The sequence below is a fragment of the Rhinolophus sinicus genome, chromosome 2 (genome assembly GCF_057876585.1).
Source record: "Rhinolophus sinicus isolate RSI-liver-muscle chromosome 2, RSI-T2T, whole genome shotgun sequence".
NCBI classification, from domain to species: Eukaryota; Metazoa; Chordata; class Mammalia; order Chiroptera; family Rhinolophidae; genus Rhinolophus; species Rhinolophus sinicus.
The window spans coordinates 48,681,409-48,753,497 of NC_142502.1; the positions used below are offsets into that span (position 1 = coordinate 48,681,409).

A 72,089-nucleotide genomic window follows, 5' to 3' on the forward strand; every position below is an offset into this window, starting at 1 on the left:
ACTAACGATACAGTTGTTTGTTTGACTTCTGTGGCCTAAAGTATGGTGGTGATGGGCTCCTATAACCTTAAGATGTTTGACAATCACCTGCATAAGGACACATTTCCTAATCAAGGAGTTATTTCATGCTTCTGATCAGCAAAGAGAAGGTGGGGTGGGGAGGAGAGAGGTGCTGTGATACTAAATCCAGTATCACTGGCTTGTTTATAGTGTGTTGCTAAGTAGAGCTTATGTTATATTTTGTGTGTGTGTGTGTGTGTGTGTGTGTGTGTGTGTGTGTGTGTATCTGTGTATTATACTAGGAACATAGAAATATGAAAAAGGAGAGAAGTAAATCTATATATTTCCATGATGTGCTGAATAAGTTTTTTGCAAATGGGTTGAGCAGAGAAAGTGGGATTGTTGAGTAGATGGTCAAGAAATACACATAAACTTTGAAGGCTTGCGGAAATGTTCAGAAAAGCATTTTGAAAATGCCATTTTGTACTCAGCTTTCCTCAGGGAAGACTCTGGAGCATAGGATTTGGGGCAGAAAGAAGACTTGAAAAATTTCCTCTATTGTACCCACAACACAGAGCAATAGAAAGAAGGTAAAGGAAAATGTTGATCCCCTTTTTTAAGATGGAAAGATACTCAGAGGTGACATGAGAAAGGAATAGTATTGTACCTAGTACATTCCTTAGAAAGAATGATCTCTTCCACTCCTAATAAGAAATTTAGTAGGAAGAGGAACCAAAATGAAGACTAGAACTTGCCTTTGAAAAATTAAATGAATTGATCTTGATTAGGCAGATTTCAGGGCTGTAAAAACATTATTAATCTAATAGTTTGAAGAATTCCTGGGTAGTAACATCCTGGTCTTAAATGTGATCAGACTATCTTATCTCTTACTGTGATAGGGTAATGGGATTGGTAGGACAAAAGGAAATGACAGATTTTATCTATATTGATTTTAACAAGAATTTTGGCTTTGTTTTTCCACAATGAAATTGAGAAATGCGGTTGACTTTCCAAATTTTTGCGTCCGTAAGTTAAGTTTTTTAGGACAAAAGATTCAAGGAACTGCATTCTTTTTACAATCTTTAACAAGTGCTTGTAAAAATCTGAGTATATGCATACTCGGAGCTGCAATGAGAGGTAAAACCTAGTCTCTGCCCTTCAGGATGGTTATAACCTAGGCAGTGAGAGACTAACATAAACAAGTAACAATACAAAGTAGCATAGATTAAATTTCATTTGTATGATACATAGTAAATGGCACCTTGAAGAAATAACTTTTCTTAAAGGATTAAAATGAATTCTATTATCCTTTGCTGCCTCTAAAAAAGATGTTGTGGTTTTACTAATTTTTATAAATGATTAACATACTAGAAACATAGTTATAAGAAGAAATCACCAGCCTGAGAGATCAAAATACTAGGTCCTTGGAGAGTACTAGGGATGACGGTGGTGCTCTCATTTTCTGCTTCTCTAGACCAGTGCTTCTCAGACTTTAATGTGCAATAAAACACCTGGGGTCTTTTTAAAAGGCAAATTTTGATTCAGTAGTTGGCATGGTGCCCACAAATCTGCATTTCTAACAAGATCCCAGGTGCTGCTGGCCGGGGAACCATAGCCATACTGACTTTAGAAACACCAGACATTGAAATCATCAGGCCTGTTATGGTCGTCCATGTTGGTTAGCCTCTCGAATCCTCAGACTAGAAGACATAGGAAACTTTGAGCCAGATGCAGTTAAGAGGAAATTAAACTTGCAAGAAAGGATGAAAGAAATTATCATCCTGTAGCATAAAAGAAAAATGGAAACTGCAGGATGATGTAAAAATGTGTATCGAATACCGGGGGTGCCCAAAAAATGTATACACGTTTTAAGAGATGTTAACACTTTGATCCACGTTGCTCCAGCAGTAGTTTGCCATAATCAGAAGTGTCTGGACGCTGATGGTAACCATTTTGAGCACCTCTTATGATTGCAGAAATCAAATGTGACTTGTATTCGTCTTTTGTTATTGGTATACAGAGGGTGCCAAAAAAAATGTATACACATTTTAAGAAAGGAAAAAACTGTAGTAATATATACCATAACAAAAGATGAATACAAGTCACGTTGGACTTCTGCAATTACAAGAGGTGCTCAAAGTGGTTACCATCAGCGGCCAGACACTTCTGATTATGGCGAACTACTGCTGGAGCAACGTGGACCCAAGTGTTAGTATCTCTTAAAATGTGTATACATTTTTTTGGCACCCCTGGTATATTAATACAGTTTTTTCCTTTCTTAAAATGTGTATACATTTTTTGGGCATCCTCTGTATGTAGACCGTTACACAGAGAGATTGATAGCTTTATTAGTCTACCTATGATGGACATACATTTTGGGAGGATTGAATAAGATACAGAATAGCATTATTTCTCAATAAGTTTCCTAAATGTGGCATTTGAATGTCCCTTTTTCTCCAGAAGACTGAAATAAGCTGGTTGCTCAGCGGGGTGGCCTCAAATGAAACTCTAAATGTTGAGACTTGTTCTTAGCATTTCTTCTAATGCTCTAAAAGTGGCATTGAACCTGATTCCCACTTACGGCTTCTGAGGAGCAACTGTTTACAGATGAGGGATAGTGTGTGTGATTACACAGATTGTGTTCACTGTAAATCAATACACAACATTTTCATGTTGTTTCTCTTATTTCTGAATCCACCATATCCTATTTGTTTGCAGACCATTAGTTCCGCAAATTCCTTTTTCTTAAAGAGGACTGATTTTAATGTCTTTTACGTACAATGTTCCAATGGTGTCAAATAGATCTTTGAGTATAATGACATAAACCTAGGCAGTTCAGGGAAAGAGAGTTTTTTTCCTTTTCTCCTGTTTGTGCTAGTGATAAAATCCTTCACTCAAGTTAGGAAATCATTGATAAGGAAATTTTTATTTTCCTGCTGTCTGATTAATATTTCATTGGTATAGAGTTAAAGCTGATATTAAATAGGATTCAGCAAAGTATGATCAGCCAACCATATGCCCGTGTTTTGTTTGTCACAAACTTCAAAATGGTTCGCAATGTTCTAGGCTATATTGATTGATTGATTGATTGATTGATTGATTGATTGACTGGAAAAACAAAAGCCATGTTTATTTGCTCATTTCTTGCATTGGAAGTACTCCTTGCTGGCATCCTTGGCCTGAGACACTTCGTCGTGGTCCTTAATCACCACACTTGCAACTAACTACTTTCCCGGGTTTTCTCTCTCTGTTGATTTTACCGCGGCTGATCCATTCCCCCAGCTTCTTGTTGTCATCGACCTTAATTGGGCTGATGTGGTGTTGGGGACAGAGGGCCTCCACCAACTTGACAAGCATAGGCTCATCACAGTAGGATAGGAGCACACAAAGATGGGCTCGGTGCTTGTCTAAGGCTCTGGCAGCTTTGCGAATTCCATGTACTTAGGCCATCATAGACGAGGGCGGTCTTCAGCACCTCTTGTGCAGCAGTATTAACGTCCATTACACACCTCCAGCAGTGATCCAGTCCTCGGCCAGGGCGCTGGGTTACTGCTGAGACGAATCTTGATGCATCTGGGCCTCTGTCTCCGGGCTACTCCGCAGAGGCAGGAAAAGAGCAGGAACCTTTTCATTATTTTCCTCTTGTCTATTTCCCTCTAATTAGAATATCAGTTAAATTTAGACAATTTATAATTTTAATTTGAAGTATGGAGGATCTTTGTGTGTGTGTGTGTGTGTGTGTGTGTGTGTGTGTGTGTATGTGTGTGTGTAGTGGTGACTGTCTTAAATAGGATGCTCGGGTACGTCTCTCTAATAAGGTGACATTTGAGCCGTGAGGGCAAGTGCCACTTGGACACGTGGGGAGAAATTTTTCTAGGCAGAAGAAAGAGCAAGTCTGCGTTCGACATCTTCGGTGTGTCACTTCAAATTCTCTCTTTCTACCACTTACTGCAGGCTTTGCTACAATATCCAGTCCCTCAGGCTTCAACCAGCTGCATGGAAATGTAACCTGATAGTGCTTCCATTGGGGCCTGTGTCACTTATATTTACATACTTTTGATTCCTGCCCTGGGATTTCTCTGATGCTACAGCAGAAACCATTCAATACTCATGCATACACAATCCAGCTATGCCAGAGAGTGCATGCCCTTAAGGCCACTTTTGACCAATAGAAAACTGGAGCCTATAGATATATTCTATGTCCACGGCTCTTTTTATTTTTCCCGTGGTGGAAGTTGAGATGAATTTCCTAAGACTTTCATAAGAATGGTCCCATGGGATTGAGTACCTGTCTCCCACAGAAGTGATCCAGTCAATCATGTATCTTTACATCTGCCTGCCTTCCTCCTCTGTGTCACTCCTTTGGTCCCTCCTGCTTTCTGTCCCTTTTTTTTTTCTTTCCACAAAAACTACAATATTGTAGGTAAACCTTGTCTCAGACTCTGTATTTGGAGGAACCAGGCTCAGGAAAGTTTCAAAGCCCCTGAGGCACTCTTTTTAGGACCAGTAAGGAATCTTTTTTATGTGTGTCTCTTGCAGAGTGAAGGAGGAGAGTAAGAGTGATCAGTAGCGATGGGACAGTTTATGTGAGGAGCTTAGAGGCCAGGGTGAACTAGGAGAGTTTGGAACAAAAAGTGACATGATCTGATTTCCATTTTAATGATCACTTTGTGGAAAATAGATGGAATAGATAGAAAAGACCGAAATGGGGGCAAGGTGGAAACAGAGACTTGTTAGGAAGCATTTAAAACAGTCCATGTGTGGGATATGGTGCTTAGAGCATGATGCTAGAGGCGGAGTTGGTGAGAAGTGGTCAGATTGATATAATGTTTTAGACCAAAGGCAGATGTGAGGATGCATTGGATGTGGGGTGTGAGAGAATCTGAGAGGTCAAGGATGCCTCCAAAGTTTCTGTTCTGAGTGACTGAATTTAGACCATTGTCATTTATTGGAACGACTACAGAAGGATGGCCATGGGAGTAGGTTTGGGCGTGAGGGGAGGGAGGGGAGGAGAAATCAGAAGCTTGACTTTGGACATGTTAAGTTTGAGATCCTTATTGGAGGTCCACATGGAAATGTGAGTAGAAGATGTGATTCGGGAGCCACACTGTGAGGATGGAACTTAGAGAAATTCATCTGGATTAGGCCCTTGAGGAAGTGAGTAGACAGAGGTCAAGAAACGTCTCCTCAGATATTTTGAGAATCAAATTTATGTCTTCAAATGATAATAAGAAGCTAATCAATATATGAGAGAATGGGGAATTCCAAAGTTGACCTCTAATAGCAGTGATTTGTGTGGATATTGATAGAGATAGACAAAGAAACATTTGAAGATTGGCAAAGACAGTCCAATGATATGAATTTTCTTTCTGGTAGTTCCATCAAGAAAATACGCTAAGAAAATCACAGAAACTAATCAATTTGAAGATTAGCCTCCTTGAACTTTCAGTCAGATAGCTTGTTCTGTTTCTATCAGGTAATTATTTCTATTTCTACAAAGACCATCTTTCAGTTTGATGATATTAAAATGATTATAATCCTTATGTTTTGTTCTAAGATTCTTCCATGTCCATGGTTCTCAAACTTGAGTATATACACCAGGATCACCTGGAAGTCTTGTTAAAACACAGTCTGTTAAACATACCGTGTTTTCCCGAAAATAAGCCCTAGCCCTGGTCTTATTTTAATATAATTTAAGACCGGGTATAATATAATATAATATAATATAATATAATATAATATAATATAATATAATACCAGGTCTTATATTAATTTTTGCTCCAAAAGACACATTAGAGCTGATGGTCTGGCTAGGTCTTATTTTCGGGGAAACATGGTAGATCGCTGAGTACTAATATGGAAGTTTCTGTTTTAGTAGCTCCAGGGTTGGAACCCAGGAATTACATTATTAAACATGGTCCCTGGTGATGCTGCTGGTTCAGCCACGACATTTTGAGAATATCTCCTCTACAAATTTCTGAAGTTTAATGATCTCATACTTTTTTTTTTTTAAATGTATTGACTTTTCTCCCTGTTTGAGTTCTTTTTTTTTTTAAATATTTTATTTATTTATTTATTTATTTATTTATTTATTTATTTATTTATTTACTTATTTATTGAGGAAGGGGAATAGGACTTTATTGGGGAACAGTGTGTACTTCAGGACTTTTTTTTTCCAAGTCAAGTTGTTGTCCTTTCAGTCTTAGTTGTGGAGGGCGCAGCTCAGCTCCAGGTCCAGTTGCCGTTTTCTAGTTGCAGGGGGCACAGCCCACCATCCCTTGCGGGAGTTGAACCGGCAACCCTGTGGTTGAGAGGACGCATTCCAACCAACTGAGCCATTCAGGAGCTCAGCGGCAGCTCAGCTCAAGGTACCTTGTTCAATTCTTTAGTTCCAGGGGGCGCTGCCCACCATCCCTTGCGGGAGTCAAGGAATTGAACTGGCAACCTTGTGGTTGAGAGCCCACTGGCCCATGTGGGAATCGAACCGGCAGCCTTTGGAGTTAGGAGCAACCGCCTGAGCCACCAGGCTGGCCCAATGATCTCATACTTTTTAAATTCTGTTAATATTTAATGAACCTCACTCCCAGACATTGGTCTCCCTTTTTAACTTACTATGGAGGTAGTCAAAATCGGCAGATGATCAACTTTAGAGCTTTTAAATAAGACAAGCTAGAATTTGCAAAGGAGATCCTGAGAAGAAGAAGTTTTCCCCCTTCCCCTTTTAAAAATAATTTCTCTTCTGGCATCAAAGTGAGCAAAGACTTTCTAAGATTTGCAGATTTTGTAGTAATGATAAAAGCACTAGCAAACTTAAGAAAAGGAGGAATAACTGTTGGTAACAACTGTATTGGAAATACGTTGGGTTTTTGTTTGTGATTCCAGGGTACACAATAAAATTTAAACAATAGTATCAGGTTTTTCTAACTTCAAAGCCAATGGCAAGCCTTTGACTCTCATATGTTATTTTTCTTCTGAAAAGTTTCAGTTCACATTAATGTATAAATTCTCTGACAAGAAGACCAGATCCACAGATTCACTTATTTTACTGACTAGAGAGGAAGATTTGGGTGGAGGTCATGGATAGATAATCTACAGATTTTGGTTTCTAGGTGCAGTTGGTAAATTCCTTGTTTACAAGAAGTACCTACATCTGGAAAAGGAGTAAACTGGCTTGTCTTTACAGATCCCTCCCCTGTAGTTTCTTTGTAGTCTGAAGACTTTCCTGCCATCCCCTAGGAGGATTTTTGAAACCTTTGAATATTTAACTATTGTGGTAACAATTAGGCCCTGGATTGTCAGTTTCTGAGTCTCATTTTGGTTGAGACAGGTCATTGAAAAAGGAATGCACTGGACTGTATTATCTTAGTGTAGAAGGAAATTTAAAAAACGGTAAGTCTAACTTTCCAATCAAAGTGTTTAAGTACTATCACAATTCTTAATCTTGACAATTAGTGGATTTTTTAACATTTTATTACCTTTATACTCTACTAAAAACCCGTATCTTTTGCCACGTAAGTTGCCAATAACATTAAGATAGATCCTCCTCAATCTAGACTTCTTTAACTGATTTTTCAACCTGCTCGTCTTGATTTATATTAATTAATTCATTTAACCAGAATTATGTATTGCGTGTTTACAATGTGGCAAGCACTGTGCTGTACTCTACGGATATAATTCTGACAGGATAAATAGTGTTTGCCTTCAGAGAGCTTGCAGTCTTCCAGGACATATGGCACACCTCAGTACACAATTATGGCAGTGGAACACAGCATACTATGGGAACGGTTGAGAGACACAACTAATCCAACTCAGGTGATGAATTAGGAAAGATTTCCCAAAGAAACTGGTTTCTAAGACCCGAAGCATAAGAGGGAGTGAACCTGGTGAAGGGCTAGGTAGGAAAATTATATTTGATGCAGTGATCTAGAGAGTACAAAGACTCAGACACTGAAGGAGAGAGTTGGCAGATCTCAGGACTGGGAATTGTGTAGTATGTTGATGTATGCCATCAAGTGCATGGTAGAGAAGAGAGAGGTGGAGTGTGGTGGGGTTGGGACTATGCTTGGAGGGTCTAGAAAGCTTTATTGAAGAATTCTCGTTTTATTCTCAAAGCAATAGTATATCATTGATGAGTTTTGAGAATGGCAGTCCTGATCAGATTTGCCCTTTAGAAGGGTAACTATGGACAGTTCCCTTTCTATCATGAAGGTACTGAGATTTTTACCCAAAGAACAAGCCTCCCCAGCCCCCATCCCTGTTGCTCCTAGTCCCCATCTGCGGCACGGACATACTTTCACTCCCTAATTCCTCAAACCACGTGCTGCTCCCACTGTCATTCTCCCTGCAAAACCTATTCCATGTCTGCAATCTCCTCTGAAAATGTTTCCGCCCTTCCCCTGTATACTGTCACCAGGGTGCTTTCATTCTCTCACTGGACTGTACTTCATTCAGACTTTGGAGATGGGGGTTAGGGATCTTTCTTATTTTCCATTGCTGCTCCCAGATCACACTGCGCCACATTAACCTTCAACTTTTTGCTCCACTGAGGTTATAGTGTCCAGCTGCACATATCACTGCTCTCCCTCACTACTGTCATCTGCTACCTCCCAGATGTGCCTCCTGCATCACAGATGTGGGTAGCAGGCTCATGGTCTTTTCCAGAACCCCCACCTTCTGCTGGCAGGCTTCAGAATGCTTGTGGATGATGTGTTTCGTACTCAGACTTGGATTGTGCCCTCCTCATCCTACAATGGTCCTTTCTTTCTCCCACTTCAGTAACCCACTACCACACACCCTGGGCCATATCTAAGCCCAATATTGCTCTTACTCTGATATTACTAATTCAGAATTCTCACTCTGAGCATAACTCCTATCTTTCCACCTTGCTTACAAAACTACTTCCACCCCCATAAAACTCAAGGCATAAAGGAACAGAGACCGTGTGCTTCGTACAGGCTGGCTCATTCCCCAAAAGAGGAGAGGGGCATGGATAGAGCATGCGTCTCTCCTTCTCTCAGACTCAGCAATCCTGAGGAGAAAACCCAGGAACGTCATGCTAACGAGATTCTTTCCCTCATCCCTCTGCCCGACTTCCTGGCTTACTCATTTTTGGCTTTCCTATGAAGCCTTTGATCATTCAGGGGCTGGCCCCAAGGAAGAGGGGATTGGCAGTCCACCAGGGCATTCCTCCTCCCACCTCTGCAAGGAAGCTCCCCAACACACTGGGGACTGCTTATAAGTTGTGTAACTTTCCCCCCAGAATCTCCTAAATGGGTTAAAATGGACAATCGTTAATATTATCTAAGGCTGAAAGCTTACTTCTTATTCCATTTCCCATCCCGTATTATGTCCATGTACATCTATCCAATATACAAATTCTACAGTAAGGTTAAATACCCGCATACCCGTAAGCATACTCCAATAATAAAGCGTCACCAACATAGAGATGCCCCAAATTTGAATAAAAATCCCCTCCATTATCAGTCTTTTAGGAAGAAATTCAAACCCAAAGATGAAATCCCCTAATAAGTTAGAGTTTAATGATGCTATAGTACAAAGGAATTGAATCCCACACTTATCCTGTCCAGTTTCTTATCATACTGTCCAGGGGTTTTTCTTGAAGCCGAAGCCTTCACAGCTCAGAGGTTGTATTCATTCAACACCAAGGCTCTCATGTGCTTGCCTTTTATTTTTTAAAGAGTCCACAGAATTAATAGGATATTCTAGATTGTCACAGCAATAGCCAACACCCATGAAATTTAGAAAACAAGCAAATCCTCAGCCCTAGGGTAATTATTTCAAGCTAAATGAAGCTCTCAGAACCCAAGACCTATGGCAGAGACTCACTAGAAATTTTTTTTCTAGTTTTCAGTCATTTTTTTTGTATCAAGATTATGCTAGCTTTATAAAATTGGTCAAGAAGTGTTTCCCTCTCTATTTTATTTTATGAAAGAATGATTATTTCCTCTTTAACTGCTTAGAAGAATACATGAGGAGACAAGATTGTTAATTATAGATTCAATTCATTTACTATAAGAAGGACTATTTGGTTTTCTATTTCTTGTGTGAATTTTGATACATTTTTTCCCTAGGAAATTATTTTATTTAGAATTTCACATTAATTGACACATACTTCTTTGTAGTATCTGCTTACTGTCTTTTAAATGTCTGTAAGTCATATAGTGATATCTCCTTTTTCAAACCAGATACTTGTAATTTATATCTTCTTTCTCTTTTTTTCTTGATTAGTCTTGCCATGGTCTTACAATTTTAACGTCCTTTACAAAGAACCAATATTTATTTTTTTTAAAATCCTCTCTATTGTATGTTTACTGTTTCATTAATTTCTGCTTTTGTCTTTATTCTTTCTACTTTCTTTGGGTTTAATTTGCTGTTTTGTTTCCTGCACTTCTTTTTTATTCATTATTTCAGGTGTACAAAACAACATAATGATTAGACATTTACACCTCTCACAAAGTGATAACCCCCCCCAGTCTTCTACCCCTCTGACATCATACATAGCTATTACAATACCATTGACTATATTTCCTATGCTGTACTTTACATCCTGTGACTATATATATATATATAAATATATATATATATATATATAAATTATAGTTGACATTCAATATTATTTTATGTTAGTTACAGTTATACAGTGCAGTGATTAGGCATTTATATAATTTATGAAGTGATTTCCCCATAAGTCTAGTACTTACATGACACCATACGTAATGTTTACAACATTATTGGCTATATCCCCCATGCTGTATTTCACATCTCCATGGCTATTTTGTTACTACCTATTTGAACTTCCTATTCCCTTCACTTTTCTCATCCACCCCCCCAACCACCCTCCCATCTAGCAGCCATTAGTTTGTTCTCTGTTTCTATGAGACTATTTCTATTTTGTTTGTTCATTTATTCTGTTCTTTAGATTCCATATATAACTGAGATCACATGGGATTTGTCTTTCTCAGTCTGACTTATTTCACTTAGAATAATATCCTCTAGGTTCATCCCTGTTGTTGCAAATGGTAAGAGTTCATTCTTTTTCATGGCAGAGTAATAATAGTCCATCATATAAAATGCAGCACAATTTCTTCAACCAGTCATCTATTGATAGGTTATTTCTGTATCTTGGCTATTGTGAATAGTGCTGCAGTAAACATAGGCGTGCACATATTTTTTCGAATTAGTGTTTTGGATTTCTTTGGATAAATATCCAGGAGTGGAATTGCTGGGTCAAAAGGTAGTTCTATTTTTAATTTTTTGAGGAACCTCCATACTGTTTCCATAGTCGCTATACCAATTTGCAACCCCACGTTTCCTGAATTTCTTGAGGTAGATACTTAAATCATTGATTTGTAGCATTTCTTCATTTCTTATATATTTATTTATATATGTTTATCTCTAAGCATGACTTTTAGTTGTATCCTACAACTTATGATAAATCACATTTTAATTATAATTAGTTCAAAATATTTTAAAATTTCCATTGGAATTTTCCTTTGTCTATTTTAGATATATGTTAATATTTTTAAATATTGCAATATTTCCAGTACTTTTTTATTATTGCTTTATAATTTAATTCTGATATAGTAGGAAAACATATACTGTTTAATTTTAATTCTTTAAAATTTGTTGAGACTTGCTTTATGACCTAGCACATGGTCAATTTGGGTAAATTTTCCATATACATTTGGAAAGTATGTGCTTTCTGTGCTGTTGGTGGAGTTTCCTTATATGGTCATTTAGGAAAGGTTTTTTAATCATTTTGCTCAAATTGGTGTGTTTACTGATTTTATTTTTGTCTGCATGTTCTATTAGTTATTGAGCAAAGTGCATTAAAGTCTTCTTTATGATTGTGATTTGTCTATTTTTCCTTTTAGGCTTGTCTTTTTTTTTTCATTTTACATTTTGTGGCTATATAATTAAGTACATACAAATTTCAAATTATACTATCTTCTTGGTGGATTGACTCTTTTATCATGCTCATCTGTATCTCTAGCAATGCTTCTTCACTTAAAGTATACTTTGTCTAATATTATTGTAGTCATATCAGTTTCTTTTGGTTAGCATTTTCATAATATATTTTTTCCTTCCTTTCATTTTTAAACTATATTCTTATATTTAAGATATAACTCTTATAAGCAATGCATAATTAATTTTAAAAATCCAGTCTAACCAACTTTGCCATTTCATAGAAGTATATAATTTATTTAATGTAATTATGATATATTTAGGTTTTAATCTGTCATTTTACTACTTATTTTTATTTGTTTTAACTATTCTTTTTCTCTTTTCTTCATTTCTTTTGTACTATTTATTTTTATTTTTCTATTTCCTCCCAATAGTAGCTTGTTAGTATACATTACTACTTTTTAAATTATCACTTTAGAGTTCAAATGTATCTTCAAATTATGATATAAATAAGTAGTTTTCCCACTTCAAGACAATGCAAAGATCTTACTACACTTGACCTTAATTTATTTCTCTCAACTTTTGTGCTATTGTTTTCATGCATTTTAATGTTTCCTATATTTTAAACTCCACAGGACATTATTATTATTATGGTTGAAGAGAGTTAATATTAATTTAGATTTATCTGCGTATTTATCCTTTCAGATGCTCTTCATTTATTTTTTCATTTTAGTTTGTTTCCAACTGGGGTCACATTCCTTTTGCTCAAAGAACTTCCTTTAGTATTCGGTTATTGCTGATCTGTTTGTGACGTATAATTTTTCCATTATGCCTTATTTCTGAATGAGAGAAAGTGTATTACCAAGATGAAGAAAACTCCAGGAAGTTATTTATCTGTTATACAGAACCATATCTCAGGCATACAATTGCTCTATACTTTTAAATTTAAGTAAGCTTTTAATTTTAGAACAGTTTTAGATTTACAGAAAAGTTGCAGAGATAATATAGAGAGTTCCCATATACCCTGGACACAGTTCTCCTTATTACAACATCTTACTTTAGAATGTTACATTTGTCACAATTAAGAAATAAACATTGGTAGATTACTGTTAACTAAAACACACACTTTATTCAGATTTCTCTGGTTTTTTCCTTATGTCCATTCTGTTCCAAGATCCCATCTATGATACCACATTACATTTGTCATGTCTCCTTAGCCTCCTCTAGACTGCGACAGTTTCTCATATTTTCCTTGATATTGATGACTTTCACAATTTTGAGGAGCATTGTCCCAGTATTTTGTAGAATGTCTCTCAGTTTGGATTTGTCTTATATTTTTCTCATGGTTAGATAGAGGTTATGGGTTTTTTGGAGGAAGACCACAAAGATGAAGTGCCCTTTTCATTACATCAGATCAAGAGAACATGTTATCAACATCATATTAACCTTGATAACATGGCTGGGTGGTGTTTTCCAGGTTTCTCCACTGTAAAAGTACTTTCCCCCTTTTATATACTCTGCTCTTTGGAAACAAGTTAATAGGTGCAACCTGAACTCAAGTCGTGGGGAAGGAAGCTCCGCGTCCTTGAAGCGTCTATGATTTTTACTGCTTTACTGCCTACCCGGTTGATCCAGGGTTCAATAACCCTTCTGTTCAGATTCTTCTTTGAGACTACTACCACTTCAGTGTATTGTAGTTAAATTTATTTCACCAAATTTATTTGCTGTGTAGTAAAGGTGAAGACAGATCTGGATAACTTTATAGATGTACTAGTATTGAAGGCAAAATGTAGTAGGATTTTTTTTTTTAAATGGAAAATAGTGGTTGAACATTCTTTGAATATAAAAATCTATCTTAAATTCCACTTTATAAATTTCTTGATTACCATTATAATTATACAATAAGGATAGATGTAGAAGGGCTAAGTTCCAGTTTCAGTTGTGCCTCTAATTAGCCGTGTGATCTTGGAAAAATCAGCCCAACATTTTGGTACTTACGTTCCTTATATATAGAGGAGGTGTCTGGCTGGAATATAATATCTCTAAGTACTTAAAAGGTTCATCTGATTTAAAAAATATTTTAAGCAGATATTTTGCTACATGATTGTTATCATTTTCTATTATATCTCTGTAGACCCAACAACCCCTGTCACAAATGTAGTTGAGGAGGTAGAACCTTTATTTCCAGTAAGCTGATTGCTCTTGTTTGGGGCCAATCTAGACAAATAGCTAGCAGCTTCCAACTGAGGGGAAATGACACAAAGAAAAAAGCCCCAAATATTCCCTTGACACTTTTCGGAAGAAAATACCAGAAGGGAGAAATGTAGGGATACAGTCTGCATAACCAATAATTGTAATGCAACTTTCATCTTTGCCCTCTCTTTACTCACTAATACTATGCATAATTTGGTAATCTATTGTTGGAAACGAGAACATACCTTTCTTGATAGAGCTTAGGGTACCAATTCCTGTGGTATTAGAATGACGTCATCCATTTTTGTGGCTTGCTAAAAAACAAATTTCTCACCTCAGATTTCAGAAAGCAAAAGAAATTGTTCCCAGGAAGACCTTGTCATTTCCGTGGAGTGATTATGAAAGCTGTCTGTGGTTATGGAGAATTTTCTTGTCCTGGGAAAATTCATAAAAACTTGAATTTTCCAGACTTGAGAAATAATAGTAGATAAATAAAAATGTTGAGCATCTTAGTTTATTGGTTCAGCTTTTGGAAGTGATTCAAATTTTGTACATACGCCTGTGGTGAGGGGCAGGGTGAAGGACAAACAAACCAAAAATAGCACGTTGAATAAAGATAGATTGTGTCAATACACCACACATGGTTATTGCTGGGGGTGGGGGTGGAAACATGGAGAAGTAGATTAAACACCCTATTCATTTGAGGTACATATATATCAGCACTTTTCACGTGCTTAGAAATTGAGTGCTTTATCTCAGTGATTATAGTACTCTGATGAAAACCTAGAGAAAATCTACTAGGAAGAAGCCTACATTGAGTGTGTAGGAAGGGTGGTGAAATTCTTTTGGCCATCCTTGGGTGTCAGAAGCCTCACATTTCAGCTCTAGGGCAGCTCAGAGTACAGGGAGAGCAAGTTGAAGGACCCCATTAGTGTGAATAATGGCTTCCTTTTACACACCAGTCAATTTTCAGGCTTTTCACGCTGTCAGGAGATTTAAAAGAAACCTTTCTGAAAATGTCCTCGAGGTGACTTCATGGCGGCAGTAGATCCCAGATTAGTCAAAGCAACTGTTTGTTTATATTGTTCGGTTATTTTGAAAACTGTTAACGTATTGTTTCCAAGATGACAAATAAGTGGATTCTAAGGTCACATAGAATCAAATGTTAATCTTCCTCATGTCAACACTAGGGCAATTTGAAAAAGACAAAGAACGCATTCCCTAACACCCACCCTCTTATTTTGTTACTCTACAAATTATATTTTAAAAAGAAGCATGGTCACTTTTCAGCGACTGTTTTCGCCCTTGATGTCTGGTTTAGATGGGTCTGGGGACATTCTTCGTACTCCCTCTTTCTGCCCAGGATCTTTGCTTCTTTTAGAGATAAATGCAATACGTTTATTGACAGCATGTAAGCAAATTAGTTTTAAATAGATTTAAACTAATTTTAATCTATTGAAAACTATGTTTTTTCCACTTAGGTTAAAATGTTCAATTGTTTTTTAGCTTCTTTATTTTGTCTTCCTTTAACATCAACCAGTTGTCTATGCATATCTGAGGGTAGAACTAGAAAGAAGTCAGTGCTGAAAAGATTAACAAAAAAAAAAAAATTAAAAAATGTAAAATCAGACATTTAGTGTCTAGACTGTTCATTGAATCAAGGCCTTGGGCACTGAGACTGCAAGCAAGGGTAGCTCAGGAAGGGTTTCCACAAGCAGTGCCAGAACAACTCTCTCCATAAACCTAGTAGTGAGCCTGAGGCACCAGTCTAGACTGCCCCTCTCTTAGGATGAGTTCCCCTTTGGATTCCAGTTGAGGCTATAACAGCTCATCAAAAAGTTCTAATAATTTTGAACCTCAGAAGGGAAAAGGCTGGGGTCTGGATTCCTTTTCCCCAAAAGATTCATTGGTTTTTATGCTTATGTACATTCCTGTCATCATCAAGTTATGACAAGATTACACCTTGTGGTATGAAGACTTTCCCTGCCTGTCTCTGCTTTCCCCCCTTTTATCTTTCAGAGGTGTTACCTCTAAACCACTTGCTCTCCTAACTCTGTCTCAGAATCTGCTTCCTGGGAGACCTATCTGACACATAGGCTAGTTAATTTACTAGTTCATTTCAACCTCTCAATAACCTTGGGAAGTTTATTGAGTAGGAATTACCTCTCTTTGAAGTCTTAGGATGCTGAGGCACAGAGAAGTCGGTCATTTGGTTTCCCTGCATTTGGAGACCCAGTCTACTGACTCTCGTCCAGCACCTGTCCCCCTGGATTAGTCAGGGGGCTTTGCAGGAATGACTCTAGCTTCCTTAAACAGAAAAGAAGTTAATAGGAATTTTATAAAATCTAGGCAAATTGGAGAATCAGGCTTAGAAGTGAAGAATACTTGGGCATTTCTGGGGTTCTTAGACGTAGGAACTAACCTATGGTTTTGTGAAGGTGCCACTACTGGAATACATGAAAGCTTCAAATTTCTCTCCCTCCCCCCTACACTCTTGTGCTACTGCTAAGACTCAAGCCTCTGGAGAAAGTCTGATTGGTTCTATTGGGTCACTTGATCACTTGTCAGAGAAGAAGGCTGGGGACCTTGAATGAGAATTTTGCCAAATTTACATATAATGGGAGAAAGATAATTGTTCAATAGATAATAGATGTAATATTACCAAAAGAAGCATGCTGACAAACAACAAAGGTCCCCCACATTCCCCAAAAAACATTTCTCTCCGAGTCTAAACAATGTCCCATATCCTGCCTGAGGCAGGGAGTGGAATATATGTCCATTCAAAGTGCTTCCTAGTTTTCAAGTTTTGATTTGGTTGCCTTTTCATTGTATCCTTTGAGGGTAGAAACTATAGAGGTCCCCCTGTATCAATGATTTCTCTTTCCTCAGTTTCAGTAACCCATAGTCAACTGTGGTCTGAAAATATTAAGTGGAAAATTCCAGTAATAAGCAATTCATAAATTTTAAATTGTGTGCTGTTCTGAGTAGCATGATGAAATCTTGAGCTGTTCTGCTCCATCCTGCCCAGGACATGAATCACCCCTTTGTCCAGTGTATCCATGTTGTAGATGCTCCATGCTCGTTAGTCACGTAGTAGCCATCTTGGTTACCAGATAGATCAACTGTTGTGGTATCACAGGGTATGTGTTCAAGTACCCCTTATTTCACTTAAAATGGCCCTAAAGTGCAAGAGGAGTGATGCTGATAATTCGAATATGCCAAAGAGAAGCTCTAAAGTGCTTCCAGTAAGCGAAAAGGCAAGTACTGTACAATAAGACATTTTGAGAGACAGAGAGAGACCGTATTCATATAACTTTTATTACAGTATATTGTTTTAATTGTTCTATTTTATTATTAGTTATTGATCTCTTACTATGCCTAATTTATAAATTAAATTTTATCATTGGTATGTATGTATAGGAAACAACATAGTGCAGTTGACCCTTGAACAACATGGATTTGAACTGTATTTATTTTTTTCAATAAATACATATACTGTTTTTCATTGGAGTCTGTGGTTGTGGAAACTCGATCATATGCATTAATCTACACCACTTTATGTAGGAGACTTGAGCATTCATGGATTTTGGTATCCATGGGGATGGGGGTCCTGGAACCAATCCACCACAGATACTGAGGGACAACTTAAATTTTGGGGGAGTCAAAAGTTATATGTGGATTTTCGACTGTACAGGAGATTGGCACCCCTGACCCCCATGTTGTTCAAGGGTCAACTGCATATATAGGGTTTGGTACTACCTGTGATTTCAAGCATCCACTGGGGGTCTTGGAACATATCCCCCATGAATAAGGGTGGAATACTGTAATCCAATTCTTCTCAGATGGTGGCTGACCCATAGTGGATATTTAACAGGACACTTGCTGAATGAACTTTCTTAAAGGAGCCCAGAGAGTTCAGCTATGATCATTTCCTGTGTGCCTGCAGAGGTGGCAGGAGTCTGCCTCAGTGAATAGGACCAGTGAGTTTCTAGAGCCCACAATAGTTTTAGGGCCAATGAGAATATTTTAATTTCTTGTAAAAGAAACAGTATAATAATAAGAAATGTATATTAATGAGTCCTGCTTGGATTATATGCATCTTTTTATCAAGGTAGTCATAAAAGATTATATATATGTGTGCGTGTGTGTGTGCGTGTGTGTGTGTGTGTGTGTGTATTTTTTTTTTTAATGGAGGAAGGGGTTCATAAAGGCAAAAGTGCCCAAGGCCTACAAAAGTCACAGCATGGCCCTGGTGGGGAAGATGTGCTTTCCAATACAACCAAGTCTGGTTTGAACCATGAGCATCTTTATCCAAGCTACAGAGTTCTCTAAGATTTTCAGGTGTTGATTCTTCATAAGTTTCTTCAGCAATGGATATCTTGAAGCACATCTTTTAATAATACAACCCCAGTGGCCATAACAATGTTTATGTTTCTAACAAAGACTTTTCAGGGACCAGGGCATTGCAAAAAAGTAGGGCAGCATGTAGAGACAAGTCCTAGAAGCCTCAGCTCCAATGAGCCATAGGACACCCTTTGCTTGCTTTGGTGCTAAAAAGGAATGTGGAATGTTGCCTGTGATTTATAGGTTTTTTCCCCCCATAAAGATGCTGTTAGCAGTGTTATCTTCAAATACAAGTAGTTTCCTCTATATAGAAAGCAGTTCTTATGGTTCTCTCTGAGGGTAGTTAGAGTAGGTATTATGATCATATGCATTTTACAAATGAGGAAATTGGAGAGAGAAATTCACAGAACTACTAATCTGGGGAACTGGGTCTTATTCTAAAATGCGTGCCCTTAATAGCATAAGAAATATTATTAATATTACTAATGGAGCTAGACGTAGTATCTGGGTCCTAGTAGATGATCAATAAAACTATGCTGAAAACTAATAGACTACACTACTTAGTAGCCTCTGAAAAAATGTTTCAGGCATGTGTCATTCAACAGAAATAGGAGAGAAAAGGTAGTGAGATGAAAAACATTCACAGCACTTATCTGAATTGTTTTAGACTTTCTATTACTGGTTAACTGTATATGTCCAGTTTTCAGGCAAAAGACCCAGGCAGGAGACATTAATGTGGTGAAAGTCAGATCTCCGGAATCTTTGCATGTTCTTAACATTAAGCTCATTATTTTTTTCTTTTTTGGCTTTTATTCCCTTACTAAACCAATATGCATAGAAATAATGCATTAGGGAATCAGGTGGTATCTGCAAACTTTCTTGGTTATCTCACTGAACTGAAATTACCAAAATTTAAGTTAACTCAAGAAGAATTTGTGGATTATGTATCACTATCTTCCTAGTCTTGTATGAGAAAGAAACAGAAATAAACTATCTGCAGAATATGAGATTTTAGGTCTAGTTTTCCTGTATGCCTATAGATGCCAGTACATGGTTTGGGACATGAAGTATGCTCTATGCGTATTTGTTGAATCTATCTTCAATTAAAATCAGCTTTTGAAACTTGGTGATAAGTCTAAGTTCTAGACAATCAAACAGAAATTTGTAGGATACTCCTCTTTGTTTATTGCTTCTTAAATTACCATCATCTTCTTTTATGTGCTTGTTCATGTAAGTCTTGAACCCAGCCCTCTGTGACTTTTTTCTTATCCTGGGACCAGGGTTTCCTTTCATAGTAGTGAATAGGCAGGCATCTCTATAAAGAAACAGACTTGTTACTGTAAGACTAGAGAAAGGGAATGTTTGGAATAGATCACAACTGTGTTCAAGGAAAGAATAGAGCTGAACCAATACTAAATTTGGCAAATTAATCTTAATGGTTCACTGCTGTGGACAGACCCGAAATAATGACATCCTAGACAAGGCCTTCCAGAGATGAGACCACCCTGGCCCAGCCCCTCAGCTTGGAATTTCAGAAATTATTTAATCTCTGAAGGCTTTCTGGGGCCAATTTAGGTTAATGAAACTCACAAGAGACTGATAAATAAGCTGGAATATTAATCTACCCATGTGTATTGGTGGATATTCCTTTCTGGTGCCCAGGGTACTGTGCTCACTAATCAGGGTCCTAGGGAAGCAGAATTTCTAGTCAGATAATTTCCAGGAAAGAATGGAATCAGAGCAAAGGAAGGTAGATGGCCTCCTGGACATGTCATGTTGATTATGATGAATCACATGGCCTATCTCTGCCCAGCACTAGATGGGACCTCTTGAATGAGCAGAAACTATGTGCTCAATACGCCAATGTTTTTCTCCTCTGTACAGTGCTGGATACAAGAATACCCCCTCATTCTTCCCGATGTCTGTCTCAGTTTCCTCATCTTTAAATGGAAAGAATCACAACAGCACTGCCCTCTTACTCTAAGGACTAGTGAGTTAATATTTTCTGAACACTTAGAATAATAGCCTGGCACATAGCACTACATTCAAGAAATGATTAGCTGTTGTTATTATTATTTTTCTTATTACTTTCCCAGACGCTGCAAATAATTTTCCTCCTGATGTAATGATCTTTCTGTGTGCTTTCGCAATACAAATATTTAGGTGTCAACTTTCTTCACTGTAATTTCATTCTGGACATGCTTCCCTGAAGCCACACCCTAATCACCTTGCTTGTGTTTTGCATGTGTCAAAATTATGCAGTCACACATTCACTGCTCACTACCCACTTCTAGACATGGCTAATGTCATCAATTTTGCATTCTTTTTTTTCTAGCTATACTTTTGGGGAATACCTAGATAGTTGAAAATTCTCAGATAGATGTTTTTCTTCCCTTATAAATTGAGAAATCCTAAGTCTGGTTTCCTTTTACTCCATCTCTAGCAGACAAACAAAGACCAAAAACTCCTGAGAAAACTTGCAACATGTTCTTGCCTTATCAGAGAGACTGGTTGAGTAATGTGTCATATATGAGAATGAACCAAACAACCTCTACTTCTCAGCCCTCTGGGTGCTAAGCTTGCCTTCCCCACACTCTTGATCCTCGGCTAGGTTTTTGCTCTTCTGCTCAGAAGCACTGCTGCTCCCCAGGTCTGTGTCTCAGATGCCCATGGCAGAGCTCTGGCCATCTGGGCCTCCCCAGCCCCTGTTCCTGTTACACCTCCTGCCCGTGTCACACCCACACCTGCCCGCTCCTGCCTCTAGCTTGTTCTCCCCTCTCATCTGGTGCCTGAACACATATGGTATATGTCACATGCTGGTCCTCTTTTCAGAGCAATCTGACACAAATTTGTGTAAATACAATAGCTTTCCCCTCTCGATGGATTCATTGTTGTCATGAAGCTAGGAAGAGGAAAGGAGGAATGCATCTGGGAAGGGTGAGCAAAGCATTTAGGATCTATTAGCATACTTGATACTTCAGTTTGCAGTCCCAAATGCATGCATGTAGCAACAATTGAGAGTCAGGATAAATAGGAGGTGAACCACCTCCCATCAAGGGTGATTAATAAATTGCATACATGAATAGTATACAGATGAATACTCAATCTGATATGGTGTTATGGAATTTCCTGTTTCAGAAACAGACTCTGATTATGATTTCAATAGAATCTAGAAAATCTGCTTGTTAGCCTGATTTCACATCATGAATTTATTATCAAATTATGTCTATCACAAATGAGTGTGTTTATCACTTCTAAAGGTAGTACTGTTATCAGCTAATTTAATATGGATGTTTTGATGTTTCTCTACGTTAGTGTCTTAAGTTATAAGTCCTTCTAGGAGAAGAGGAGAATGGGGGCATTTATTGTTTAATGGGTACAGAGTTTCAACTTGAGGAGAGGAGAACAATTCTGGATGGTGGTGATGGCTGCCCAATAATGTGAATGTACTTAATGCCACTGAACTGTACACTGAAAAATGTTTAAAATAGTAATTTTTAGGTAAAGTATATTTTACTACAATAAAAATGAAAAAACAAGTTGTTCTTGTTTGTGATAAAAATTTGAACAGCACAGAAGGCTAAAACAGTAAAGTTTGTCTTTTAGTCTTTTACAGCAATTCATATGCCCATTCCTCAGAGGTAACCATAATTGATATCCTTTTAGAAATCTGTTATATATTAGGTATATATATTTATGTAAGACTGTGCTACCATTTTTACAAAACACATATTGACATGTTGTTTGGCACCTTGCCTTTATCACTTAATAATATATTACACACACACACACACACACACACACACACACACACACACACATATAGTCTCTTTATTTTTTAAAAAGCTGCATGGTATTTCTCCTACTGATGGACATTTAACTTCATTTACAATGTAACGTAACCGTATATTACTTGAAATGGATATCCATGTCTTTTTGATATCTGACTTTATCATCTGGCTCTGCAGTTATTTCTCGTATTCATTCACTCATTCTGAAAAGATTTTATGAGGTTCCAGTGTAGGTTTTGTTACACCCTGAATGATCCTAAGCAGATCCTTTTCCTTCAGTGTCATAAAGAATTATCATTCACCTTGATAACTGCATTTCGCCATTCCATTTCTGTTGGCTCAGGAAGCACTAAGTGTCAATTAGCATAAACAAACAAATAAATAAAAGCTGGTCTGCTTGTTTACAAACTTGGCTCTAAACCTGATCTAGAGTACGTGGTACACTGGCAGCTCCCTGCACCAGCACCTGCCACCCCCAATCTTTGTCAGATTCCTGGACAAGTGGTTCTAAAACCTCTTCCTCGCAGCTCATTCCTCCTGATTCCCTTTACTGCAGTTCTCCCTCCTTCACCTTGAGGCTGCTGAGTCCCTTGCTCTCCTCCACTTCTAAGAAGCCCCTTCCCATAGGCCTATAGACCCCCCCCTCTTCTGTCCTTCACAGATTTTCCTTGAGAGTTGAGTGCATAGGAGGTACAGAGACACTTCTACACACACACACACACATATATATATATATATATATATATATGTGTGTGTGTGTGTGTGTGTATATATATATATAGAATCTATCTATCTATATAGAATCTATATATGTATATGATGCCTCTATAAAATAAATATCTTGGGTGATATAACTCATATTTTATCAATATGAAATCTGAGGCATAGATATGGAATGACTTCTTGAAGTTTCCATAAACTAGCTAGTGATCGAATCAGAAAGTTCTGCTATTGAATCACTAATGAACTAGTGATCACCACTATTGAATCACTAGCCAACTAGTTGTATAAAATAAAGCACATAGATAAAAACATTCATTCAACTCATGCATACGCATTGAGCTCCAATTTGGCCACTTCTGTAACGTGCATTTTGTAATGGTTGGCCTTAGAAGGGATGAGAAAGTGGGTAGGCCAATAATAAGTGTTTCTTGCGTTAACAGAAATTCGCTCTCTTTCTCTCTCTCTTTTTTTAAAGTAAGAGATGGTACTCAAAAGAAACGTTATATAAGGAATTTCATTTGCTATTGCTGGTATGTGATGAGCATATTGCCCTTATCATAGTCTTTTTAACTAAACCTGCCCACATGGACATCAGCCAAAGCCATGGGAAAGATAAATATAGAAAGGAAAACCCAATTGGGAACATTCACCCTGGGGAATATATAAAAAGAAAACCACAACAAATAAATGTTCTAAAGAGTGAAAAACAATAATTAAAAAAAAAAAAAAAAAAAAAAGCAAAGGCAGGCCTGCAGGCCGGCACCCAGTCTCATAAGTGGTAGAACGAGGCCTCTCAGGTGGGAATTTCTAAGGATTAGGACCTAAGGCTCTGTTAGATGGACTGGCTTTAAAACATAAGCTTTCTCAACAAGCTGTTTTTATCCACGTTCTTCTTTTCTTTTTGAAAACAAAACAAAACAAAACAATTTTTAAAAGGCTTCAGTCAGTACATTTTGGAGTGAAGGTAACTACAGTTTTTGAAATGGCAGGGGCTTTATCTGTCAAAAACAGATGTGCTATTTTGGATTTTCTATTTTAAATATCAATAGGTTGATATCAAAAGGACAGTAAACTAATTATAGGACAAATGCTGATTGTGATGGGCTGAATTATGTCTCCTTCAAAATTTATATGTTAAAGTCCTAACATCCAATACCTCAGAATATGATCACATATATTGGGAAACAGGGTCTTTACCGAGGTCATTAAGTTAAAATGAGGTCATTAGAGTGGGCCCTGATCCAATATGACTAGTGTCCTTATAAGAGGAAATTTGGAAACAGATATGCAAATTGGGTAGACACTGTGAAGACACAGGGAGAAGGCTGCCACCTACAAGCAAGTAGAAAGGTCTGGAACTGATCCTTCCTTCACAGCCCTCAGAAGGTACCAACCCCACTGACACCTTGATCTTGGAATTTTAGCATCCAGAACTTGATGGGAGAAAATAAATACTGTTATTTAAGGCATCTAGCCCGTGGTACCTTATTATGGCAGACCTGGCAAACTGATATACTAATACCACAATCCTTAGAATTGGGGAGGAAATGAAACAGGACATTCCGCTTTGTGGAGAGTTAAAAAATTAGTATATGGTAGATGAGAATGATATGGTAATGTCTCTAGAAGCACAAAAGACTAGGGTTGCTAGTTCCAATGAATGTGTAAACTTAACAAAAACTGCCCACCAAAGGAAGTGGCGATGGCCATTATTTGAAGTTCAAATGGGATATAATGGTGCTCCAACGGCAGGAAAAAGATGAGGTGAAATAGTTGAATTCATTTTCAGCTCAATTTGAAATTTGAGTTTTACAAAATACTCTTCTGAAATAGACCATTTCCCTTCTTCCCTTGGGAAGGAGTTTATAATTAGAATATCCTAGGGGAACTTCTATTAATTGTTGCAACCTGAAGTATCACAAAAGAGAGTACGGGTAAAAAATTCTTTGAAATCATTGTTTTTGCCTTTGTTCATTATAAAGAACTACGGGACTAAATCCTTTATGGCCTTGGATACTACAAAGCCATTATCAAGTGAAGACAATAGGGGCTTTTGGAAGCATATGAACTTGAGAACTCCACGGGGTGTGGGGAGACCATAGCTTAAGGCCAAGAAGACATTCTGTCCAAAGTACAAAAGTAATACAGAACACACTCCCCCTCAACTCTTAGATCCAGATGATGACCTTGAAGGTTTAAAAGGGACAAAAGGAATATTTTACAGGAAAATTGAAGGTTTTTTTCTTCTTTAAAATTGTCCTTTCAAACATCAGATTTTCCAGTCTCCAGAAGTTTCTTAACCCTGGCCTGAATGCTGGTGCAAAGGTTAGGAGCCTGGATTCTAGAAGCAGGCTGCCTGCATTCAAATCCAAGCTTGTTACCAGTTGTGAGCTTGGACCAGAACCACAACCTGTAAGCCTCAGTTTCGTCATCTATAAAATGGGAGTGCTAATGCAGTGCACTTACTTTGTAGAGTTGTTTAGAGTGTTCAATGAGCTATTCCAGGTGAAGCACTCAGCACAGGATCTGTCCTGTAGTAAGCACTCAAAAAATATTAGCTTTTTCTCATTCGGGCTTCTGGCATGGTTCTGTATGAGAATAGTGAGGTGGGTATTGTTCTCCCACTGAATTTAAACCTGTGTTTGACATTTTGGAGGTTGACATGCTCTCTGCTGTCTGTTCTGTTCTGCCTTATGTTGATTCTGTAGAGGAGGCAGGCTTTATTTTGTTTTTGGTAATTTCTGTATTTTAAATATAGAAGTGTCATACGGGGGATAAAATAATATCAAAGTTAATGTGGTCATGTATATTTGTATAACTCTATGGGAGAAATTAGATCAGGGTCCTAAAGGAGTTCAACTTAGAAAAATGAAAAGTTGACCAGTTTGATCCTCTGTAGGTAGCATGCGACCCAAGTGCCCAGGATAGTGTTGGGTGTGGGACACGGGCCCAGTGAGTTCTTGTGGATCATTTGGCTGATATTTCAGATGAGTCTGAAAACACAGGGTTTTATGCATCACAGTCATGTGGAGGGTATCAGAAGTGTCAGGGAGACAGCAATCTGATTGTGCTTAGTTTTCCTGGATTTTCCAACACTGTTATATCCATCAGGTTCCCAGCAGAAAATAGGTGGCACACTCACATTGAGTAATAGGAACAGGATGTAATAAAGAGACAATTAAAGAAGCCTTGGCAAGGTGTTGGCCACCCACAAGGGATAGTGAAGTATGCTGGAGCTGTCACAGCCAGGCATTGCTACCACCCAAGGCTGGGGGCAGGGGGGCAATGGAAGGATAGGTTATTGGAACTAGAACGGGGCAACTTCGTGGAGAGGCTGCCTGGCAAGAGCTGTGACCTTTGATGGAGGGGTGCAGCTTCCTTTTGGTGGAGGGATGGAGCTGGGGGAAAAGGTCCTGATTTCCCTCTCCTCCTCTTTTCCTCCCCAGGAGCCAGATGACAAGGGAGCCTTATTGATGCAGCCCGTGGTCAGTCCCCGCGACACAGAGCAGGATGAGGAGAGGTGGAGAGCAGATCGGGAGGAGAACCAGAAGATACCCAGCCATTATCTTTACTGTTAGTGCTGACTTAGGGAAACAAAATGGAAGAGAGTCAGACCATCTATCTGAATCCATTATCTGGGATAGTCTCTAGGAATCCACGTACAAGCTGAGGCAAACTGTGCCTCTGGATTGTTCATCAGCGTCTCGTCCTCTTTTTTCATCCTGTGCTGCTTACTTCTGCTTTACATTTGACAGTGTTGTATGAGCAATTCATTTAAATAAACATCCAGAGAATAAAGTAATTCTAGCTACGGTGTGGGACAGATAGTATTAGGGATTACATCTTTAACTCTTCTGTCTCTCTTCAGCTAAGGACTCAGGAGCTTCGAATCCAGTTGAATTTTATTGACTTGAACAATGAGGGCAGCACAATCAATCACTTGGACATTTAAGTTAATCAAATAATTAATAGTTATAGCCTAACCTATTTTCAAAAGAGTGTTGATTTCACCCAGAAATTTGGAGTTCAGAACGTAATCTCCCCAGGATTGCTATGTTGGGGAACGGTGTCATGAACACTGATCTCTAGTGTTTCTGTAGATATGTTCACTTGTGATCAGTAGTGGTATGCCCATAAGTGTTCAACAACTCACTGTCTGGAAAAAGCCCTGTATTTTAGGATTTGCCAATTTCTGCAATGTAAATATTCCCACCATGGCTCATGTCAAGCTACCAATACATCACTGAACATGGAGTTGGGAAACGATACACACAATTGGCTCTTGACCACCCATAGGTGCTGACTCCAGCACACCTCTGCATGTGGTCCCCTCCTCTCCCCAACAGATATCCACAGATACAAACACTGCGGACATGTAATTTCTCCCTAGCTGTCCCTGAGCAGGGTCAGGACCTGAAGTCTCTGGATCATTTGTCACGTTGTAGGCTTTGGGAATGGATTCAGAGTCATTTATTCTGCAGTCATTTATTCTTCAGCATGAAGCAGTTGGCTTTTTTTGGTAGGATCTCTGATACTTCCTAGAGAAGTCCAATTAAATCATTGCCCATTTATGAAAACACAGTTCATTCTTGTTCATAGATGAGCATATATTTCTTTCCTTCCCTCCCTTCCTTCTTTTCTTCTTTCCCTCCCTCCCTCCCTCCCTCCCTCCCTCCCTCCCTCCCTCCCTCCCTCCCTTCCTTCTTTCCTTCCATTTTACCATTTGCCACTTTGAAGAATCACCTAGAAGCATCTAGGAGGTGAATTTTTATTTAAGTTTCTTAAAGCTTTAACTCTTTTCCCCTTCCACTAAAAAGAATAGAACATTTCATTTCCTAGTATTTAGAAATAACTGAAGTTGATGTGTATAAATGTAGCAAATAATTTAAATCTTCTCCTGTAAAAGTCCAGAGCAGAATATTCATTTCTTTCTTAAGAGCATTTGACATGTTGATATTTATACAATCATATATGGTTCCCATTTTATATATATTTCATATTTCATTATGTGATATAATATATATTCCCATGTGTGTAATAAGTATCAAACATAAGTATTATATTAAGTTAGAATAAGGTTACAATAAAGTTAATACTAAAATAAGCAACAAACATTCCATTTGCTTTTAATCTTATTTAACTTAAAGTTGTTCTACATTATACACAAAATGTGCAGAAAAGTTATAGCCATGCTGAAAATAGATCTGGACAACTTTTTTTTTAGCTATCCACCAAAGAGTTATTTCTATTTTATTTACCCAAATAAATACATTCATTGCTCTTTATTTCCAGTACAATATCCAATTTATTTACAACAGATGCTCAACAAAATTAAATATATGCTTATGATGGCATAGTTTTATATTTTTATGAGGAGGAAAAAATAATATTTATAATATATTAAAATGCACACCTAGGCTATCTGCAATTGGGAAGAATTTAGCTAATTTTTAAACTGGCTTTCTTATTTATTTATTTATTCTTTTTTTTTTTTTTTAAGATTTTTGTTGGGGAAGGGGAACAGGACCCTGTTGGGGAACAGTGTGTACTTCCAGGACTTTTTTCCAAGTCAAGTTGTTGTCCTTTCAATCTTAGTTGTGGAGGGTACTGTTCAGCTTCAAGTTGTTGTCCTTTCAGTCTTAGTTGTGGAGGGCGCAGCTCACCTCCAGGTCCAGTTGCCATTGCTAGTTGCAGGGAGCGCAGCCCGCCATCCCTTGCGGAAATCTAACTGACAACCTTGTGGTTGGAGGACGCGCTCCAACCAACTGAGCCATCCGGGAGCTCAGCGGCAGCTCAGCTCAAGGTGCCATGTTCAATCTTAGTTGCAGGGGGCAGAGCCCACCATCCCTTGCAGGACTTGAGGAGTTGAACCTGCAACCTTGTGGTTGAGAGCCCACTGGCCCATTGGGAATCGAACCGGCAACCTTGTGGTTAAGAGCCCACTGGCCCATGTGGGAATCAAACCGGCAGCCTTTGGAGTTAGGAGCACGGAGCTCCAACAGCCTGAGCCACTGGGCCAGCCCCTATTTATTTATTCTTGACAAATGGGTTTCAACTCACAGTAAGATAGCTATCCTTATAAATAATTAGATTATGAAAGTATATTAATTGAGTGTAGGTTCCTCCGTTTTGAAAATGTGTTAGGTTCAAGCATATCTATTGTATACATTTATTATTTAATAGCAGTGACAGGTAAAAGAAACTAAAGATGAATAAATCATTTAGTTAAAAATATACCTAAGAAATCTAACAAATAATTTTGTTAATTATTCAATTAATTTTTTCCTACTTCAGGAATTTCCTATTTGGCTCCCACATTGTATGCTACTTATTTATGGTCCTTTGTAAATTACCAGTATTTCCAACGTTCAGAAATGAATTCAGTACCTTTTTGTCTCACTAAAATCTAAACATTCAAAGCTCATAAAAGGGGAATTACAGATACTAGCTTCTTCATTTAAACTAGTTTCATCCATCCCCATCCAATTGATATGTATGTGTTCTCTGTGCTTTTCCTCCTCCAGATGTTGTACTAATACTGGGGATACTAAAATGAGAATAACAATGACAACAGCAACGCTATTCTTGCTCTAAATTGCTTCCAGGGGATAATTCATACAGTGGAGCTAAGAGCACTCAGGAACTTTCTTACTCAGTTGGAAGGGGTTCACATTGGAGTTCACTGACCACTGCAGTGAGCATAAAGAGCACGTGCCTGATATTGTGCAGGCCTCTGTGTTTCCTTTTTGACTCCAGAGAGGGCAAGTCTGCCTGGTGGATCTGGTGTGATATTAGTCTTTTACCTTTTATGACCTTTAAGCTTTTACCCCATCTGTTAGCGTTCGTCTTCTTCCTTTGTAAACTTTTGGTCTGATATAAATCCGTATGATTATTTTTGCTCTTCGAAAAGTTCATTTTGTTGTTCTTGTTGTAACATAAGTATAACCTTCCTGGGAACTTTTAAATCTCCTCTCAATAACCCCTAAGATGCCCCCACAGTGGATATTTCACAGCTACTTTTTTCAAAACTGCCAATCTTCCTCCTAATACACACTGTGGTGGTTTTAAAATTTGTCCACAAATTATCTTATATTTCTCCCTTCATGAGGTGGAGCCTATTTCTCCTTCCCTTGAGAGTAAGCTGGATTTACTGACTCCTTTCTAATGAATAGAATATGGTGGAAGCGACCCTGTCACTTCAGAGACTAGGTCATAAAAGACAGCAGCTTCCATTTTTGTTACTCTCTTAAATCACCTGCTCTGGGGGAAGCCAGCTGCCACGGCATGCAGGAAGGTACAAATGACCAGGAACCGAGGCCTCCAGCCAACAGCCATGAGATTAGCCATCTTGGATGTGAGTTTTCCAGTCCCAGTCAAGACTTCAGATGACTGCAGCCCAGGAAAATATCGTGACTACATGATTCATGAAAGATTCTGGGCCAAAACACTGAGCTGAGGTATTTCTGGATTCCTAGCTCTTATGAAGTGTTTGTTGTTTTAAATCAAAGGTTTGGGACAATTTGTAATGATGCAATAGATAACTAATACAAAGATATGCTTTCTTTAGACTATGTTATAAAGAGATTCAGTTCTAGGTGAACAGTCTCTATTCTTTAATTTTTGCCTTCATAGGACTTATACAGTAGAGTTCTTTGAATTTTCCAACACCATTCTCCTTAGCACCTCAGATTAAAAAAATGTTCTTTCATTTTTATCTACTTATACTTTGGATCCCATTTTTACCCATGTTCTCTAAGGTCTTGTCTCAAATTTTCACCATTAATCTTTCTCTCCTGTGGCTTTGACAACCTCTACCTTCTTCTCTCATCCAAACAAAACTTCCCTTTGATCCTGGTGTTTTTTGGTACTTGCATTTGTTTGCAAAGTCTTGAAGTCCTATTCATTCTTTTCTCCTCAGTCCTTGCCAGCTGGTTTCGGCCCTTACTGGTGGCATTTTCTCTTCAAGATTAATTGCCACTCTCTTTTCCTTGTCCCGTTCTTCCTGATCTCTGACACCTTCAGTCCTCAGAATCTCAGGGACCCTGAGAGCTGGCACAGAACTCAGAGACCACTTGCAGATCATAACATGAAGGCCCACTAGCTCCAGGTCACAAACTGAGCTTGTGACAGACCTGGAGCTCAGGTTCAGCCTCCCTCCCTCTCAGGCCTGAGTTCTTCTCATTTTATCACAAACAATCCCTTGCAACTTTCTCCACCAAAGTCATGAAACTGCACTTTCTTGGTTGTTGTTCTTTTTTCCCCCAACTTTTTCTTCTCAGTCCCCTTGGCTAGTTCCCTTTCCTAATGTACCTAAAGCTCTGCTTCTTGCCCTCAGCATCTTTCTTGTGATCTCACATTCCTGCCATTAGATCTCATCTCTAAACTCCCAACTCCAGTCCTGATTCTGCCGTGGACTGAGTCCCACATTGCTGACTGCCCTTAGGGCTGCTCTACTTGGCGTCCCCCTCCCCCACCCCCGTCACTTCAATCCCACGGCCAAGTGCTACCTTTCTCCACTCTGGCATAGGGGCTTCACCTTTTCTTGTTCTTAGGAGTAAAACTTAGAGCCGTCCTGTTAAGTACCAAGCCTGTCATTTTTATTCTTCTTTTTCATTTTTCGTTCCATTCATTCCACAAAAATGTGGTGAACATGAGGCCCTGAGGACACACAGTCTAGTGAGACTTTAAACTGGTCCTTTTCTGACATTTCTATCACTACAGCTCCAGCCAAGGTCTTTATCACCTACGTTTGGATTACGCTGATGGTCTATCTATTTTGTCTCGTTGTCTCCTCTCTCTCTCCTCTCCACCTACACTGTTTCCTTCACATTACTATTTGGGTACTGTTACTACCTGTTATCACCACATCAAGACCCCCTTTTTTATACCCCATTTTATCTCTGCCTGTCCAGCTGTTTTTCTCAGGGACCCTGTGTTCCATGCCAGGTTGCTCTGCTCTGTGTCCCTTTCAGGCGCTCTTTCTGACTTCTCTTGATACTCGCTTCTCTTTTGCTCCTTTGGGACATGTCTTGACTTTTCTGGAGTTGTGCACAGAGTTGCTCCAGGGCAATTACTCTTGATGGCTTCTGAGGATTGTTTTGAGATAGGGAGCAAATATGTGTCGAGGGACTCAAAAGGCTTGAATAAAAATGACTGCTACAGTATGTTATTTTGACATGTCCTTTTTTTTTGCACTCAACTGCGATGACTCTGTTACATGAAACTCCCTTGGGGTGACGTGGGGACAGAAACAGGTGACATCAATGACGAAAATTGATCAGAATAGTTGCTATTCCTATTGTACTTGACAAGACTAAATATTAGTGACTGTTGGTTGGGGTTTTGGGGCCTTATGATTTGAACTAAAAAAGATTTCCCCACATTTCACAATCATTGCTGGATTAGGATATTTGGAAGTCAGTGATCATTGGGGTCATTTGACAGAAACCAATAAGGTGATTCTTCCAAGAGGAAGATTCCCTCATGGGTGTGACAAATCTTGAGGGTGACTGAATCTCTTTGTGAAACCAAACAGGTTTAGAAGTAAGGAAGTGAGTAATTCCCTCCATGTGCCGTCTTTCTACATCTCTTATCTATGATTGTATCTTATATTAGCATTATAGATTACTGTGGTTTTTCTTGTGGTTACTGTGAGATGTGGATTCATAATAAAACTTCTAGGCTGTCTGAGATTACTGGATGAATAGCTATTTTGTGTCAAATAAGAGAGATAATAATGTCACTGCTTCTTTGTCACTTTCTGGCTTATTCATTCATCTAGTCAACCAATTTTCTATTGAGTGTCTACTATATTTCTTGTAGTGACAACTGCTGTGGATACAGTGGTGACCATAATAGATAAGGTTTCACCTTTTTCTGATAATTCACAGAGCCACCAGGCCATAAGTAAAGTAAAAATGGAGTAGGCTCAATTCTCCCCATCATTCCTCATTGGTTCTCTGGTTCCTTCCCACTCTCTTTTTCTGTTTTCCTTCCCACAAAAGGATCTTCTCAAGTGGTATCAATTTCTTTCTGGAGCTTTAATATCAGTGGTGCTGGTGGAGGGTGCATATCTTTCATGGTGTTGATCAGGGGCAATGCACTTATAACTGAAGCTAGACATTTGGTCTGGTTTATTAACGTGAGATTTCCTCTGATTCTTTAATGCCAATACTCTTAGTATTCTGACACTTCATTTGGTGAACTTTTAGCATAGTACCTCATTTTCTTATTCTGTGTTAACAGTTAAAATACTTTTTTCTCATAATTAATAAAAGTGAATTAAGTTGAATTTATTCTATATTATAGGTAGAATATAAATGACAGGGTCTGGCACACAGTAGGTGTTCAATAAATATTTGGGAGAAAGATGTAGAAAAAATGGAGGAGAGGAAAAGGTACTTTACAATTAATCAATTTTACAATTGTTTAAGTTACAAATACTTTTCCATTTTTTATTTTTCAAAAATAAAACACAGAAGAAATGAAGGTTGGAAAAAGTAAGTAAGAAACAAAGAAGTCCCTCAGATTGATGTGAAGTACTTCATATCTATAACCTCTAAATGTTTCTTTTATAATATTCCCAACCTGTGTGTTAGACCAGTCTTTCTGGCCCTCCTTTCCTCTTCCTCCTCCTCCTTTCCCTGTTCCCTCTATCCCCCCTCCCCACGCACTGAGTGCTCTGTGTGGTATTTGGCTTTCAAAGGTCACGCGCTATCAGATGGTGGTTAAAAGATAAGATTCTGGCATCAGGTAGACTTGGGTCCCAGTGTTGGCTCTACCGCTTACTGGCAGGTGAACTTGGGCAAACATTTCTAAGCCTTTGTTTCTTTATTTATAAAATGGGATAATAACAATCTGTGTCCTACAGGGTTTTGTGAAGATCAGGGGTAATAATATGGAAAGTGCTTAATACTTTGCCTGATACAGATAATGTCTATAATATCTGGTGTTCTCTCCATTCCTTATTTCTCTCCATGCTATATACCTCTATGCACAGTGGGCGATTTTCCACTAAAATTAAATATATATGGAAGTTGTATTCTTTTTCATCCTTGAATAATATAAACACAGCTGAGGATGTTTTCTCCAGGCTTTGCAAGAGCGTTCTTTCTGAGATGAGATCAAATTTGGAAAATGTTGATTCAGAATCAGACAATTTCAGTAAATCATAAGGAAGTGACTCTACAGGATTATAATATGATTCCACGTTTTTCAACTGACTCAGTGTCTGCTCCTGCAGTCCTGCAATAGGTATAATAAATAAATACTGTTGGATGATGAGTTCATAAAGTTTCTGGAATTAAATTTGTACCATTTGTACCATTTTCTGTAGACATGTTAGTCCCAATAAATAGATTCTTTCAGTAGACACAATAGTCCAAATCAATATTTTAGGATTGCTTTCAGGAACCCAATTCATATTCTTACTGCATCTCAGAGACCAGGAAAAGACATTTTTTTTTTCTGTATTGGCAGTTTGCAGGCAAAGCTTCTGCAAACTTTAGTGCTCTGTCAGTAATTGTTCAACAGGCATTTCAAGTCTAGTTTTGCTTAGAATACAGACCCAGGGGAAAAGGTTCAGCACCACAATAGTTACTCTCTCAACAGAAATGCTTCAAGTAGATCAGAAGACCAAGCTGAAGTTATATCTCTTTAGAAGACTACCGATACTGATGAGGAAGGAGGAGCGACTCCTACAGGGGAACAAAATGAAATTGCCACGGGCTGAGCTCAGCTTAGTTGAGATTCTAACATTCTTAGCCTCATTTTATGGGTGAAAGTTGCTTTTAAATTAAAGAGCACGATGCCTCTCTCTTGTACCCGATGGGATTTGTGGAGAGTCAAACAGTACATCTATATCAGGAAATTCTATTCTAGCTTTTACTGTGCTGATGGAGAAAACATCTTTCCAGATGGATTTCTGTTTATACAGCCTTTAAAATTTTTACTTGCACCCAGTTTGTCCCATTGGCAGTACTTCCAGTTCTATTTTTTAAGACTTTAAGCCCACAATAGTGTTTATGGAACAGGAAGAGAAGTGACCCTTTTAGCAAGAAAAAAAGAAGCTGCAAAATTCCTCATTTCTAGGAATAGCTTTTAACAGCATGATAAATGGCACTGAGGTCTTGTCAATAGGATTTTCAGCATCTTATTACAAAATGGTTGAAGAAATTGTATACTGAATGCCCATATACCCACCATCCATATTTTACAATTAGTATTTTGTTGTGTTTACTTAATCATATATTTATCCACCTCTATACATTTATCAGTCTATCTTATTGTTATTATTTGGGGGAATGCATTTCAAAGTGAGCAGCAGTCATCAGAAGGGATGGACTCATTTTGAATCATGGACGATACCATCTGGCCATTTGGCCAACAGTATATTGCATCAGGTAGGACTAGGTTCAACTAAAGTTAAAGAACTAAGCAGAGTAGCTTAATAGGTTTAAAAGAATTGTTTTCTCCGGTAAGAGAAGGCTGAAGGTAAGAGTCAAAGGTTAGCATGCTGGTTCTAACATCATCAGTGGCTTAAGCGCTTTCTATTTTGCAGTCTACCATCTTAGCCTGCGGCATTTATCTGTAAAATCTCTCATGGCCTGAGGTGACTCCTGGAGTTCCAGTTATCTTACTTTCTAGTAGTAGGAAGGAGGAAGGGATAAAGGCTTACTTTAATGACCTATCCCAGAAGAACCAATAATTTTTTTTTTTAAATTGGGGAATATTGGGGAAGTGTGTTTCTCCAGGGCCCATCAGCTCCAAGTCATTGTCCTTTAATCTAGTTGTGGAGGGTGCAGCTCAGCTCCAAGTCCAGTCGCCGTTTTCAATTTTTACTTGCAGGGGGCACAGCCTACCACCCCATGCGGGAATTGAACCAGCAACCTTGTTGTTAAGAGCTTGCGCTCCAACCAACTGAGCCATCGGCCGCCCCCAAGAACCAATACTTTTATAATCAACTTGTCTAGCTCCAGAAAAAAAAAAAAATGAAAGGAATTTTATAGAGATTATATTATATTTATAGATGAACAGAAAAATATGGACATATTTATAATGTTTATATATATTATTAAATTTATTGGGGTGACAATGTTTAGTAAAATTACATAGGTTTTAAGAGTACATTTCTATAATACATCATCTGTATATCACATTGTGTGTTCACCACCCAGAGTCAGTTCTCCTGCCATCACCATATATTTGATTCACTTTTCCCTATTCTACCACCTCCTCTCCCCTTACCCTCTGGTGACACTAAACTATTAGCCAGAACTAGCCACGTTTGAGAGGCTGAGAAATATAGTAATATCCCTTTGATTATTTAGGTGGCTTATTTATTTCGGCCATTTCATTTTGTTGGGAAAAATCAAATGAGCTGAGATTTCCTGCCATAGCACAGCTGTGTGGGTCTTGGGTTACTATTAGAGACATTTGTGAGAGTGCAAAAGGTGACTATGAATAAGTTTTCATGTAACTTAAGTTCCAAAAAACTATTTGCCCAGTAAATTAATTGATCCTTATATTGAAGTAATATCAAACTAGTACTTTAGTACTTGTTTATGGTATTACCTATCACTGTGATCAAAATGTAGAGTCAGCAAAATGTGGTGGTTCAAGGCCAAAGAGCCAGATAGATGGCCAGCTTCCACTATCCTTAGGGATAAAATCCCTGAGAGCTACATGGGTTGAAAATTCGGCCAAATGATGACAAAAATCCAGAGGGGAATTTTAAATAGCATTTAAAGGCTCTGTCTTGGAAGAAGCTTTATTTTCTGGAATTAAAAATGATTCACACCTGGGGTGGTCTTGGACAGAGGCAGAAGAGGGTTAAAGGTTGATGGTTTGGGGAGCCACTAAGGATGTTTGAGAAGATCTGTCAGGTGGTCCGTGTGCCATGTATGACAAAAGGTTAGGTCATTTTTACTTTCATGTTCAAGAAATTAAAATTTTTCTACCATAGGTAGAAAAATGAATTTCTACCACTATATTTTTCTGTTTCAGACTAGAAAATTAGAGTGTTTGAAATGAGGATTTCTCCCTATCCTCAGCTTTTCATACTCCAAGAATTTGTTTTTTAACATTAAGAATTAATGTGTTTGGGGGGTGTTATCAGTTTGTGAGGGGTATAAATGTCTAATCATTATGTTGTTTTGTACACCTGAAACTAGTATAAAAAATAAAATTAAAAAAGAATTAATGTGTTTTAGTTTATAGACTGTTTTGAAAATCATAGCTGCGTTTAATTTATTTTCACTCCCTTAGTATAATTATTCCCCTTTAATTTTGCTGCAATCTAAATGATCATTGGAGTTTTATACTAAAGCCTGAAACAGAATACAGAATAAAGCAGCAATCATCTGTTCAGAGAAGCAAAAGGCCTTAGTGGAAGGATGGGGGTGGGGTGGGGGGTGGGGGGTGGTAGGGAAAGGGACAGAATAGGATGGGAACTTAAATACCAGTCAAAACACTTTTCCCCTTCAGTTTTAGGAAATGATGATTTATTATTATAGTTGTAGAAAGTAAATCTTCAGGTGCTCATTTTCTTTGCTGAAACTAAGACACTGTAGTACTTGCGTCTTCTTTCTGCTTGTATTTCTTCTCAGTATCTATCTTGAGTCCACTTCGTAACTTGTTTGATACTGCAGTTTCAGATCACTAGAATTTAATGAATTCTTCGAGTGCTGGCACGTGGTTATATTTAACTTAAAAAAAAAAAGGCTAAGATTCTTTGTTGGAAATACAAGATTAGGAATCTAGGGAACTTATGAGGATTATAATATCTTTGCTAAAGGCATGTAATGGGATTGTTACACTGTATGTAAATAATATAAAATAGGAAATAGTACCATTTATTTGTTTTGAAAGATGTACAAGTCCTATATTGGCTACAAATGTATTATTGCTTCTAAGTCATGTAAAACCTCAACATTTCTGCCTTAACCTGAATTCCTCAGAAAGCAGAGCCTGAACCAAATGTTTAAGAGCAATTATTCATGGGAGAGTGAGATCCAGAAGTCACTAGTGATGGACAGTGTTGTAAAGCAGGGAAGGAGAAAGACCCAAAACAAGTATGCAATATCAAGTCAACCATAACTGTGGGCAACTGGTTACTTGACCCCCGAGGTCGCTTGAGGACCTGAAAGAAATGCATCTTGGAACCTTCCATTTGGTGATGGTGGTGGTGGGAAAAAGATGAAAGCATTTATTATTAATCATTTCCTATCCCTATGGGTGTTAATTGCCTCTCTCCCCAGTCTCAACAGAGAAGCCTTGGGGTACAAGGCAAGAGGCTTTCTTGAGAAGAGTCCCTTTGGGTTGCATCTGTGTGAGGCTAGTTAGAATCTGTGCAAAACCAGTTGCTATAGTGAGTGTTAGAATAAATGAAAGTTGAAGCAGAGAGAATCTGATGCAGGGCACAAGGGATATCAGAAACATCCCCCCACCCAGCTCACTATGTTATAGGTACAATAAAGTTACATTAACACAGTTACCTGAATCTTGCTGCAGTCAAGCTCCAGCTGGCTCCCTTGGAAACTCCAGGACTTCACACAGACTTCCCCAAATGTTGAGGAAGTTCTCAAAGGGTGCCTAATAAAAGCTCTTGTGGTGCTCCTGACTGTAAAACTCCTGGCTTCTGCTGTGCTGCCAATTCCTCATCAGACTCCAGAACAGTGATTCTTATACTTCTTTTTAAAGAGTTCAATAGCCTCTTGCTAAGTGGAAAGGATGTCATGGCTCAGGAGAATTGCTGGACCCGTGGAACATGATAGAACTTAGTGAGCTTGCACTTTCCATGAGCAAACCCAATGAGCCCAGCCACTGTGTATCCCTGGGGTGCTCAGGTGCCTCCAGGAGGGCTGGGGAGAAATGGTTCACATGCCAGCTGCCATGACATACAAAAAATCTAACTCTGCTTCGGTGTTCAGGTGCTGAAGGCCGTTCTAGCTGGTCATGTATGGTTTGTCAGATTACTTTCCCTTATGGTTAATTTTATTTCCGTGTGTGTGCATGTTGGGGAGGAGGAGACTTGAAACCTGGCTTCTTTTCCCCTCTTATTCATCATTTCCTTTCCACCCCACCCCACCAAGTTTCCCAGATATGTCTCTAATATCTGATTCCCAGCCATAGACATGGCTTGAGATTTTTTTCCAAGATGCTCCTTCGTCCCTATGCAAATTAGGAGTGCAAATAGTTACTTGGGTAGGGTTGGGGTGTTGCCTAATTCCACACAGCAGAGATATACAAATCTTGGCCCTGGCCAGCAAGAATCTGATCCCCATTACATGTTATATATCTTATTTCTAAAGGCCTAAGGACTCTATTGATCATTCTACCGATCAAGCTGAAGAAAACCTTAATGAATATATGTGTGTGTGTGTGTGTGTGTGTGTGTGTATATATATATATATATATATATATATGTATGTATATATATATATATATATATATATATATATATATATATATATATATATATTTCATTTAGAATGAAACAATCTTTTCTTCTAAATGCAGATCCAATTCAAAGAAAAAGAAATGTGGAACATGTATTTTGACTTAGCAATTCAGTTAAATGAAGCACCTTCAATGTATATCAGCCCAGCCTTGGCAATCTCTTTGTGGCCTTTGTGATAGGGGAAAGGCACATTCAGGCAATGCTATGTGTGTAGAGAAAAAGCTAGAAAGATCAGATGGCCAAGTGCATTAAATGACCTACACTTTATCCTGCAAGAAAAGGGGAACCATCAGAAGTCCATGGTTGGTTTTCTATTTTAAAAATGATAACGTTAGTGGCACTATGTAAGAGATACAAGGGTGCTGCGGCTGTGAAAACGAACCTTATAACTTCCATAATTCCGCTCTGCTGCTGGAGAAGTTGAGGGACAGGCAGCTTCCGACATAGCGCATTTTATGGTTCTCAAGCTTGCCCTTGCATGAGAATCACTCGGAGGGCTAGTTAAAACACATGATCTGACATATTCTGATTCAGTAGGTCTCAGACAGGGCCTGAGGAGTTTTATTTCTAACAATTTCCCTGGTGGTGCTGATGCTGCTGATTCAAGGACTGGGCTTTGAGAACTGTTGGTCTGGTAGATAAAAGTCATTTCAGATTGAAGTCTGATAACTATTTGGGCTTCTTTCCTTTAGGCCAGAGCTGGTTTTGTGGCCATTTCCCATATTAGAGATGGTGTTTAATATAATTGATCATTTTCAACTAGATTTGAATACTGTACTTTTTGTATTAAGTAGATAACAGGTTAGAAAGCAGGTGGAGCATTCGCTTCCAAAGCAAAAGAGGGTATGTTTTGGAAGAATGCTTCATGCTCTATGTCAGGGGTCGGCAAACAATGATCCATGGTCCAAATCTGGCCCACTGTTCTTGTAAATAAAGTTTTATTGGAATGTAGCCACACATTGACTTTTATATTTTCAACGGCTACTTTCATGCTACTCAACTCAGAGATGAGTAGTTGCAGCAGGGACTCTATGACCCTTTAAGGTGAAAATATTTCCTATCTGGCTCCTTAAAACATTCGCCTGCCCCCTCGTCTATATGTTCCTCTGAGCAACTGTTGGCTGATTTAGGGAAGCTTTTCTCTTGAAATCTGGCAGTAAGCAACATCAGTTTACTTTAGCAGATATGAAACTGGAATCCTAACACTTTCTTCCGCCCTTCCTCAACCCTTCTCCCCCAACATGGAAAGTGGCCCAATAAGTGAAATGAAACTTGGCCGGATCAGCGATATTTAGAAAGTGGAAGGTGAAAGTGTTGACATCTGCTTGTATTTTGTGGTCCGAGCTTCTCTGGCAGCATGTGATATGGGGAGAGTGTTCTGGTCAGCCAGGCACCTCACGTTTTGTGAAAGATTGTCTCATGCCTTAGTTGGATTTACGCCAATGAAGAAATGCAGTTGGATAAAAGATCTGCATTCCTTCCTATACAGAGGCTTCCTAGGTGAACTCTTCCTTTTTTTTCAGTGTTGATCATTTCAGTAATTTGAGTGTCTGTTGTGGATTGAACATCTGCATGTGCCCATTAACAAACACATATGTATATTTTCAGGCCTATGTGTATTTTAATACATAGGCATGCCAATCTTACCTCTCGCCTCCGCCTCCTTTCTGATCGCATTTGCTCCTCTGCAGTGGGTTCACATCCCCAGAGAAGCAGATGCCAAGACAGGATTAGGAGTATAACAGATTTATTAGGGGAAATGCCTGGGAAGGATTAAGGTGAGGAAGCAGGAGTGGTCTGGAGAGGCTTCACACTGCAATGCAGCTCTGACTGGAGGAAAGGAAGAGGACTCCATAGGACAAAATCAGACTGCAGAGCAGTTCTAATAAGGTTGTGGCCAGGTTGGTGGGGAGTCCTTGAGCCAAAATCAGAGGAGTCCCATGTCCCACAGAAATGGGTCCGTGCTAGTGCCCCCAGTCACAGGTTGGGGGCAGCCGAGAAAACATGTCCCCAGCCCAAACACGGTGGATCCGTAGGAGCTGGAAGTCAGTGAATCTGCTGCCAGCAGCAGATCTGAGAGGTTCGTTTTCGCAGCCGCAGCACCCTTGTATCTCTTACATAGTGCCACTAACGTTATCATTTTTAAAATAGAAAACCAACCATGGACTTCTGATGGTTCCCCTTTTCTTGCAGGATAAAGTGTAGGTCATTTAATGCACTTGGCCATCTGATCTTTCTAGCTTTTTCTCTACACACATAGCATTGCCTGAATGTGCCTTGCACTTTTCTGTCTTGGGTACTTTGCCCAGATGGTTCCCTTTTTCTCATATGCCCTCCCTTTCTCAGCCACCCACGGAAATTCTACTTCTTTTAAAAATATTTCTCTGCAGAACCATAAATGAAATGAACAGCACCCTTCTTAAATGTCTAGTTTATGTGGGAAACATTATTTGAAGTTCTATACTGAATGCTGTGATCAGATATGAATTTTGCTCTGAAGGATTAACTTTAATGGGAAAAGCGATATCCCATAAACACTATATTAAAAGGAGAAAGTAAGAAAAGTCATAACCTGGGTACAGAGAAAATGTGGTGGGAATTCAGAAGAGGAAATGAATACCTTCATATCAGAGAAATCTACTATGAGAGATAGGCCTTAAGGACTTAGTAGGATTTGGGTATGAGGAGATAAAGGGGGAAAGGGAATTCCAGATTAAAATAATAACAGGGGCATAGGCCTGACTTTGTTTAGAATAGTCTCAATGACTAGGGTTTTTCCAACTGCACATAAAAAGACAGAGAATGTTTGGAGTGCATGGTATGTAGTAGGGCTATTATTTTGTGAAACTTATTATTTATGTATGTATTTCCATATATCTCTTATATATATATATATATATATATATATATATATATATATATATATACATATATATATATATATATGTATATATATATATATATATATATATATATATTCACTATATAAATGTGTTTCTTACTGTAGGAAAGCTTTTGTTTTATTTGAGTTCATTCAACAATATATATTTATGGAACATCTCTTATATATTGGCCACTGGACAAGGTCCTGGGTATATAGTGATGAAAAAGATGACATAGTCTCTGCCTTCATGGAAATTATGATTCAGTGCAGTGGTTCTCAAACTTTAGAGTCATCAGAAACCGCTGGAAGACTTAATAAAACACAGATTGCGTCAAAGTTTCTCATTCAGCAGGGCTGGGGTAGGACCTGGGAATTGCATTTCTACCAAATTCTCAATTAATGCTGAAGATACTGGTAAGGGATCACATTAGACACCAGTCTAGAGGCTTACTTAAATACAAATAAATATATGATGGCCAATTACGATGTGTTAGGAAGGAGAAGAGCAGAGAACTACGAGAGAGAATAACTGGGAAATCTATTGTATGTTTAATGGTCAGAGGAGGTCTGTCTGAGAGAGTGACATTCAGGCAACAGGAATAGCCTACTCAATGCCCCAGAGGAACTGAAAGCATGGAAGAAAGAAGGGCTTGAAACAACAGTGGAAAATAGGTCGGGGCTAGATCATGCAGGGTTTTTAGCTCAGTGATATTAAAATTGGAATATGTATATTCCTAGGCCACAGGAAGACTTTCTAAGGCTATCTAGGCACATAGTTTTAAGAGAATCATCTTATTTGCTCTCCTAAGAGGTCTACTTAAGGGCCAGTGCTTGGGTAATGCTCATTTACCTTTCGTACCTCTTTATGGATCAAAGCATACTTATCTCCTAGCGAATACTGCTAGGGTGTAAAATAACTTGGGGGATGAAACAAGGAATAACTCAAAATTGTGACCTTGGTGTTCAACAAGTGAACTACTCTTATCGTGAAATAAAAACAAAACCTGTTCTCAAGAAAGATGGCCTCTAGTTTTTGGCTTTCAAAAAATTGAAGGAGGCCCTAACTAAGGGCAAGTAGGGCATTAAAAATAATTTTTGATGATGGATCACTTTGTCATTTTGATATATAATTAGGAAGGACACCCTTGAATTTAGTGTCATCACTATAATAAAACTTTCATTTCCTCTATTTATTTAAGTGGATAAAACAAGCACTCTCTCAGTGGTTTCCTCTATAAAAAATGAAAAATTACAAAAAGGATTGACTCTGAAAACTGCCACAGTTTAGCATTAAGTAATAGCAAAGCATAAATACATGAATTAATTGGGCTAAAAAATAATGTCAGTGAATTCGTTGAGATCAATTTTAAATACAATATATTTTATATATTTAATAATTATAAGATTTATAATATATTTATGTTATGTTGACCAGCTGTATACTTGTAATAAATGTAATACTAACACCAATCAGAATAATATTTTTTGAAATGTATTAGTGCTTTAACTAGATTCTTTGTAAGAAATTTAGCACAGAGTTTGTGAAGATAAATGCCATTTGTGAGAGAAAACACAGAGCAGAGGTAGCCTTGGAGCTGAGGAACAGCAAAATTTGTGAGTCCACAGCTTTCTGGTCAACCTTGTGCTGCTCTGCAAGCTTGTATTTGTCTTTCTCTGTGTCAAAGCTCTCACCTTTCCGGTATCTGGACTTACGCAAGTTCCTCACTGAAGTAAGCAAGCATCAGTGAGATGTTCTGGGATTTCACACCACTGATACCAGTTTTGGTGGAGGTGGTGTTGGAAGATTTCTGTGTGTTCTACTCAGAGGAGTTTGATTGAGGATCAGTGGTCCAGTAACAAGTCGCAAGCCACTGTTCAGCTGCTTCAGAAACACCACCCTCTTGCCTCTGTGGTCCTCAGTGAGGACAATCCGAGTGGTTCGGGAGTGATGCTACGTCACGGTTTTCTCACCTGCTGACTGAAAGGTTTTTGGTCATGGCTCAACAGCTTTTGAGGCACAACTTTAGTAGGGTGGTATTTAGTTGTTTTGCAAAATTAAACCACTTGGGTACCACCATTCTTCTCACCACCAACTGGTTTTGTGACGGTAGCAAGAAACTTCTTCTTGTTTTCTTTTCAATCCTGGATTTAGCTGCTAAAAATGTCCTCTTGTACATGGCCTTTCTGGAATACATGACACATTGGAAATATCTGCTAATTGATCTGAGTAGGATGGGGTTTCGGCGGCAGTGGAGCTTCCCTTTTTATTCCTGTTGGCTTTGAGATTCCTCTTCATAACCTTGCCACTGGCATCAGCCTTCTCAGCTTCAGGTTTCTTCTGCTTAGTATCTGGCTTCTCAGCTTTTCCACCCACCATCATGCAGGATGGGAAAGAGACAGGAAAATATATATATTTCTTAACACTTAGAACATTGTGGCCACAGGAAAATTAAAAAAAAAAAAATTATATCTCCTATGTATCTATGTATCTGTCTATGTATGATATTATATATTATACAGACCATAATAAAATAATCCACAAAAAGATATGAAGCAGAAAAACATATAAGGATAACTCTCCGTGATAAGTATAATGGAAATATGAGTTTAAGGAGAAAGTAAATACATTTATTCAGGGTGCCCTCAGATACAGAAGGAACGCTCCATGACTGTCTAAAGACTGGACAAGAGGCTCGAGGTTGTGAGGGGGAAGTTCCTGGAGATGAGGGAATTAACTTCAGGAAGAGTGGAGAAAGGAAAAAGCCAGGGCTGTAAGCATGCGGTCTGGAGTATGAGGGCTTTCATCCTTCTCTCAGCTCTATTCTACTTCTTGAATTTTGAGTGGTTATAACTGCCTCCTTCTACTGATTCCCCTTGTCCTTTCTCTTACTTCCTTTCTCTTCCCTTCCTACAATATCGCCTTCATTCTCTTTCTGCCCCCTCTTCCTCAGAATAGGTCAAACGAGTATAGGATGGGAGTAAACATTAGGGAGGGTAAGATGGAGAAAAAATTGAATCGTAAAGTTTGTGGAGGGTATTTTTTAGGTGGGGTATGAGAAAAACAATTGCAAAGGAGAAGCTATATCGTGTCTATTTTTCCTTCCACTTTAAGACCTAAGTTGGGTTCCTGACTAGAGAAGCTTGGTGGGTGAGGTGAGTGGGGGAGCCACCCTGGCCTCTCCGTCTTTCTAGAGATGGGAAGTTTTTCTTTTTAGAGAAGGGAGCTGGAGTAGCAGAAAGCAATCTGGACTGAGAATTGGGAGAGTTGGCTTCAGTCAGTGCTCTGCCACTTTTTCTGTGACGTTGGGAGAAGCATCTAGATTCTTGATGCCCAGTTTTTAAGGGAAAAAAAAAAAATCGAATAAAGTGATCTGTACATTTCTCCCTACTCCAAAATGAATGTTTATAAATAATGAGAATTGTAAAGAGTTTATAGAAGTCCAGTACCTTTTGCTTTTCCTCATCATCCTTAAAGAGAAAAATTATAGTGAACTTTCCAGTTCATTGTTTAGAAAAAAAAAGGGGGGGTGTCTTTTCTCTTTGAGAAACATCAAGGTCTGCTCTGCCCTCTAATAGTTGCCTGGATAGAAGTTTCCATGTTAGCACGAAGCGGCTCGATTGGATTTCAACTAATCCCTTCTCTGTATACCCCTAATTTAACAAGAGGAACTGGAAGAGTCAGACAGTGTGTGGGAAGACTGAAGAAAATAAGGAAGGTATAGAAACCACTAGAGATGGAGATAAGTTAAACATTCTGGCAAATTGTCACGGTGTATTGCTCATACTGAATGGTTAGGCAGTTGGGAAGGTAGTTAAGAGAAGGATTCTAAATGCTTTATCTAATTGCAAGCAGCTGTCGATTAGTGGAGCTTGACCAACTGTTTTTAATTCCACTCAGTGGTGATGAAGAGAATGAGACTTTTAAGGGAAACTGGCAGGGGATGTGTGTGTGTGCATGAAGTCGCTTCCACTGTTTCTAGAGGTCAGAGAGTGCAGAAACTACTAAGAGATGCTCTTTGAAACCACTGCAGACTTGCATGATAATGATTTTCCTAAATTTTACCAGCATTTCTTGAGCTTTTGGCGGGAGGCAAACTTCTCTGTTATCCAAATTCTGGAATGGTTTTTCATGGGCAGTGATTCATCCCCTACTGGTGAGTGACTGAACGGCTGCCAACACGGGAGCAATTGTTCAATGTAGGCAGTAAATCTAGAATGAGCAACAACAATGCCATTTGGGAATCTTCTCCTTAGGAATGTTTCATTTCACTTTTTTGAATTAGAAAATAGGAAAAATAAAAAAGTGGAAAATTTCAGCTAGTTTCCTGTGGTTGTAAAACCTGCTATAAATGATCTAAATTTGAGTTTTTTGGAAGATAAAGTTTTGAGTAGCCCAGTGTAATCAGCCTGATACCTCTTTTGATGTAATTGCTCTTCTATATTTTCTTTTTTCTAACAAGATTAGTAATCTTTCGTAGTATTCATTTTAGTTGCTTCCATTTCTTGCCATATATTTAAAAATCAGTTATTTTAATGTTTCTGCATTACAAACTGATGGGACTTTTAACTTGACTGAAAGCAAGTCTTCTATGAGACCAGGGAGACCCTCAAGTTTTAGCAGTAGCTGTCTAAATGGTCTGAAAATATTAACAAGGAGACAAAGGGCAGAAACTCTCAGGGAGAAAGGAGCTACACTTCTTCAGTGCCAAATACCATCCATTTTATATCCTGAATTTCAGTGCTCTGAAAGAGAAAGTAGATTCCTAACTATGTACCTGTACAAAGATTTATCACCAAGGATATTGTTCACAGCATTGTTTACAATAGCAAAAAATTAGAAATATCCTAAATGTTTACAGTTGGCATTAGCTAAATAATTTACGGATCTCATATACAGCCATAAAAATGTTGTGGAAGAATATATAAATAACATGGGGAAACGGATTATAATGTACTAGGTGAAAACTCAGGATTAAAATCATGTATATTTAAAATTGTGGTCTGTGTGTGTGTGTTTGTGTGAAAAACCAAAGTCAAAAAAGAATTGGAAATAGTAGCGATGGATTACAGGTGATTTTAATTTTATTTATTTATTTCCCCCGCATTTTCTAAATTTCCTCTAAAGAACATATATTACTTTTACAATTGGGAATAAAAAACCTTATTTTAAAATAAATTTCTCAAAATGTCAATTTTTATGAAGAATTTTATTCCTTGTCAAGATGAAGCTAAGGAGGAGATTCATGTCCGGCAAGGGAGGAAAAAAAATATCAAGAGGGACAGCACTCAATAAACACCTAATTTTGTTTCTGATCTCGTGCCTGTTTGAAGCACTCACACTTGTTTTGACTCAGCTAGATAAGTCAGCTCCTCTAAAACAGTCACAATTTCCACCAGCTGTTTTGGATGTTTGAGGTTATGTCTTTGTTTTTAGAGAACTTCACTGCCTATCCCTTGAGCTAGCTCATGAACAATTGTAAAGGAAGTCTTTGAGCCCAATTCAGAGGAAAGCTGCTAATCTCATGACATCCACAAGGATCTGAAAAGGCAGCTCCATCTGTGCTGTTTCTGTTTTTCTTCCATGGCAGGTATCTTGATGTCAGAATGATGGCCACATCTTGGATCCAACTGTTGAATGGAGAGTCGATGACCACAAGTGATTCCGAGACACTCCTCCCGAGGCTGCAAGAACGTTTAACAACTAAGATGTGAGTGACAAACCCTGTACATGAGATGCTTACAAACCTTTCCTGGATTCTGTTTTCCATAGTAATTCTTTTCTACGAGTTTGGGGTTTGTGAGCCCTCTAGCAGGAAGCTATTTATCATGGAAAGCCACCAAAGGAGGGCTGTGGTTGTCTTTGCCCAAGACCTCTGAGAATTTTCTTTGAGTTAGATGCCACATCATTGTGTGATGTGGCACAGTTTCTGGAAACTGATTTGGAGGAGAGGAAGTTGACTTATGTGGGAGTCATAGCTTAGTTGTCAGTCTCTGGCATCCCCTTCTCCACAACGGCTCTTTCAAAGAAAAGAAAAATGGTGAAGCTTCTAATGCGAGTTGGTATTTAAGTGTATCATAGCGTGAAGTTTGATGTGACTTTGGAAGCTCACCTTTGCGGGTTATTACCTGTTTTAGTTTAGTATTGCTTCCAATGTGCTTTGCTGTCCTTGCTCCCCTTCCCCCTTTTTTCTTTCATTTTGTTTGGATGCAGACTAATCAGACCCAAACTTGTTATTTTTCTTTTCAAGACTGTTTGCAAATAGTAACTTAATTGAGCACCTACTGTGAGCCAGCTACTGTTCATAGCAACCAAGAAAGTTTTTGTAAAGAGCATACTTGTTACAGTCAGGGACCTCACAGAGGAGAGAAAGAAGGCAAGTGAGGAGGCTAGTGCTATGCTAAAGAAATTATTTGTTAGGAAATTTTTTTTTTTAAATTTGTACTTTTTTTTTTGTTTTAGATTTTATTGGGGAAGGGGGACAGGACTTTATTGGGGAACAGTGTGTACTCCCAGGCCTTTTTTTTTTTCCAAGTCAAGTTGTCCTTTCAATCTTAGTTGTGGAGGGTTCTGTTCAACTTCAAGTTGTTGTTCTTTCAGTCTCTTTCAGTCTTAGTTGTGAAGGGCGCAGCTCAGCTCCAGGTCCAGTTGCCGTTGCTAGTTGCAGGGGGCATAGCCCACCATCCCTTGTGGGAGTCGAGGAATTGAACTGGCAGCCTTGTGGTTGAGAGCCCGTGCTCCAACCAACAACTGAGCCATCCGGGAGGCAGCTCAGCTCAAGGTGCTGTGTTCAATCTTAGTTGCAGGGGGCAGAGCCCACCATCCCTTGCGGGACTCGAGGAGTTGAACCGGCAACCTTGTGGTTGAGAGCCCCACTGGCCCATGTGGGAATCGAACCGGCAGCCTTCAGAGTTAGGAGCACGGAGCTCTAACTGGCTGAGCCACTGGGCCGGCCCAGGAAAATTTTTATTTAGTAGAATCCCAGAGGGGCTGGGAAAGCTGCAAGCCTGGCAGTTCTGTCCATCTTGAGAACCCACAAGAATAGCTTGTTAAACATCCTAAACTAGAGCAATGCATGAGTTTGCTAATAGAATTCCATCAGTCAAGACTCTTTCAGTTGCAAGCATCAGAAACTCAGCTCAAGTTCAGGGATATTCTAATTTCAGGCCCCACTGGATTCATATGATGTTGTTAGCAGTATGTGTCTCTCGTCTCTTGGCTGAGTGTTCTCTGTTGCCAGTGGCCACCAGAAGCCCCAGGCTTACCTCCTATCAGTTTGGCAACCTCAAAGGAGAAAGAGGGTCCCTGTCCGAACAGTTTCAACGGTCATCCAGGTCTGACTCTCATTGGACCATGTTGGGTCATGCCAGCTCTTAACCAATCATTGTGAGCTGGGTATGGCACACATTTTTTGGACAGATCTGAGTTTGGGGCCCTCACCTGTGCCTAGGGGATGAAGTCTGTCTTACTTGAATTATAAGGACAAAGGACTAGGGAATGGTAGGTCCCCAAGGGAAAATGAGCTATTTATAGAAGAATGAATGAATGCTGGGTAGGTACTTTTACCACAAGGCCTCTGATGTCCTTTTCTTAAAGAATTATTATACTTTGAACTGTCCTAGGTTATCAATAGTTCTCGTAACCTTCAAACTCAATACAAAAGGGATTGGAGTTTTGATTTTCTCATTTCTTGTTTCCCAGAGTTTCTTTAATTTCTATGCAAGTTTCCTTGCTCAGCAAGGAGAACTTTCTCTCAAGGGTTTTAGGAAGATGTGCCTCTTCTCCCTCAGCACAGTGGGAACCTACTCCTCTTAGGGCTGTACGACTAAGAGGGTGACTCAAGTGTTTAGTGCAGCGGTTCTCAATGTTGTGGTCCGCAGACCAGCAGCAGCAGTAGTATCACCTGGAAACTTGTTAGAAATGCAAACTCTATGGGCCCATCCCAGACCTACCAAATTAGAAACTCTGGGGGTCAGGTACCCACATACCTGTGCTTTAAGAAGTCTTCTGGGTGATTCTAATACAAGCTTAAGTTTTAAAATTAAGTTTTAAAACCACTGATTGAGGGAACAGCCCAGTACAATCTTCTCTAGGAAGACTCCGAGTCCATCTAGACCTTTCTGCTTTATATTCTGCCTCCTTCAGCTCCTGACACCAAAGGAAAGATTTTTTTTTTATCGATTGATGTTTCTTGCTGGAAGTGAAGAGATTATTTTGTGCTTGGAGTAAGAGCTTTGCAGTGAGCTACAGCTGAGAACCCCTCAGTAGATTCCTGTTGGCTGCACACCAGGTAATAAATGTTCCTGGAGATGTTGCAGCTGCTAGGCTCATCTCAGACAAAGGAACTTGGAAATCTTTCTAATTCTCTGAGGGGACATTGTTTGACAAAGACCTGGCTGGGTTTCACTTCTAATCAGAGAGTCTACATGTTCATGTAATCATTCAACATGTAATAATACTGGGTTGATTGCTGGATACATGATTGCCCACACAAAAGACATGCTTCCTGTCCTCATGGAGTTCAAGGTCTAGTAAAGGACAAATATATGTAAATAGCATTAACAGTAGAGTATGATTTGATGGAGAAATACAGCGTGTTGGGGAGTTCACTACATGGCCACCTAACCCAGACTGGACTGGTCAGGGAGGGCTTGTCAGGGAAAGTTTTGTCTCAATTGGGACCTGACAGATGAATAGTCATTGTCCGACAAAGAAAACGAGAAGTGAGTGCCAGGCAGCCTATACGGTAATTGAGGGAGAATTTAGTGGTTTCAAGGAACTAGAAAAAAAAAAATCAGCATGTCTAGACTGCATAGTTTAAAGGGAGGCAAAGGTGGGGGGTAAGAAGGTGGGGTGGGTTAAATTATGTACATCATATTAACAAATTCGGACCTTATCCTAAGAGCAGGAGTAATCCACTGAAGAGTTTTAGGCCAAAGAAGTGAGATGATTTGATTTGTTTCAGAATGAGTGCTTGAGAATAGATTGGGGATGAAGTAGGGCAGAGTCAAGATCATAACCAGGAAAACAAATCAGAGCGCTGTTGGAATAATGAAACAAAAGATGGTGGTTCATTGGTCTAGGATAATGGAAATGGGGTTGGAGAGCAGTGGATTAATTTGGGACACTGGCGAGTGGTTGAAGGGAAAGAGCATTCAAATGAGGACCCCTAGGTGGTGGCCAACTTGGGTAACAAGGGAATGGAGGTGTCAGTTATTGAAAGGAAATAGCAGAGGAGGCATGAGTCTCTAGAAGAAAGTCATGAGTTCAATTTTAGACAAGGAGAGTTTGTAAAATGCCCAAGAGAAGATACCCAGTGTGCAATTACTGTCCAGGTCTGAGCTCAGACAAGAAATCTGGTGAGAGTAAATATTTGATGGTCATCAACACATGAATGACACTAAAGCCCAGGGAGCATATGAGCTCCCCTAGGGAGAGTGAATGGGAAGAGAAGAGGGCTTAGAGCCTGAGGAGATCTAGTATTAAGAAACAGGCCAAGGAAGAGAAACCTGAAAAAGTGACTGCAGGATGGCCAGGGGAGGTCAGAGAACCATCAGCACATGGAATGTGCTAGATGTCACAGAGACCAAGAAAAACAGGTTTCAGTGCTTTCTAGAAGTACATGATTGTAATGTCTCAGTTCTGTACCTGACTAAGATCAGGCCAGGTCATCTCTGGGGAAGTCATGCAGTACTACACTTCATTTGCCAGAATCTTCTGTCACTATTCCAAACAGGCTCATTCACGGAGACACTTTTCAGGAAACATTGCTTTCCTGTAATTATTTTCTTAGACAGATAAAATAGCACTTGCTGAGTCATAATTTACTTAAGGAGACCCCATCCCACACTTTCTTTCAACTTGCTGTCTCTTTCTAAGTGAAATCAATTAGATTCCTTACATATTTTCCTCTCCTTATCTTATCTCATTCCACTTTCAGGATTTCACTGCATTTTACTGTGCCTCTGACCCAAACATGCTTTCAGACAGATGGTCACAAACAGATGGCACTTTGCAATTGAAGTTACCCAAAAGTTGTGGTGGCAGCAGCACCTTGTCTTGTACCCAACTTACAGTAGAGCTCTGTAACCAACTTGACTCTCTAGCCGCTATCGACTTCCCTGACTGAATTACTATTTTTCTTTTTCTTTCTCTCTCTACAGCTGGACACTCCTGGGAGTTATTTTGGCTAGAATTATATGTGAACAGCTGATACCTCCAGCTGTACATTCTTTGGTTCTTTTTAGCTCTGCAAAAGCTCTCAGTTTTCTTACAATTTATTCAAGTAGAGAGCAGTAGGGATGGTGGGCCACCCAGATATTCTTTAAAAGCATTAAAAATGGTTCTAAATTTCTGTGGCTAATCCTGTCAGTTGAAGTGAGGAGGAGGAATACCTCAAAATATATTGAGAGCTCAAATGAATATAAGGCTCCATTAAATATGATGGAATAAGAACACAAGGAGGACAAGCCCGAGAGATTTCTATAGGACTGAATTTTTTGAACTGGGGGATAAGGTTGCCACTGGTCTCAGAAAAGGATGCTTTACCTTCTGTTGTCTTCTTACTGAAACATTTCACGGCTCTCCTTTACTCAAACATTGATTGAGTGCTCCCTTTCCTCAAAACAATTCTCTATGAGGCGGTAAAGCGGTTTGGAATCCACTCCTTTCGTGAAATGTTAAGGTCGGCCTCTATTTGTTTACATTTGAGGGATTTGCCAGAGGTAAAAGCTGTTGATAGGCATTGACTCCTGTGAAGAAGAGTCGTACACTTGAAATCACTCCCGTTTTTCTATATTGTTCTGGTTTCTATTGCTACATAACAAATACCACTTCAAACACAGTGGTGTAACACCATAACTATTTTAGTATGCTTTGGGGGCAGGAATTTGGAAAGGGCACAGTGGGAATGACTTGTTTGAGCCTTTCCTCCCCCTCAGCTGTGAAGACTAAAAGTCTGGGGTTGATTCAACAGCTGGGGACTAGCATCATCTGGGAATTTATTCACTTACATGTTTGGCACCTGGGTTAGGAGGACTTGCAGATGAGGATGGCCATCTGGAGCATCTCCATGTGGCCTCCCTGTGGGGCTTGGCTTCCTCACAATATGGCAGCCTCAGCAGAGTCAGACTTCTCACCTGCTGGCTCAAGGCTCCAAAGATGACTGTTGCAGTGAACAAGATGGCACTGTATCGTCTTCTATGACCAAGCCCCAAAAAGTTATGCAGCGGCACTTCCAACATATTTCATTGGATATAAATAGTCACAAATGGCCCAGATTCAAAAACAGGGGAAACAGACCCCACTAGGAAGAATCACTAGGAAGAATTCCAACAAATTTGAAGATAGGCTTTAAAATTGCCACGTATAGAAATTGAATCAACTGTAGCTACTGCCTTTGGAAATGTGACCCAGGAAACTGATGTGTTGGGAATTTGCCAGGGTATCTGGTGTGGTACCTCAGGGTAAAAATAATCTGAAGAAGAAATATTAATAATCACTTGCTTATATTTATCAAAATTCAGCTAGGGCTCAATTGTGTTTTAGGTTTGAGCCTTTTTTATTTATAAAGAGAAATCTGGTAAGGACATACCTTTCTGTTTTTGTCTCTTTTAATAGGCTCAAGTTGATATTCCTTTTAAGACTTAAAAAAGGTGCTTTTGAAAGTTTCAACAGTCGACAGCTGGCAATAAGTGGGAAATGTCATTACATAAAGCCTGGTTTGGGTTTTGAGGCAGGTGGTATTTTTGGAGAAGTTGGTGTCAATGTGAGGCTGCAGCCACACTGACCACCTCCAGCCCATCTGCAGAGACATTTCTGTCTCTGGCGAGTAAAGCCCCCTCCTCCTGCCTGCTTTGACTGCCTCCCCGAGTTCCCCTTTTTTTCTTGACCCTGAGTTTCAGCTTGATGAGTTGTCAAGAGGACTGGGCCACTGGATTCTATCTGTCAGAACTTCAGAGGCTGTGGCTGTGAAGAGAGCAGTTTTCTGCTCTGATACCATCTGCATTCACATTCATCAACCACTCATTGAAAGCCCTTTATGTCCCAAAAACTGTGCTAGGGAATATAATTACAAAAAAATGAGCAAAGCCAGATATAGTTCCTGCCTTCATGGAGCTTACATGTAAGGAAGGATGAAGTTTCAACTTTTCCAGCAACACAGGAGAGGTGCAAGGGGCTTTGAAAGCTTACACTCAGTGAGTTTGACATTGGGAAGTCAGAGAAGGTTCCCTGAGTAGGACCACTTGAGCTAAGGGAAAAGAAGGGAGAGTGATCCAAGCAGAGAAAACAACCTGTGGAAGGAGGGGACAGGATGAGTTAAAAGGACTCAGGATAAGAAAAGGATGAGAAAAGGCCAGTGTGAGGAGGCGTGGGGTGGAAGGTGTGGCTGGCTAGGAGGGGAGAAGCTAGACTGTATGAAGCCTGGAGACCATGACCATGATATATTGGTCAGGGTTCTCCAGAGGAACCAATAGGATATTTTATGTATGTCCTATATATGTATCTTACATATTATATATACAATTCTTTATATAATGTAATCCTATATATAATATATAATCCTATATATATATAATATAAATTAAGAGAGCTGGCAAATCTGAAGCCTGAAGGGCAGAAAGACAGGCAGGCTAGAAACTTAGGCAAAAGTTGATGCCTAAGTCTTGGCAGTCTTGAGGCAGAATTTCTTTTTTCTGGGTAACCAGTTTTTGCTCTTAAGTCTTCAACTGTTTGGATGAGGCCTACTACATACCATGTTTCCCTGAAAATAAGACCTAGCCGGACCATCAGCTCTAATGCATCTTTTGGAGCAAAAATTTGTATAAGACCCAGTCTTACTTAATATAAGACTGGGTCTAATATAATATAATATAATATAATATAATATAATATAATATAATATAATATAATATAATATAATATAATCAGGTCTTATATAAATTTTTGCTCCAAAAGACACATTAGAGCTGATGGTCTGGCTGGGTGTTATTTTTGGGGAAACACGGTAATAGAGGTAATCTTCTTTATTTAAAGTTGACTGACTGTAGATGTTAGGTACATCGAATAATGTCTTCACAGCAACACCTAGATTAGTGGGTAATTGCTGGGTACTCTAGCCTAGCCAAGTTGACATTAAAACTAGCCATCACACACGGTGAGGAGCTTTGTCTTGATCCTAAGAGTAATGGAAAACCCTTAAAGAATTTTAGGAAGAGATGGCATGATTAAGTTTGTATTTCCCAAAAGTGCTCTGTGCTCGCAGAAGGAGGTTTGTGTATATGACATTCCAGGGTTCTTGTGATGGTTATAAGCCACATTAGATCATTCATGGACTCTTCCAGGAAAGCATCTCTGTCCTACATGGTGCCCTGGCATTGAATTGGTCAGATGCTCCTTACAGGTGCGCTCCTACCATTTGAAATTACCTCTCATGCAAGACTTACCATGCTGTTTTATTTTGTATTGGTTTCTTTGTTCCCAATGAGACTAAACATTCTTTGGAGGCAGGAAGTATACCTTCTTTATGAGAGCATCCCTTGTGCCTAGGACAGTGCCTGGCATATACTCAGTAAGCATCTGTGGATGGGTTTAGTGTTCCCCGCAAAGTACTGTATGAAGAGTCAAGGAATAACGGTCATATCAGCAGTTCTGGGTAGCAGAAAGCGAATGTTAACATGAAAATTGTTAAAATCTTCTAGCTTCCTTTCCTTGGCATGATATGTAGTTGTTCTTTTACTTACTTTGCATAGATTGCCTATTTTAGAATATGATAATTTCTTAAATGAACTTTTTATGTTGGAATAATTTCAGATTTACAGAAAAGTTGCACAGATAGCATGGAGAGTTCCCATATGCCCATCACCCAGTTCTCCTGATGTTAATATCTTATGCTACCATGGTGCATTTGTCAAAATGAAGAAACTGACATTGGTATATTACTACTAACTGGAGTCCAGACTTTATTTGCCTTTCACCAGTTTTTTTTTTTCCCCTTCTATTAATGTCCTTTCCTTGTTCCAGGATCCAATCCAGGGGACCACATTGCATTTAGTTGTCGTGTCTCCCAATCTTCTCTGGCTTGTGGTAGTTTCTCAGTCTGTCCTTGTTTCTCATGGCTTTGACAGTTTTGAGGAGTGCTGGCTAGATATCCCCAGAATGTTCCCTAGTCTGGATTTGTCTGATGTTTTCTCAGGGTTAGTCTAGGGTTATGGGTTTTTGGAAAGAATACTGCTGAGGTAGAGTGTCACATCATATGACAGGGTACATGACATTCACATGATATCACTGAGGATGTTAACCTTCATCGCTTGGTTAAGACTGCATTTGCCAGGCAGGCTTCTCCACTGGAAAGTCATTATTTTTCCACTTCCTTACTGTGTTCTTTGGAAGTGAGTCACTAAGTTTAGCCCATCCCCCAGCAGGGAGGAGGAAGGGAATATGCTCTACCTCCTGGGACAGAGTATCTGCCTACAACATTGAGAAGGCTTCTGTAAGGAAGATTTGTCTCTTTTCACCTATTGATTTCATCATTTACCTATATCAGTATGGACTCATGTATATTTATTTTATACTTTGGGTTATAATCCTATAGGATGTTATTTATTTTGTTGCTTAAATTGTTCCAGCTTCAGTCATTGGGAGGTCTTTCAGGTTGGTTCTTGTGTCACTTTGGCATATCCCCATTTTTTTTTTTTTTGAACACTTCTCTTTCCTGGTACTACAAGATGCTCCAGGTACATCTTGTATTTTCCCTGCCCCAATCCAAGAAAGAGCCATTTCTCTAAGGAGCCTTGATTCTTTTAATTGGGCAATGGTATTTAGAAACTAAGATCTTGGTGCTGGGTGTGCTTATTTCTGCTGGGGTCTCAATGCTTCAAGTTCTTATTAGTAGACAGAGCTGGGAAAACATGTGTGTATAGTAGCCATATAAATACCTATCTATAGTTATTTTTATATCTATAGATTAAGCTAAACATGAGTTTATACTGGTCTCTCTGACTATAATTCAGCAACACAGGGCTCATTCTAGCCTTCCTTTCTTGCTTATCTGTTACTCCCTCTCCAAGAGTAGGAAACCTGGCTGCCACTGTCCACACTGTTCATTCAATTATTCAACGATGATATAAATGTAAAGCAGAGTCAGAATTGTTATCCTGTATCCCATGAGAAACAAATTTAGCAACTAGAGTACAGGATTTACGTATGGTTCCTTTGCTTTTAATATAATTGTTTTCATAAGGAAGTAGGATAACATAGTAGTTGAGAACAGTCTCTAAAGCCAGACTGCTGGGGTTCAAATCCTGGCTCCATTACTTTTCAGCTGGATAAACTAGAATGAATTACTATCCTCCCAGTTTCCTCATCTGTAGAATGGGGATAGTAATGCTATTTACTTCATGGGGTTATTTGAGCGTTAAAGGAGTTAATGTATATAAAGTGCTTATAATACTGTGTGACATATGGTAAGCACTATTTAAGTATTAGCTGTTATTGTTAGGGCAGAAATCAAGTCTATTTGAATTGCTGCCAGTATAATGCCAGGTATATTGGGGCATTATATACTTTTGAATGATAACATCAGCTCTATTTACTTAATTATCTTCTGATAGCACTCAGCAAAGGGATTGATGTATAACTTCCCTTCTATATCGTCTACTCAGCCATTCATGTCTTTCTGATGGAGTTAATTTGTCATTCATTTCTCCAGCAGCTTTTTGTGACTCAGAAAACGTAAGATTTAAGCAAGATTTTTAATGCATTAACCCCCGAGATTTTGGCCTTCTTAAGATCATGGATCATAACCTTACTTTAACTTTGTGTCCCCAGCTTCTAGTGCACTGCTAGAACAATGAATGCAGGATGGAATCATAGTGATTGATAGTGATGGAGGAGTCTGGGAGTCTTAGCCATATGCCAGTTGCTGGTTTCTTATTCTGTAATTAAGCCTGGTTTCTCTGTGGTTATCACTGCCTGGAAAATAAGAGATTTTTGTAAACCTTGAAATAGAGGTTGGGGGCTTCACTCAAAACGTTTATGATAATGTTCTACCTATTGTTGTTATTAATATTGTACATCAAAGTGTCCATGGTTTGTACCCACTGTAGTCAGCATTTCTGGGCAGAATCATGTGTTACCGGCATTTTAATTAGGCTTCACTGAACCCAGCTGCAACTGCGTCAGCAGTCTCAAACTATTTTTCACATGGGGTTTGATAAAATACAATATGTATTTCCCCCATCATTTTCCCTTTATACTACAAAAAGAACCAAAAAATCAAAACAGAAAACCCACACGAACCTAAACCACATACACACAAAGGTGCTTTTTAAGGTAAGTTAATTTGAAAGAGGGTTACTAATGGTTTTCTTGGCTAGCAGTTTTTGAATCATTAAAATATAACACAACCAATAGCTGATGCCTAATCCTTTAAATCAGCTTAGCTGTTTTATAAAATACCTTGGCCCTTAAAAACAGAGCAAGCGACACTTCATTTGTTAAAAATATCTGAAATCAGTAATTCTCTGCAGATGCCTAGGAATCAAATGCCTTCTTTTTCCTTATCTTAATTATCTTAAGGCATTGTAGATTTCAGGATGAGTGTTTGGAATCGCAGCCCAAATAAGGTGAGGTGTTCAAATCCGTGTGGCCTGAAATAAGTGGAAGTCATTCAGCTGCCCGGCAAACGTGCAAAGGGCAGTCTCTACGGCTAACTCAAGTCAGTAGCAAACAATCGAGGTCAAAGCAGCTCACCAAATCACTTAGCAATGACCAAGGAGGTACTGGAATCCTTTTGCTGGGGTTTCACTCCTTGCTCACTATCAGGGACTCAGGCCCAAGTTTCTTCAGCAATGACTGATTTTAGGAATTCCCTTCTATCCCACTCAGGCCTGGTTGACTTTTGCTTTGTGAAGGTGGATGATTTCTATGAGATACACCACCTCTTAGGTCCATTTCTTTTCATGAAGAAAGTAGTCCCAAATACTTTCCTGTTTTGTTTTGTTTTTTTTTTTCTCGCAAGTCTGATCCCTACCTATTCTGGTTATAGCACGGGAGGCTGGCCAGGGTAGAAGTACTTTTGGTTACTGTAATTTGAGTAGAACAAAGAAGAGACCAAGAATAGGCTGCCTTCAACAGCCTACTCTTCAACCCAAGTCTCTGACTGCCTGGAAAACAGATGGAGCTGAGCACCCCACTGTGGGACATTTAGGTGGGGACTTGTGCACAGCTGTGCCACCACAGTGGTTAACCTCCCTTGGGGGAATTGGTGTGCGGTGGGTTGCATTAGTTACCAGGGGAAATGATTTGGTCATTTCTGGGATAATTTGTTGTAAACTAGAGCTATGCATATGATACTTTTTATTGAATTGCTCAACACACTTCGTAGAATAAGAAATCTTCCTGCTAAGGAGCAGGTGTGTCCAAGTTTCATTGATAGGAAAATAAATTGTGTTTGCTTTCGTCCTTACAGTGACTCAGAGAATGGTAGGATCTAGACGAAAGCCTGGCTTTCACAACTTGGATCTTGTAAACTTCCAGACCTGGTTTACTGACTGGATCCTTCTCTTTGTGGCCATTTATGAACTGTCCACCCTGCCCTCTTAACACAACAGGCTGCCAGCCTCCCAGTAGCCCTTCTAGAGAATTGTCTGGAACATCTTCTTGTCATTTGGCTCAGATTTCCAACTTTCTCCTGGTTTCAGGGTCTGCTTCAGGTCTCCTTCGAGATACCTCTTCCCCCTCTATACTTCATCATGTTTGCCAGGTAGACGCTTCTAAGGCCAGAGGGAGGAAAAGGTGATCTCGACCCATTTCTCCCTCGGTGAAAAGCATTCTCCCTTCCAAGGCCTATAGCTAAATCATAGGCAAATTGTTATTTTAGTATTATTTTGAGAGAATGGTTATATTACAGTATAAGTCAGCAGTGATCAATTCATAGAACAGGGGACTGGGGTTATAGTTTGTCAGCTCAGGGGAAGGAAGAACAGGCTCATCTGTTTCCTTGGCCAGATGGTGGTTAATCAGCCCTGTCCTGGCCAGACTCAGACTGCTGAGCAATATGGGTCACGGCAGGGTAGAGGAAACCCAAACCACAATTGGAGATGTTAACCTCTGGTCCTCGTCTTCCTGGGATCTGTTTCTCGTGCCTTCTCCACTGTAGAATGTAAAAGCTGAAGAGGCAGGTGGTAAAGTGTGATGAAACAAGACAGGTTTCAGAGTCAGCAGATCTGAGTTCAAAATCAGTGTAAAGTGGGAATTAAAAACATTGAACTTGAAGGATTGTTGTAAAGATTATAAATAACCTGTGCATTGCCTGGCACATGATAGCTGTTTGATTAATAGTAGCTTCACTAATGATTGAAAAAGCACTGCTAAACCAAGGGCGACAGAGTTATAGACCAAGGAGTTTAAGTAAGCCGGTTCTGTGTCCCTAAAGTCTATTAAAGAAACTTTCTTTAAAATATTTTTCTTTTGCTCCTAAAACAAATACACGTTCAATGTCATTTGTAAAATTCAGAAATTAATTCCACAATTTTAATTTTAGTGCATTTCCTTCTTCTATATGTGGGTTTAAATAGCATTCGTTTCATGGTTCAAATGTGGTTTTATATCTTGTTTTTTTTTCCTCACTTAATATTATAGTAAGAAAAGCTTCTTTCTTGAGTCTCTTATTTTCATGTGACAAGAAATTCCTGAAAATGTTCTTTCCCATGGAACTATGCCTAACGTGTGTGCTTACTGAACACAGAAGCAAATTCCTGGAAAAGTGTGAAAAGTCGTTAAATGAAACGTTCAGTTTTCTAATCATTAGGAAGCACAAAACCAAAAAGCATGTGTTTAATGATGGCTAAGGCCAGGGGAAGTGGTGTGTTAACTTGACTGTTCACATAGCTCATCTCAAAGTTTGTTTTGTATTATGGAAAATTTCAAACATATACAAAAATAGAGAGGATAATACACTGAACCCTCAGCCTCTCCTGCAGCCTCAACCGTTATGAACACATGGCCAATCTTGTTTCACATCTCCTCCCACTCATTTCACCGCCCACCGTCCTCCTTGATTTTGACACAGATCTCAGATACTGTTTGGTTTCTTCTGTAGCACACATTGGGGCCTGAGTCTGTGCAGGTCTATGGTGTCTGGTTCATGCTCACTGGTGATGTGGGAACAAGCCCAGCATTTAGAATCAGACTTGCAGGTCTGTTAAAATTAAAGCCCTGCCACAGATTACCTAAGACTTAGGAAAAAAATCAAGGAAAACTGAGGCTCAGTGATCTCAGCAGTAACATGGAGCTAATGCTTCCTAGAGTTTTGTAGAAATTTAAGGAGATGACGTATATAAAACGTCTACCAGTCCCCAGCAATTGGTAGGTGCCTGATAAATGTCACATTCCTCCCCTCACATCTAGCCCCACTCCTGAAAGTTCCTCCCGGGGACTGACCTCCTTGACCTCTGCCCATCTGAGTCCCTGACACTCAGACCGTGCCATCTTTGTCCCTCCCAGAAGGTTCCCTAACTCCAATTCCCTCTACTGAGAATTTAAGCTACTCTATGCGTGAGCCAAGTTTGATAGGGCCGGAAATTAACAGCACCTCTACCACTCAGTGAGGGAGGCCTAGGATCACTCTTACTGCCCCACATCTGGTGTGTGTAGTCCCATTAAGAACCCTGGATCCTGGTGTAGCCTGTACCCTCTCCTCTCCCTTACCAGGTTGAATTAGTCTGGTTTCTGGAATCATGTATCTCCTTTTCCTGCAAAGGTTTACCTCCATTTTCCCACTGGGTTTGGTGTTGTATCTCTTATTGTTGGAGGTCCTGCATGTTCATTCTGGCTTCTGGTTGATTGTTTGATGGAGGCAGAATCACCGTACTGGCACATGAGCTACTGGAGGGGGGTATCTCCTGAAGTTTCCATGGTTTGCAGGGATGAGGGTACGAATGAAATAGCGAGAGAGGCCAGGGCTGGAAGTTGCTGACAGGGTGAAGTGGAGGAAGGCGGGGGCAAGCTGAGGCTGAGGTACAGGAGCGCTAACACTTCCCCTTAGCGAAGGTGAATACTCTAGGGAGGGCAGGCATTTAGAAGGCCCTAGGGCATGAAGACACAGGATGGGGGAGGTGCAAGGGGTTGTACAATGGGACTGAGTACTGCCTGCACTTTGGGGAGGGCTGAGGTTGGGCAGCTTTGGCCCTGACAGCCCTGGAGGCTTTGGCAGTGGTGCCTAGCTCCTTTTACTCCACAAATCTGGCTCTCACGCTCTAGATGTAATAACAGGGAGGTCTTACAGGGCTATGCTTTTTGTCCGGCACTGCACTCCCACTAACTTCAACTGTTCGACAGCTGGGACCCATGTGGTCCAGTCTCAAAGTACTGCATTTAAAGAAGCGTAACACAGACAGGAATTCTCATCTTTCTTTGAGACTCTTGCTAACATTTGAGAGTTTTCCAGTACATAGTTCACAGATTTTTCTTTCTTTTCTTTCATTTATTTATTTATTTATTTATTTATTTATTTATTTATTTATTTATTTATTTATTTATTACATTCTCTGCCCTCTTCTCTAGTGCTCCCAAATTTTAGGAAGCCTCTCACTCTCTTATTCTCAACTCCCACCCCAAGTGTCTATCACATTTACTCAATACCTGACATCTGCGATCCCTCTCCTGTCTGCCTCACCCTGCAGCACATGCCTCCCAATTTGTCACACTGCCCACTCTCTAGCCAGTTTAGTTCTGCTTCTCTGTTTTTTCTCTAGAGAACATGTTGGTGTGGCTTTTGTCTTTCCCCAGATAATGGGGAAGGAGGGAAAAGCTAAACAAGAAATACTGTAAGGCTCTATTAACGGGAAGGAGAAGACGTCTATTTTCTCTGATCATACAACTTTCACTACTGTCTGGCCTCCTACTTACTCCCACCCTTCCTCACAGGACATGTCCAAATGAGGTTGTTTGCTCTGCCAGCTGCCCTTTCAGGGTAATGACTCCAGTGACCTTCTACCTGAGTCCATTCAGCCCCACTGTTTAGGTCGCTATGGTTCCACTGTGGCTTTTGTCTGAGTTAAACCAATTGATGACAAAGACTTATGCTGAAGCTCTCTGAAAGAATTGGAAGATTTCTAGGCCCTGTCCTCTGTGGGTCACTTACTTTGGGTTTTGATAATGTGGACTTATGCCCTAGCCTTTATACCTAAGTTCCTGTCTTTGGAAACAGCCTGCCCCATGGTCCCTTGTTATGTCTGTGAGGGATTGGATTCCTGCTGTGGCATCCCAATGGGCTACTCAAGGCTCGGCTGCCTGCTTCTTTTTTTGGTTTTGCTTTTATTTTCTATTTTTTTGACAAATAAAAATTGTATGTTTAAGATGTACATTGTGATGTTTTTTGATATGAGAGGGATTATTCGTTATGAATTTGTACCAACTGGACAAACAGTTAACCAAGTTTACTATTTGGAAGTGCTGAAAAGGCTGTGAGAAAGTTAGACGACCTGAACTTTGCACCAACAATTCATGGCTCTTGCATCACAACAATGCATCAGCTCACACGGCACTGTCTGAGGGAATTTTTAGCCAGTAAACAAATCAGTGTATTGGAAACACCCTCCCTATTCACCCGATCTGGCCCCCAATGACTTTTTTCTTTACCTGAAGATAAAGGAAATATCGAAAGTAAGACATTTTGATGACATTCAGGACATCAAGGGTAATACGATGACAGCTCTGATGGTCACTCCAGAAAAAGAGTTCCAAAATTGCTTTGAAGGGTGGACTAGGCGCTGGCTTCAGTGCAGTTTCCCAAGGGGAGTACTTCGAAGGTGACTGTAGTGATATTCAGCAATGAGGTATGTAGCACTTTTTCTAGGATGAGTTCGGGAACTTAAGTGTCAGACCTCATATGAATACATTCTAAAATGATTACCACAATCAAACTAATTAACATACTCATCACCTCCCGTAGTCATCTTTTGTGTGTGTGTGGTGGGAACACTTGAGATCTACTCTTTTAGCAAGTTTCAAGTATACAGTACATCATTATCAACTGTAATCACCATGTTGTACATTAGGTCTCCAGAACTTATTTATTTAAGGTCTTATGTCAAGCTGTAAGCATGTTGTGAGACATGACCATAAGTAATTTTTCTCCAGAATTCTCCAGAATTCCAGATAGCCATGTTGGGTTAATAGCCATTGGGTTTATTCCTTTACCTTGTGCAATCCAAGTCACTGTGGTGGTATTTAGAGGTGAAACAGGCAAGTGAAATGAACATCTCTGCTGTGAACATTTGAGGAAAAAAAATTCTAAAAATTTTGTAACTAAAAGCCAACTACATACAATGTCAAATATTGGTATTGGCTTTATTCTGTACTTTGATTCTTAACATGAATCAGTCCACATCCTTATAACTGAAAGTTTGTACCCTTTGATCAATATTGATCAATATTGCCCCTTCCTCTTGTCCCCCCTCCCCCCAGCCTCTGATAACTACCATTCTATTCTCTGTTACTATGACTTCCATTTTTTTTTAGATTCCACATATGTGAGATCATGTGATATTTGTCTTTCTGTGTCTGGCTTATTTCACTTAGCATAATGTCCTCCAGGTTCATTCATGTTGTTTCAAATGTCAGGGTCTCCTTTTTTTATGGTTGAATATGTATATACATATGTGTATATATATAATCACATATTCTTTATCTATACATCTGAAGGATGCTTAGACTGTTTTATATCTTGGCTATTGTAAATAATGCTGCACTGCATATGGGGGTATAGATATCTTTCCGAGATAGTGATTTTATTTCCTGTGGATAGATACCCAGAAGTGTGGAATAGGTAGATCATGTGGCTGCCTGCTTCTGAGGCTGCTCGTGGTCTGGATTTCTGAGCCTTTTGGATTCCTTGCTGCGGGACTCCTCCCTCTAGTTGGGACATCCCTGCCCTTTCCTGTTGTGCTTCTCATGCTGACAGCTGAGACTGCACTTGCCTGCTGTGTTTGCCTATTGGATGAATGGTGTCTGAGCACCTTCAGCCATGTCTGCCCCTCCGTGCAGTGCCCACTATTGTGCTTGGTCCTTCTTGGTTTCCTCCCTGCTCCAGACACAAGGCCATTCTCATCTGCATTGCTGTTTTATTACTGTTGTTGATGGCTACCATTTCTAAGGTGTCTGTTTTATGCCAGGTCGTTCCCTCATATTGTCTCATTTATTTTTCACAAAAATTCTAAGGCACAGGTATTATAAACATTTTACAGATACGGAAACTAAGGCTCAGAGAGGTTTAGTAACTTCCCCAGTGTATGTACCTAAGTAATGGCAGAGCTGGGATTCTAGCTAGGAAAGAATAAGAAATGCCTAGGAAAGGAAAAAAAAATAAACAAACAAAAAAAGAAAACAAAAACCAGATTCTTGAATCTTACCAAAAGAGATCCTAATTTGCAGGTGTGGTGTGGGGACGAGGGAATACATATTTTCAATGTTTGCATAGATTTTAAATCAATTGGTCTATGGGTTGTCTTTTGGGAACTATGTAGTCTACCATCCTTTACTGAGATAAAACTAATTATAGCCTTTGTGGGTCTGATTTCTCTTATTACATAGTGTAGCTCATTTAAGAATGTAACACATGTTAGACATGTTTTGATTCTGTCTTCAGAGACACCCATGGGGCATGTCTGTGCATTCAGGCCCTTGTGAAAGTTGCAGGCTCAGAAGGCATACTCTCAAAATTTGGGGACCAGGTGAGAAAACCTGTCCTGTGAAACAGAAGCTGGAAAAGATCAGCAGAAAATAAAGGAGAGCGCCTTAGGAGATCATTTCTTAAAATGCTGCCGATGGTCCTAGGATGTTTTAGACAAAGCCTGGAGGTAGCATGTTAAGAAAACCATGAACTATTCAGCTGCATTTTATTTTGACTAATTGTTGGGCTGCAATAATAGAAGGGTATGTTATGTATAGAGCCCAGGAAAAAGCAAGCCAAGGAATAAGCAGTGTATCCAGCTGTATTTAGACAAGAATGTGTTCTATTTCAGGGCAGCCAGCCTGAGTTCTTGGTATAGAAACCTCCCTTGAGGAGAGGCGCATTCTCTAAGATAGTTCCAGCAGGAGTTATTCCTTAACAGCTTCTTTCGGTGTAAAATGGAACTTGCTAAGCAGTTGGTCCCTACTGGGTCTACTGGATGGCTAACCCAACCAGGAAATGGAAACTTCTGCAGATGGGCGGACTTAGTTCTCAAACCAGGCTAATTCACTAGTTCTTTTGTGTTTCCTTGATCAGTTGCTCTTGGTAGGTTTGGACAGAGCATGATCCCCATAGGCTCAACTGACTGAAGCTGAATTTCTGAACACTAAACTCTGAATCCTCAGTGGATCTGTCAGGTACTGATACAGTGTTTCCCCGAAAATAAGACCCAGCCGGACAATGAGCTCTAATGCGTCTTTTGGATCAAAAATTAATATAAGACTCAGTCTTATTTTGCTATAATATAAGACCAGGTCTTATCTAACATAATATAATATGAGACTGGTCTTATATTAATTTTTGCTCCAAAAGACGCATTAGAGCTGATTGTCCAGCTGGGTCTTATTTTTGGGGAAACACGGTATCTGTGAGATTCAATCGGGAACTACTAGCCAGACTTCTTAGCTACAAAAAATAATAAATATAAGTATAATCATTTGTCCAGACTTAGGGGGCTCAGGGCTAGGCAAGAGGCTCCCAGACCTCTATTGATAGGTGACCCTATTTCTTAAACTCTAAGAAGATCAGAGATTTAATTTTTCTCCTGAGGAATAGATATTTGAAAAATCTGCTTTTCACACTAACCAAATATAGAACTTGGGACAGATACATGTTTGAATTAAAAAATGGATAACTTTGTGTATCGCAGATAGGTGGGTGGATATTTGAATTACACCATGGGGACACTGGGCCAAAGGGGAAGTGAAGGCTGCCCAGTGAGTTGGTGGCAGAAGTGGGATTAGAATGCCTGTGTTTCTGACTTCTCAACCTGTGCTCAGTTCAATTAAATTTCAATTATTTCAATCAGCATCATTGCTCTGTCTATTTTTTCTCTCCATTTTGTTCCATGAAACACTGTGTTTTTACTGCCATGGAATCGGCTGGCTCATGAATTCCTTTGTGTCAGAGATCTTGGGACTTTATTTTGCATAAGGTAAAGGAGAGCTTGGATGATGTGTTTGTTATGATCATAGAGAAATAAATAAAGAGCTAGAGATCTCATCTGGGGCAGCTCTAAGGAACCAAACGAGTGAACAATTCCCTCCACCCCCCACACCAAAAAGATAGTCATGGGCTTTCCTGGAGTGGATTCTCTACAGAATGAGAGATAATTTATGTCAGCAGAAAATCCAGCAGTAGTCCAACTGAGCAATTGGTGAAGCTTATGAGGGAAGATTGTGGTGATTGTGTAAAAGACTGTGAAATTGGAGCCCAGGCTGGGGACAGAAAGGACATCTTATGGCTGAGGGTTAACGGCACAAGTTAAATCAAACCAAACCAAACAGTACAAAAAACCCCCCAAAAAACAAAAAACCCACCACCAACAAAAAACCCCACAAAAATAAAAATACAACCACATACACAAACCCAAACACCCTCTTGTTCCTTAATATAAATCTTTAAATACATATATTAATTACTCATAATTAATATAGCAATTGTTTTACAGTGTTTCTTGGATCCTTAACAGTTATGTGTCAAGTCCTTTAACTTTCTAAGATGTTGGCTGCCTTGTGAATCTGCACTGAACACTCCTTGGAGCACAGACTTCCTTCCACCCCTGCTTCTTGCGTCCAGTGCCAGAGCATCTCCCCTGGGGCCTGCCCCCCTACTTACTCATGGCTTTTTTTAAAAAAATAAAAACGTCAGCAAAGCCAGAGTAAAACTTTGCTTCATTCCTGTTGACCAGCTTGTGATATTATGCATATCCAAGGGATGACGTTTTACAGCTTAGAATACAAACAAAAATGCTACGGCCAACACAGGCTCTTCATCTTTGAATTTACCCCCAAATCTAGAATTTTCTGGCCAAAACAGATAATATTTACTGGAAAAAGCAATGAATTCTGGCATGCTAGGGATTGCTTTGAAGTGTCTCCTTCTAAGAGAAGGATATCCTTTTATATATCACCATGGCTTCTCATAGGTACTTGCAGTTTTTTAAAACAAGCCTCCAAAAGGCTTTTGCTACTAAGAAGTTACATGGGCCATGAAGTTGAAAGGTTGCCTGTCTGGCCTGAAAACATTTTGTCTGTGCAAACGACTAGGGGAGGCAGAAGGAGAGGTGGTCAGGGAGGAATAAACACAGCTGGATTCAATATTAGAAGCCAAGATCGGCATTTTGCTCTTTCTTGTGGTACCTGCCTCAGGAATCAGATGGAACACATGAAAAGCATCCGTAAGCGTGGGGGTGTGTGTGGGTCTGGCACGCGGGCTGGGAAGGTACTCTGGGGGCTCTGCTTCCCTTCACCACTGTGGTACATCATCTTCCCCCTGCGCCTCGTGTCAACACTCTTGGTTTTCACTAATTGTGAAAGTTCCTCTTTTTGCAGAAGGATCTACGTCTTCCTTGCCTCATAAAAATCATCCTGAATAGAGGCTGCAACTATAAAAACCCCCAGCAAACAAGAAGCAGCCTTTATGATCTTAGTTATGGGAAAGTGGACTTTTATTTTCTATTTAAAGAAATATGAGTCTTCGTAATATAGTAGTAATATATTAGTAATTCTAGTAAAAGAAAAGTAATGTTTAATATGGACTAGATTTCATAAAAGAAGGCAGTCCTTAAAATGCTCATCCATTTCTGCTCAGAAGCATCACTTTCAGTTTTTACGAAAAGTAAAAAGCATATTTAGAAATGAAAACAAAATCACTTGTCACTTTTAGTGCAGTGACTTCCACACAAAGTTTAAGGGAAAGGGACAAATAACTTCTTTGACTAGAAGAGTTTTACCAAATATATTAGTGAGAGTTGGTATTTATAGTCAAATACAGTAAATTTGAGCGGAAATGTGCATGGCTATTACAGGACAATCTGTTCATCTACAGTATTCCTTTGGTCTTCTCATTTCTATCATACTTTTCCACTACACTGTTCTAATTTAAAACATATATATATATATATAATGGTGCCTCAGTGCTGCGGCTCTGCCCAATTTTAGAAGAGATGATTCTCTGATGTATTTATTCAACATTGATCTCTCTCCTACATTTTAAACTTGAACGAGCAACAGGAACCTCAAACTCAAAATATTCCAATCTCAACTTATCATCCAACACGTACTCCTCTAAACTGCTCCCCCTCTATTCCTTTCTAGCACTCGAGAAAGTAGGAGTCGTTTTAGATGCAGTACTTCCTCCTCATTCCTTAAATCCATCATGATTCAACTTCATAAACTTGGCTCCAAATACTCTTGTTTTTGCCATTTTGATGGTCCCTGCTATAGTGCAAAACCCCATTGACTTACCCAAAGTTTGGGGCAATGACTTTCCATGTGGCCTCCCTGCTTTCAGTCTGCCCTTGCTCTAATCTACCCTCTCTTCCTCAGCCACACTGATCTTTCTAGAACACATTTTAGATGAAGTGATGGTTGCCTCCAACTTTCTGTGGTCTTCCAAGTGTGTGGGATGGAGTTGAAATTCTTTAGTTTGGTGTTCAAGGCTCCCCACGTCCTAGCTTCCTGCCTCTACCTCCATCACCATCAGCTATCCTGTGGCCCTGATATTGCCTAGGGCTCTGTACTATTTTACACGCCTGTGCCTCTCCATCGATTGTTCCATCTGCTTAGCACTGTATTGTCTCCTTTTTCCTTGATGAGTTTCTTTTTATTCTTTCAGAGCTGGCTCATGTCACCAAAGCCCAGACAACCTCCATCCTAGCCCCAACCACATCAGGTCAAGGTAATCATTTACTCCTTTATGCCAGCTCTGCACTTCTTATTCTCTTCACATCGTGTTCTGATGACTTTTACAATTTTTATTTTTGTATGTGTTTCCTTGTTTATCTGTTGTACCAGATAAGCAGCTTGAGGTCAAGGCCTTTGTCCAACTCACGTTTCCATCTCTCACACTCACTACAGTGCCTGCTACACAGTAGCTAAGTAGTCAGACGGTTGTTTTGAGTGAACAAAATAATGTACTCTGCGGCCTCCTAGGTTCAACAATATCTAAAGCAATCCCTAGTATCATGCTCTCCCTAAGTCACATATGGAAAGCATAGGGAATGGGCCCCATATGTGCTTCTCACTTTTCCCATGCAATGCTCTTTGTGGCTATACCTTCCCTTTGGTGCTTCCCTTGATGTTTACCTCCATCTGTGTAAAGCCAGGTGGGCAGAACGATGTAGATGGGTTTGCCTCCTCTTAGGACCACCTTGTCCACCTCCTGCCTTTTGAACCATTCCGGTCGTCTCCAGGTGTCTTGGAGCTTTGCCATAAGAGCCCCTGAAGTGGAAGAGTCACTTGTTCTGGATTCCTTGATCACCTTCTTACCTGTGCCAGAGAGACTATGTTTTGTAGAGGAACCCATAAAGTATAATTTCCCTCCATTGGTAGCATGAACACCCCCTTTGAGGCAATGAGAGACAGAAATTCAAATGAATGTGGTGGAAAAATTAGAAGTGATTGTTCATGCCACCACAGGATAGTTTTCAGGGATTCGGTCTTCTGTACGTATTGAACTCTACTCGGTATGGAAACTGTGGTGTCCCTGTGAAGAGTAATTTGCTTGCAATTGTTCAGCAGACCATCAGTGAAATAGCTAAAGCTGTAATATGGAGTTATTTGCACTAAGAAGGATTTTTTCATCTTATAGGAATTGAGTTTTACTGGTTCAAATGGAAAACCTATTCATTTGGGAGTTTATTTGTTCCAATATTTATCTGTGATAGAGAGTCAGGAGCTTCAAGGAATTTTTTTTTTTTTTTTTTTTAATATGATGGTGAGCCACCGGAAGGCCTATACTTAGAAAGGCATACTCGTATGCATGAGTTTCTTCGGTCTTATCACCCTCTCTCCCCAAATTAGCTTGGAATCGGTGACTAGTTTCCCAGATAATTCCCCTGGTACATTCAGGCCGCTGGCCTCCAGCTGACTTGAATGAAAATGTGGCTGGGCTGGTTCAATGTCAGTGTGTAGCTGATGCTGAGCAAAGGTGGGTGCCCCACACAGTAACCAGATTTAAGCCTCAAGGCCCACTACCACCACGCCTTAACCAAAGGAACCACTGACCACATGCCCTGTATGGTTAGGGTGAAAACTGGAAGAAAACAAGGGTCGACTAATCAATTTCCTCTAACAATATGCACTCAATCCTTTCTGAAAGCTTTTTGAAAACTATGATTAAAATTTTGGACAGCTTGCAGTGGAAGTCACATTTGACCACCTCCAGAGTCGAGGCTGTTATTTTTGTGAAAGTCTATTTTAACCAAAGGAAATCCTGTTTCCCCAGCAGCACGGCAGCAACCCTGAGATGCACAGTTGTCTCAGGAGTGTTGTGAGGATACAGGCTCTCTTTAATCTCGGAATAAAAATATTTGATGTTTACAAGGTGTATTAGTATAATTGGAATGTGTCTGCCTGTCTGCCGGCCTTCCTTCCACAGGGGGACCTCGTAATTAAAGAGCACCGTGTTCATGTGACAGCCTGTTGATCCTTTCATAGATTCTCAAGAGCAGTTACAGGCAAGACCGTTACCCTGGGCTCGTAGCGAGCTCATCCCCTCGGAGACAGCTGTAGCCAGCACAAAGGGGAGGCTGC

At 39.5% G+C, this 72,089-nt stretch overlaps 2 pseudogenes; both read right to left on the minus strand.

The window, feature by feature from the left end:
* Positions 1-3,137: 3,137 nt before the first annotated feature.
* On the minus strand, positions 3,138-39,880 carry LOC109449063 (small ribosomal subunit protein eS12 pseudogene; annotated as a pseudogene).
* A 3,899-nt stretch (positions 39,881-43,779) lies between these two features.
* Positions 43,780-44,696, minus strand: LOC141566991 (large ribosomal subunit protein eL6 pseudogene; annotated as a pseudogene).
* Between the last annotated feature and the right edge of the window lie 27,393 nt (positions 44,697-72,089).